General features: G+C 35.2%; 3 protein-coding genes across 3 annotated transcripts; all 3 read right to left on the bottom strand.

Annotated features, from left to right (window-relative positions):
• Positions 1–13,112: 13,112 nt before the first annotated feature.
• On the bottom strand, positions 13,113–15,785 carry LOC132633209 (uncharacterized). The gene is made up of 6 exons (XM_060349477.1): positions 15,623–15,785; positions 14,107–14,155; positions 13,861–13,949; positions 13,700–13,756; positions 13,544–13,606; positions 13,113–13,361 (listed from the first exon to the last, which is right to left on the bottom strand). The coding sequence occupies exons 1-6, from the start codon at positions 15,725–15,727 to the stop codon at positions 13,263–13,265; spliced, it is 462 nt and encodes a 153-aa protein (XP_060205460.1). The 5' UTR covers positions 15,728–15,785; the 3' UTR covers positions 13,113–13,262.
• Positions 15,786–19,445: 3,660 nt separating this feature from the next.
• On the bottom strand, positions 19,446–22,435 carry LOC132633207 (pentatricopeptide repeat-containing protein At3g18020). The gene has a single exon (XM_060349476.1). It carries the CDS (start codon positions 22,054–22,056, stop codon positions 19,963–19,965), a length of 2,094 nt encoding a protein of 697 aa, XP_060205459.1. The 5' UTR covers positions 22,057–22,435; the 3' UTR covers positions 19,446–19,962.
• Positions 22,436–26,854: 4,419 nt separating this feature from the next.
• Positions 26,855–29,635, bottom strand: LOC132633206 (thaumatin-like protein). The gene is made up of 3 exons (XM_060349475.1): positions 29,382–29,635; positions 28,925–29,296; positions 26,855–27,366 (listed from the first exon to the last, which is right to left on the bottom strand). The coding sequence occupies exons 1-3, from the start codon at positions 29,449–29,451 to the stop codon at positions 27,065–27,067; spliced, it is 744 nt and encodes a 247-aa protein (XP_060205458.1). The 5' UTR covers positions 29,452–29,635; the 3' UTR covers positions 26,855–27,064.
• Positions 29,636–54,179: the final 24,544 nt, after the last annotated feature.

The following is a 54,179-nucleotide window of genomic DNA, read 5'->3' as shown; positions in this document are numbered from 1 at the left end:
AATTCAAGCATATTTTATAAATAACCCTTTCAAGTTTCGAATCAATCAGTCATATTTAAACTAGGCATAATTAATAAGAAAATTCACTTCCTTTTTTATAAGTCTAGATCCTTCTACATTGTCACAGTCATATAATATAAGTTATCCCAAAGTTTAAAATCGCTAAACCTTTTCTCAAAAGCTATTATCTATGGGCAAACCATTAAATTTCTTATGAATCTTATCTTCAAATGCATTTGTTATATTTTGGCAACATTTTAAGCTTTCTTTAAAAAAGCGTTTAAAATTCTCTTTCATGCAAATTACCCTTTATAGGCATTTTTCTACATAGTCATATTCATATCACACTATCTTATTCAAAGTTCAAATTTGCGAAGTCTTCTATTAAAAACTATTACTCACATGCAAACTATCTTTTACAAGTTTTATTTTAAAAATAGTATTAGTATTTAAAATCATATCAACATATCTTTAAGTGTTATTTAGCATTTCAAATCTTCTTTTGCCAAACGGCATTTGAAATTTCCTTTCTATGTAAATTATCATATTTTCTATCAGTCTTATTCTAGCTAATATTTCTCATTTAAAGCCTTAGTAATATCTATAAGTATTATTTTAAATAGCATTATTACATTTTTTTTTCTTTTTCTTTTTCTTTTCTCTTTTTTTTTTTTCTTTCTTTTAAAACCTTAGCAATAATTTACAAATTATTTTCTTAACATTATATTTGCGTTTAGTCTATATTAATTAACCTAAGTTTGGTCGGATAACCGTAAGTTAACGGATTCTAAAGGATGCCTAACCCCTTCCCTTTAGGATAATATAGAGCCCTTACCTAGAATCACACTGGTTAAGCAGACTATTAACGGAGGTTTAGTTTTAACTTTACCTTAGTTAACATTTGGGTGTCCTAATTCACCGTTAAATTAATTAGGTGGCGACTCCTTAAAACAAAATAAATAGGAATCACCAATACGTCATACTCCCTAAATCAACCCGGTTAAAATGGGGTGTGACAGTGAGATGGAGTCATATGTGGCGGAGTTTGAGAAAATGACCGATTTTGAAGTACCATGTGACTTAATTCAGCAACTCGTCGCTCCAGACGAGCTATGATCTCCAAATGTGTTTCCGGTTCATTAGAGGATGTGGGATCACTTGTGATCGGTAAACTAAGAGATGGCTCAGATGAAGTGGTTGCATTGATCAAACTTTGCTCCATTTTAGAACGAGTCTTTTTGGTTAACCAGGTGATTAGTGATGAGTCAGAGTCTGATTTCTTGGCTCTAGACCGTGTGAAATATGGATGCTCCGCCAGTTCCCCTTTAGCACAAGTCAACCTTTTTGTTTTAAAAAATAAGTTTGAAAGAAAAAAGATAAAATAAGAAAGAAAAAGAAAAACGAGTCAGTATACGGTAAGGACATGTTATTGCACATAAACACATTATTGCACATAATACATCGCGTTCTATAATGCAAGGGACCTCTTTATGCCAGAGGTAGGCCTAACGAACATTTGAAGGACAAACATGTTTTTTATGTATCATTCCATAACTCTTCCTAAAACTAATTTACAAGAATAATAAAAATTTATTACATGTCAATTAATAATACAATTCAAAGTTAATCTAAGATATCTAATACTTCATCTCCACTGATTTCCTTTAGTTGTTTTCAACACTCCGGCATTAATTGGATGCTCCACGACAACCTGCAACAAAATGTCAGTTTTTCCTGAAATATTTATCTATAGAGTACTAGGTCCACATATTCCACATATTTGTCCTTCAAATAATGCATATAGCTAGTGAATAGTGCCACTTAGATTCATAGACTCATTTGGACATTTGGTAAGGTTGACTAATGAACTTAATACACCAAGGGTATTAAGCCTCCTAGGTTTAAAATGATGCATGTCCTTACAAGGTTTTGGTTTTAGCTCTACCTAGGTAGACTAAGAGTGGTTTTCCTATGACACAAGACTCCCCCAAGCAGACAACTTGGGAGTGGAAAGTCCGTGGCCGTCGACTGCACCGCCGATCGACTAAATCCACAAGATCGATCCAACTAAAGGGGTAATTTAGTAGTGCATGGGCGCAAACTGCGAAGCCGCTTTAAGTGTGTGAATATGTGTGAGTTTTCCAGGAGTGGAAGAAGTATGAACGGAATGTCAATTTAAGGAAAGCAATAACATACATATTACATAGAAAAATTTACATAAGGAATAAAATACGAACACCCAAAAGCATATAAGAGAAAAGCAATAATGAAGGCAAAAGAAAACAAACAAGATATTCAACAAATTAACTATTAACCTAAGTCTGTTATGGTTAGAGCCTAAACTTCGCCAGCAGAGTCGCCAAGCTGTCACACCCCGTTTTAACCGGGGTTAATTTAGGAGTATGACATTTTGGTGATTCCTATTTATTTATTTTAAGGAGTCGCCACCTAATTAATTTAACGGTGAATTAGGACACCTAGATGGTTAACTAAGGTAAAGTTAAAATTAAACCTTAATTAATAGTCTACTTAACCAATGTGATTCTAGGTAAGGGCTCTATATTATCCTAAAGGGAAGGGGTTAGGCATCCTTTAGAATCCGCTAACTACGGTTGTCCGGCCAAACTTAGGTTAATTTATTAATGTTAAATAAGACGCTTTAAATTTCGAAAAAATGGCTAAGAAATATTGCTAAGAGTTTTAAGGAAAATATAAGAATGTTGTTTAAAATATAGAAAATATAATAATTTGCATATAAGAAGATTTTAAATGCTATTTAAAATAACGCTTAAATATTGCTAAGACTTTATATGAAAATATAATAAATGCTATTCAAGATAAGACTTGTATGAAATTATGATATTTTTGCCCATAAATAATAGCTTTTGAGTAAGATTTAGCAATTTTGAACTTTGAACAAATTATGTTATTTGATTATAGCAATGTAGAAAAATCTAAGCTTATAAATAGGATTCAAAAGGAAGTGTGTTTTCTTTATCGTTTCTTATTAACTATGATAACTATGCTTAGGTGAAAACATGCGTGATTGATTCGAACTTGAAGGGTTATTTATAAAATATGCTTGAATTTATATTTGCGTATTAGTGGTATTTTGAAATTAAGATAACAAGAAATAAAATATGATTCCTTTAACTCAAAAAAATATTAATTTATAATATCAATTATTCTAGAAGTAAATATTATAGATTCTATAAATAACTTTAATGTGAAAAGAAGAAAATGAAACTTATGGGATTAATTATTAGTCTTCTTTAAACTAACTACCCATTACTAAACTAAATCTATTAACTCATTAAGGTTCATCTAAGTTAACAAACAAAACAAACAAAGAGTCAGTTGTATAATATGAATTAAATGCAGAAAATAAAATAAAGGAGCAGATAATGTCAAATGGGTCCAGCCCGTTTTGGGACTGCTGGAAACTGTTTACTGTTGGGCTTCGGCCCAGCAGATTTCTTTTATATGTTGCTGCGGATCCGTTGCTGTTGTTGGGCTTAGCCCAGAATATTTTTAATCTGCTGTAGGTGTAGATTGACCCGAGAGGAGGTAATGTTAGGCCTTGACCCAACACCGAATGCGGAAAAGGAGACAAGTCCCTCGGACTCGTATGCGATGGTCATGCATAAAAAATGAAAGGAAAAGGATTAATACATGATCAATAAGTAAGCTTAAACATATGAAATGCAAACTAAAAAACAAATCAGTATTATGTATATATACTATGTATATCTATGATGTGAAAGCATATGAAATTTCGAACAAGTATGGAAAACACAGCGTACTTTAGGATATTAAAAAGCTTGACATAACACTTAAAACAGCCAAAGCATAATTAGAAGTGAAAGTGAAATGCACTCACTGATTTAAAAGCAACAGAAGAGTAATTTTAGACCAACTGTTTGTCACACCCCATTTTAACCGGGTTGGATTTAGGTGTATGACGTATTGGTGATTCCTATTTATTTGTTTTAAGGAGTCGTCACCTAATTAATTTAACGGTGAATTAGGACACCTAAATGTTAACTAAGGCAAAGTTAAAACTAAACCTCAATTAATAGTCTGCTTAACCAGTGTAATTTTAGGTAAGGGCTCTATATTATCCTAAAGGGAAGGGGTTAGGCATCCTTTAGAATCCGTTAACTTACGGTTATCCGACCAACTTAGGTTAATTAATTAAGATTAAATATAAAATTTAGAAAATGGCTTTAAAATATTGCTGAAGTTTTTAAAAGAAAATAATGTTAGTTGGAATAAGATTTACATAAAATATAATAATTTGCACAAAAGAGGACTTTAAATGCTATTTTAAATAAACTCATAAATATTACTACGGCTTTAAATGAAATGCTATTTTGGAAATGAAAACTTATGAAAAGATAGTTTGCATAAAAGAGAATTTTAGATGTTGTTTAGATAAAGCTTAAAATGTTGCTAAGATTTCATATGAAATATAGTAACTATTATTTAAAATAAGACTTGTAGAAAATATAACGTGAATGTAGCAATGTAAAAAAAAAATCTGAACTTATAATAGGATTCAAAAGGAAGTGAATTTTCTTACTAATTATGCCCAGTTAGAAGTATGCATGATTGACTCCAAATTTGAAGAGTTGTTTATAAATATACTTGAATTTATATTTGCATATTGACGACGTTTTGAAATGTTTAGGTAATAAGAATAAAATGATTCTCTTTACTTGATATACATACATACATATATGTATGTATATATATATATATATATAACCATCCTATTTTGTAAATTGATTTTTTAAAACATAATAAATATTAGACATTGTAAGGGATTTTAACATGAAAAGGAAGGAGTGGTACTTATGAAACTAATGTTAATACCTCACGTAAATTAACTACCCGCGACTAAAACTAAACCTACTAATTAATCACGATTTATCCAAACTAATAAAAAAAAGGAGTTAGTTACATGATATAAATTAAGTGCACAAGAAAAATAGAAGAAGAGATAATTTAAATGGGGCTCGGCCCATTTTAAGACAGGCTGTTGTGATCCGTTCACGCTATTGGGCTTTGGCCCAAAATTCATTTATTTCTTTTGAATATATGCTGCTATATATTCTGTCGTTTGGGCCTCGGCCCAATGCATTTTTATTCCTGCAGGCTGCAGGTTTGGGCTGACGCGGAAGGAGAGTTTGTTGGGCCTTGGCCCGACGCTGAATGCGGGAGATGACGAGTCGCTTGGACTCATACGCGATAGTCATGCAAAAATAAAAGGAAAAGGATTAGGATATAATCAAATAAACGAGGTCAAACACATTAGATATACCCAAACAAGTTAGCCATGCAGGTAGATTGTACGTATATTTGGAATATACTTCACATAAACATGGATATACCACCTCACTGCCTTAACAAAATGAATATATAAAAAAAAGGCACTTATAGGTATATTGGGAATATTCCAATCAATCATACAACAGCCAATGACCACTGCAAAACTAACTACAAATGCACGAAGACGAAGAATCTGCATCGCGGTAGCAGTAACGGAGGATTTTCAAATTATGAATGATTTACGAATCATCTAATATCACACATGAACATATCACCACAATGAGCAGGGCAGGATTTTGAATCCCTCTGCCAGATAATGACCCAAAACAAAGGTGAAATAAAAGGTATTCACAAATGGTAGAACCAACAGGTTGTACGTATATCTCGTAGTTTTCGATTAGGACCGACAAACATATCCTTTCGTCTTTCTCAATAAAGAGGACTAAACATTTAGACAGCCTAAGCAAATCAATATCCTAAAAGAACAGATCAGTCAATTCTGGGTATTTTGAGATGAGGGGAGCATATGAGTAATGAACACCCGAAAATATTCATCTTGTAATGTTGCATATTCAGATAGACAAACCCATTTACTCTTTACTCTCATTCATACCAACTGATGACTACCAGAGAAACAAATGATCAGCTTCAACATTCAGCACACACAATATGATGACCAATTAATTACACAACCAGTCGATATATTAAAGTTTAAAACAGACACTGTCCTAAGCAGTGAAGCAGAGATCAATTATAATCTTATTTGACAAATCTGGGCAAAGTGTATGTGTATCAAGATTACCATTCATACCACAGGATTATCTTAAGTAATAGAGACAAACATGTCGATGTCCAATATCACTTGTCTATATTAGATAAGAGTGACACCTATAATTATCAACCAAATAGTGTTTCAACATGGGCTAAAGCCAAATAACACCATATGCAAAATATTAGCACATGAACCATAATGAATATTCAGCCATATTCAAACAAGCTAAATACAAACTTATAAACAAGCAACACAGGCAGTCATGGACAAGTTTTAAATTGAACCAAGCCATGCCAAAAATGGGAAATTATATAGACACAAAACAACAAGTTTGTAGAGCAAGGCTGAAGTGAAATTGGAAAGTAACGCAATACTAATCTGATGATGGAGTCAAACAATGAGCTAAACATGTTGGAAGGCCAAGTAAGAATTTTGATTCAAACTCCTATATGCATATCTAAACCCCAATTCGACTTCATACATACAACCTCATTATACTACTGACACATGATAAGGACCAATATTTGCCACAGGAATGAATTAACAACATACCCAGATCTTGTAGAATATACTTCAGATAATCAAGACACGAAATTTAGTTAAATATATGCTAGCAATAGGGTCTGGAAATTGATGATTCTCAAGTCACATCATCTCGACTGTGTAAAATAAACTAAACCAACATGAACATGTTGGCTGGAACATAATTAATCCAAGCTATCAGATAATCATACTAAGCAGACCCACACCTAAGCATTCCAAACAAAGAAGACTAGGATAACTAATGCATAATCATGCTTAGCGGAGTGGAATGATCATATAGGACCTACTGATCTTAAGCTAATCCAGGAATACCGTACAGGTTTAACTATTGGATAAGGTAGAGAGCATTATTTATCTGATTATGCTCAACAATCAAATAAGCTAACACATATAACTTTATTAAGGCAAATTAAACTACACATGATATGATTCTTATATCTAGGGCAAACTGAATCAGTAAACATACTTAGCAAAATAACTAATCCTCATGCTAAATCGGAAATCAATACGAAACTAAACTAATCAGACTACACAAGTTTACATAGAACAGAAACGAAGCAAAGGGAGAATGAGGATCACTGACCTTTTGGGGGTGCAGCGAAATGAGTACGGGCTTTCGATCTATGCTCGAACACTTTGAAATTCGAACTCGTGTATGTTCGGATTCAGACGAATATCCACAGCAAAAAAAAAAGAATAGGATCTAATATTTATGACGATATCGAGCAAATCGAAAGCCGAGGTTTTAACAGGGGAACTAGAACAATTAAAGACTCGTATCTTTTAGAGAAATTTGGCGATTCAAGCACTTCGATTCTTAGGGGGTTTTTCAGACCCTCCTTGGTTCGAATTTTCCCCTGTTTCTTGAAGGGATTTTGGGGATCCAAGACCGAGTTTTAGTAAGGGGTTTCAGGTATTGAAAGAGTTTATCTTGTAGGGGTTTTTCAAATCCAAAACTCTCTCCTCAACGATCATAGAAATCAATATTTATAGGGGAGATCTAGGGTTTCTTGAAGGAAAGAGAGAGCGGCGTGGGGAACAAAATTGAGTGGGGATGACAGTGGTGTGGGTGTCGTGGTGTAGTGGAGGGTGTCAGAGGAGTGGTGGGAGTGGCGTCAGACGCGTGGTGTAGTGGAGTGATGGGTGTGACAGAGGTGTCGGAGGCGAGTGGGATGTCGGTGGTGAAGTGGGGATCACGTGGTGAAGTGGGGGTATGGGTGTGGACGATGAAGCAGTGGGGTGAGGAAGATGGTGCGACGGAGTGGAAGGCGGAGGTGGTGGTGCGGAGGTTGAGAAGACGGCGGAGAGGAAGAGGAAAGGGGGAAAGAGTGAAGGAGATGCGGCGGTGGAGGAAAAAAATGAGGGGAAACCTAAGGGTTTCCCTTATTTTGTTTGCTACGGGTCGGACCCAGTCCATTTATGGACTGGGTTGATTTTTTAGACCGGGTATTAAAAGAATGGGCTAACGAATTAAAACACGGACTGGTCTAAAAATTAAGGTAAAAAATATAGGCTGGTTAAAAATATTTATGAATTGATTGGACTTTGATTTGGGATCTGATAAGTCAAAAAATACGGATTGAGTGCACGAAATAGTTTGGCTTCTAAATTTAAACGACGGACCTGTTTAAGTAACTTGTATTAAAATATTGCTCAATACGAAATATGCAATCATTAATGCTCAGATAAAAAAAATGGCGTTGTAATAGCCGTGCAATAATATTCCGAAAATCCTCAGTGAAATAAATACTCTTATTCAATTATGCAAAGATAAATGAAATGCGTGTGCGTAAGCTGGTAAAATACTGAAATGATAAAAGTTGTGAACTATAATAATAATAATAATAGTAATAATAATAATAATAATAATAATAATAATAATAATAATAATAATAATAATAATAATAATGATAGTAACTGTAATAGAATAATGAAGTGCCGGTATTGATAAGAGGCTAATAATTTAGTACAAAAATAAATATATGTATTTTTAATTTTCTAAAAAAAATATTAGAAGCGCAAATAGGTATTTCGGAGGAGAAGCGGGACAAAATTGGGTGTCAACACTGTTCATTTAATCACTTAGGAGGCTTAATTTCCATTATTCTCCAACATCTAAAAACTCGTTTTTAACCAGAAACATATACTTATTTACAGAACTGCTAAATTACTATTGAGAGTAAACACAAAGGAAAGGCATGCTTCACTTCTCTTTAATCTATACTTGTGATTACATATAAAACAGAAGCTTAAACTTCCTATAAGAATAGGAGAAAACAGCCCCAAACACACATTAATACAAACTAGAGCATGTACTTTTGCAAGATTCATAATAATTCCCACTGCGACAGCAAAGTGAAAACTCTAGTCACAAACCTACTATGTTCCTTAGTGCAAAAACAAAATGAAGAATAAGTGCTTGCATATTTATTTTTGTTTTACAAACGAGGATGAACATTGGTATTCAGTCAGGTATGCCAGTAATATACATAAATATACACATAATCAAACATGGTGTACTTACAATAAAAAAAGGGTTAACAGATTCACGAAACATGCTATATTTACATAACTGAGATCTGTCTCTGAATCAGTTGGCAACAATCCAGCAAATTAACTAAGGGTCTTTACATCTTATAGCATGCCCGAAATGAGAAGAATTAGACACTGCTTAGTCATGTGAAATGAAAACAGGGAAACACAGTAATCCCATGCATCCACATTAAACGCGTTAAACTTATCCAACAAAGGAAAGGGATCGGATATATTTTTATCAAAGAAAGCTTTCAAGAAAAGGTGTTTGCACTCAAGAAGTGTAAGGAGAACATCAACATTTTTTCTTCTATTTTTTAAAGAAACAAACTTATTTTTAGGGCCAAACACTGGTCCAAGCCAGAAGGGTAAGGATCAGCAAGCAAAAGGGTTAAAACATTTGATTTTCAGACTTAATGAATACTAAATTGATTCAGGATTTCAGCCACAAATACATCAAGGCAGAAACAGATAAGGATTGAGTTGGCCTATCCAAAAAAAACAAGAAGATGCAGAGGTGTTCGTTACAAGTTTTAGACCCATTTTATTAGTAAATGAAAGTATCCATAAGGTTCAGTCTTCAGCAAGGTTTCGACAAGGAAAGACACTTGAAACAAAACATTGTTGGTTTAAGGGAATCAGCATAGACTCTCATATTTAACAACAAACCGCACTTAAACAGATATGTAACACAACAGGCCTTTTCTGGGTTAGGAGCTACCATGGTGATTTATTTAGCAACTTACACGCAAAGGGAAGAAAAGGATGAGGATAGCGTATAGGCAGGTTGAGACATAGCTTATTAAGATCAGATAAATTGCTTTCAGGCATGCAAGTAAACATCACTCCTTCTAGACAATAATGCCATTATTTAAGATTATCAAAGATGATAGTTTGAGGCAGATTTAGGATAATGCAAAACGCCTACTGAGTTCAAGAGGGATATTATGGTATTCACGCCCATTTTTTAGTTCATAATCTACATTATTGACAAGGCAATGCACTAATATTTACAGCAAAATATCATCACTGCCAGTGGCTTACAATATTAGAGTTATAGCAAAATATCATCTTTTAACTGGTGGGGAATTATTCCAAAGGGAACCAACATTAGCTCTCAATTTCTAATCAGGCAACATGTATTGTTAAGACTGCCAAACACTCGAATGCCTTCAGAGAAATCATTTTTTGTATGTCAAACACCTAGGTCACATATGACTCTAACTTTAATTTAAACGAGTACAGACAGGTCTCAGGCAGTCGAAATCATTTCACACACTAGCTTTTTTCTTTTTTAACAAAGAACTGAATACACTAATCATGGTGTCAAACAGGAAAGTTTATGCATTACCTAATATATATTTAACCATACTGATCAAATCCAACAACCCATTAATCCAGATTTGAAATAAGCAACTAATAAGCTGACCAATCGCAACAAATTTTAACCATATTAACATGATTGGTAGACTTCTAGATCACAACAGAACATAAAGCTCATTAGATGTCAACCAACCCAGATTTTAGACAACAAGCAAGGATTAATATCATTCTTCCTAATAGTTCATGGAGTTAACCAACATACATGATTAATAAGCAAATCATCCTAGGCCTGACCACATAGTTAGCCTACTGATTCATATTTTCTTTGATTAAATCATATTCGACCATATCCAAACAAGCTAAACCCAAAACTTGAAAGCAGTCATGGACAAGTTTAAATTGAAACAAACCATGCCAAGAGTGTGAGATTATTTAAACAACAAGATAGCAAATCTTAAAGCAAAGCTGAAATTGCATTGGAAAATGACACAATACTAATCTGATGATTGAGTCAAGCAGTGAGCTAAACATGATGGAAGGCAGGTTGATATCACATTTGTTAACAAACTGGGCATGATACATGTCTAGGTGCAACTAATCTGATTTAAAATATACCAAACCTTATGAGCTAGCATGCCAAAACTGATAATATGATTTAAATAGCTGCACATACTATGCTGGGCTTAGTATTTATTAACAACATGATTTAAATGGCACACCTCTGTCAGGCTGGCAACATGCCCCAGCTAAAACAACAAATAAACCCATAGCATTATATCAAACCAACAAAACCATTAACTACACCAACTAAGGCCTACTAACAGTGTGCAAGGATTAGTTGCTAGATTATACTCAACAAATTTGCACTAAACATATATGTATCACTCGAACATTTTAGAAGGAAAATCTTGATGACTGTCGGTGCTTAAAACAACATCTTAATTATATTGAAACAGATTCGTCAAAGCCAACACATACTCTATCTCAGATTAAGGATCACATGAAGGAGATTATAAAGTCTAAAATTCAGATTACAACTTCCTATACCAACTTAAATCATCCAGATTGAAACTAAACAATGTAAACGACCACAAACAAACCTTATTAGCTTGAACCTGAACTAATCATCATACATGAACATAATTAACGACTCAAACAGATTAACACAAAAACGTGTGAACAGACTTATCTATTAACCAAACTAATTTAACTAAACTAACATATGGTAATCACAGAATGACAAACTAAGACAACATAGAGCAAACAGGGAATGCAAGCAAAATAAAGACTAGAGAATTACCTTCTTCGGGTGCAGCGAAGTGGGTACGAATCTTCGATCTACACTCGAAAAACTTTGAAATTCGAACTTGCGTATGTTCGGATTCGCAGCAACACCAAGGTAAACGAAAACAAAATTGATGTAGTATTTTGACTCGACAATAAAACAAGATTGTAACTGCTAATAAAACTCCTATTTTAAGGAATTATAGGCGACTAAAAAAGACTCATATTTTAGAGATTTTCAAGGTTTCGAAAAAAAACTTGCTTCAGAATTTTAATTTTTAAAGGGGATTTTAGCCACTAGAAAAACCTCTGTTTCTTGGGGAATTTTTTGAATCGAAAAAAACCTCTCTCCAAATGGATCAAAAAGTCCGTACTTATAGGGAAATTTTAGGGTTTTCGTTTGACAAGAAGAGAGAGAGGAGCGGGGGAGACAAGACGAGTGGGGAACAGAGGGAAATGGGAGTGGGGTAGGCGGCGGTGGTGGCGGGGAACAGGGAATAGTGGGTGACAGAGGAGCGTGGAGGGGGAGAGGCGAAGAAGCAGAAGGGGAAGGGGGGTGTGCGGCGGAGAGATGAGAAAAATGACCCTTATTTTTGAATAAAATGAACCGGACCCGGTTCATTTGTGGACTGGGTCGATTTTAGACTGGGTATTAAAAGAATAGGCTAATAAATTTAAATATGGACTGATCTAAAAATTTTGGGTAAAAAATATGGACTGGTAAAAAATATTCATGAGTTGATTGGACTTTGATTTGGGATCCGATAAATAAAAAAAAAACGGACTGAGTGCAAGAAATAGTTTGGCTTCTAAATTTGAATAAAAGACCCATTTTAATTAACGATATATCGAGGGTGATAAAATATTGCTTAATTCAAAAATGTGTGATTATTAGAATTCGGGTAATAAAATTATATGGTGTTATAATAGCCATGCAATAATATTTTTTGAAAAATCCACAGTAAAATAAAATACTATTATCTAATTATGCAAAGATAAATGCGATGCGTTGTGCGTAAGCTGGTAAAATACCGAAATGATAAAATTGTGAATTATAATAATAGTAATAAAATAATAATAATAATAATAATAATAATAATAATAATAATAATAATAATAATAATAATAATAATAACTGATGATATGATGGCTAGTAACTGTAATAGAATAATGAAACGCCGGTATTGATAAGAGGCTAGTAATTATAGTAAAAAATATAATATATATTTTTTTTCAATTTTCCAAAAAATATTAGAAGCGTAAATAGGTATTTCGGAGGAGAGGCGGGACAAAATTGGGTGTCAACAGTATGGATACAATACTCACTAGCAGATTGTTAGGATTTGAAAACATAATCTGAAGCAGGGATACAAAATAGGCGAGAATTAATCAATACAGATTGAGCTCTTCTTTTTTCTTTACTACGTAGGAAGTCCAGACATGCATCTTTAAAAGCAGCAAAATGAAGAATCATGAATCATATGAAAGTAGAAGAGAAATGACTTAAAACCTTAGGATTTGAGACAACAACTCCAAAAGCACTAAAAGTGTAGTATAGAAGCTTCTCATCTACATCCTGCATAGAAAACAAAAATGGTTTTATAAGTCAACAAAAGTGCTAGCATGAGCGAGGTGATAATATGCAGATAATGTTATACACCTAAATAAAAGTTGTTATCCACTATCTACATCCAGACGCATTTGAATGAGAATAGCACAAGAGTTTGTAAAATACTGTCAAAGATATCTACTGCTTACAGGATCAAGGTTCCCAACAAACAAGTTGGCACCAACATCAACACTCTTTTTATCTTGAGATGCCTGTACCAGGATAAAGTATTAGACTAAAGAGAATGTAAAATATGTGGAAAAATTCATTATAGCAAGGGGAGATGCATCAATGCACATCATTACCTTATTCACTCGTATTGGTTTCCCATAAAGTTTAATCATATTCAGTACCTTAATTTCCTGCAATAATAGTGTTTTAGAGAGAGTAAGCAATGAATACCAAAATTCAAATCCATGCTGAAGCAAGTAAAAATAGTGTAACAAGAAAAATAACCAACACTTACATAGTCAGCATCTTCTTCACTTCGGAATTCCACAAAACCGTATCCTTGATGAGCATTAGTAACTCTGTCCTTGGGGACATAAACATTGACTGCAACACATATTGATTTATATAGAGAATAAATGAGATTTAAAAGAATCTAAGTTTCTCAAAAAATCTAATAAGTCCTCAGAGGATGCTGATGAAAAATTTAAAAACAAAGAGGATGTTAAAGGGGCCAGCTGTTCAGTTAAATATTTAGACATACCTACTGGACCTGCTTGAACAAACAACTCCCATAACAACTCTTCAGTAATCTACAAATCAACCAAAAAAAGAAACTTCAGTAATCTGAATCCAGAAAAAAAATCTCAATTTTGTGAGTTACTTCAACCTTGAAAACAACAAAAGATATAGAAAAAGAAAAGGAGAAAATGAGGGAGAAGCTACTGGAAGGGGACACCAACATCAAATATGGAGTGTTAACTGCCCCCAAAAAAAAAAAATTGCAAACTGCAGAGATGTAATGATAGATGATGAGACAAAATTTCTAAAGCCGCTAATATCCAAAAATCTTCAAAAATGCGCTGAGACACATGCACATAGACACTCAAGAGTCAAGACATTAACCCTCACCAAACAGCAGAGCAGACACGTAGTTGCATATATAGTAGCGGACATATTAGGAATAACATACATGTGAAACCAATACTTGAACAAGGAATTCCCAAACACTCAGCAGAACAGGCCACATAAAGTCATACTAAGATTAAGGGGACACATTTCAATGTTATAGGGACATAGTGTTAGGTATAGACTTCACCAAGAAACATAGTTTTTATATACAGTCATCTGGAGAGTAAGCATTTATAGTGCATAGAGATAGGTAAGGATGTATCAGGCCATTCTAGCTTGAGAATAAAAGCATTGTGGTTCCATGAAAATTCAGAGCAACTTCGAAAAGACTTCAATAGGAATGTTAAAATAGTTGAAATTGCAACTTTAGAAAGGCTTAATAAAAAAAATGGCAAAGGCGGTTGCACGTTGTCTATGAGGAGCTAGTCAATAGACTTACTAACCAACTTTTATCCAATTACCCTCACTCTTTTCGGTACATTGACAACATTAATTTGGCAGTAAGTATTACACAAATGTTTGATTTATAGAAGGAAGCTAGTCACAAGTCACAACCAGACTGATTATATTGGAAGAGGAAATTACCTAATCTATCAGCATAAAAGGAAAGAGAAGCAGGCAACTAACCACAAAAGATGTTTAGCAGTAGTGGTAGCAAATGGACATGTTGGGTCAAAACCCAAGCAGCTGATATTTCATGTAATCAAATTTGGAAAGTTGAAAACAAAATGACCATACTGAGGAACATTCTATTTAACTCTGCTCTCTCGTCTAAAGGTCATACCTTGCGAGCAATTAAGAAGCTTTTGTCAATTTAGGGAAGGTTGAGAACAGGTTTGAAACGGAACAAAATCCAAGCTCATAATTCATGTGGGTGAGTTGAAAATGAATTGACCCATTTTACGGAGAGATTCTAATTTAATTTGAGTCTTCTCTCTCGTAGGTTCACTGGGCCATAACCTACAAACTTGCGAGCAAGACTTTTGAGAAGCTTTTGTCAACGAAAGGGTGCAGAGTCTTTGCGTTGTGTTGGAATTAGCTGCTTTATTGTGTTAGTATGATTTCAGAACTATAGATATTGGAAAGTGGAGAGAAGCGTCGACAAATTTATAAAAAAGGAAAATGGAACCCTAAGGATTTGGAGATACCTGAGGGTCGAGGTTGCCGACATAAGCGGTGGCGTCTTGGTTGCGCTCCGCTGAGTGTTGCCCCAGAAGATTTGCTCCCACACCCGGAGCTATACAGGTCGTCATTCTCGCTTCTTCCACTGATTCCCTCCTTGCTTCTATGTAGAGCAGGACCCAAAGGAAACAATACTGCTGGATGTAACGAATAACTAAATAACAGGCCCAAAAATATGTAAGTCTCATAAGCAAGATATACTTAGAAGTAGGGGTGTACAAAGAAAACCGACAAACCACACCAAACCGATAATCCGAACCAAACCGAGAAAACAAACCCGACTAGTGGTTTGGTTTTACTTGGTTTGGTTTTAAAAAGAAAAACCCGAATACTATTGATTTGGTTTGGTTTTAACTAAAAAAAATCAAACCGAATCAAACCAACCCGACATTACATTTATAAAAATTTAAACATATTTTATACATAAAAATATCTATTTATAATGCAATCTATAAATGTTTCTTTAACTTTTTCATAGTTTTTTATCTTTTAACATACTATTTCAAGCTTGGAATTAGAATTTCGAATGGTCCAATAAATTTTATAGCCCAATGATATTAGTAAATCAAATAAAACTCAACAAAAATCAAATCAATACTAATGCTAAAAAAAGTAATTCATATCTAACACTTGAATGACAATAATGTTGATATTTATTCTTTAATTTTATATTAGTTTAGAAAGTGAAAATAGATAACTTAATTTCATTTTTTTCTTTAATATCTAGTCATGTAATTAATATTTATTAGTCGTACTTATTTTAGTATGACTTAGTACTTTTAGATTATGATCATTTCTACATGCCTTATAAATTAACCGTATTTATTGTAGCATGACTTAGTACTTTTAAATTATGATCATTTTATTTTATGCAATTTCATTAATTTTTTTCGTTGAATATTTTAGTACAATTTCATTTCTCATCTCACGTTTTGTGTTATTTTCTTAATAAATATCTTAATTAGATAGTCGTATCTTACTACGACTAAAGAAATATTTGAAGTACAAGTTATATGTTTTGTATGAAGACTTAACCGGGAAAAATCCGAAAAAACCGAGCAACCCGAAAAAACCGAGAAAATCCGAGCTTGAAAAACCCGAATTTTGTTGGTTTGGTTTGGTTTATAGATTTAAAAACCCGATGCAATTGGTTTGGTTTGGTCTTTAAAAAACCTGAACCAGCCCGGTCCATGTACACCCCTACTTAGAAGTAGGGGTGTACAAAGTAAACCGACAAACCGCACCAAACCGATAAACCGAGTCAAACCGAGAAAAAAACCCGACTAGTGGTTTGGTTTGACTTGGTTTGGTGTTGGGAAAAAAAACCCGACCATAATTGGTTTGGTTTGGTTTTAACTAAAAAAAGTCAAACCGAACCAAACCAACCCGACATTACATGTATTCAATTTTTAAAATATTTTATACATAAAAATATTTATTTGTAAAGTAATTTATAAATATTTCTTAAATTTTTTCGTAATTTTTTATCTATTATCATATTATTCAAGCTTGAACTTAGAATTTTGAATGTCAATAAGTTTTATATCGTATGGATGTTAGTAACTCAAATAAAGTCCAAACCAAAACCAACTCAACACTAATCCTAACAAAAGAAATTCAATTTACCACTAGAAATGACAATAATGTTGGATATCTATCCTTTAGTTTTGCATAATTGATTTAGAGAGTAAAAATACATAACTTAAGTTTTTTTTCTTTGTCATATAATTAATACTTATTTTAGCATGACTTAGTATTTTTAGATTATGGTCATTTTCTTTTATGGCTTGTTAATTAGCAATATTTATTTTAACCGATTATATTAGCTTTTGTTGAATATTTTAATACAATGTCATCACTCTTCTCACATTTTGTGTTATTTTTTTAAGAAACACTTTAATTATATAATTGTATCTTACTAGGACTAAAGAAATATTTAAAGTAAAAGTTATATGTTTTGTATCAAGACTATTCCGAAAAAAAACCCGAAAAATCCGAGAAAACCCGAGGTTGAAAAACCCGAATTTTATTGGTTTGGTTTGGTGTATAAATTTTAAAACCCGACGCAATTGGTTTGGTTTGGTGTTTAAAAAATCCGAACCAACCCGGTCCATGTATACCCCTACTTAGAAGAAAGAAAAAAGAGAAAACTATTTGAAATAAGGTTAAATTTACCCTCTATTATATTTTTGGCCTAACAATATTCTCGTCTTGATGGTTTTTGTTCGAAAATACCCTCTAACTATTAATTATCCTTCCTACTAACCGTGCTTTAAAATAAGGGAAAATTGGCTAATTCTCCATTCAGATTTCGAAATGCTATTACTTGAACAAAAACTTATATTTTAGAGATTATGAGATTACTTTGACTATTTAATTAATTTTTCAAGGACTAGATAACCTTTGATTTTCGGCTAACCCAGCACCAACTCTTCAATAGATTTCTAAAATTACAATTTTATGTTTTATATAAAATACAATTACCAACATTAATTATTCAAATTAAATATTTACTCTGTTGATTTTTTTCAAAACTATTATATCGGCCCTCGAGTGACACTTCAGATGACTTAAAGTTACAATAAGTAATATAGCATTCCAACGTATAATTGGATTTGATTCCTTTTATCATATCAGTCTTAGAGTTAGTAACATAAATCCATTAGTATTAATGTAGAAAATGAAATTTTAACTAGAACTATGGTATATTCGCTCTACTATGGAAAAAGATTTAATATTACCCTCCCTTATCCCCGTAACATTATACTATCATACCCATAATGTTATAAAAGCGACTCAAATTTGTCCTTCATCCGTTGATCCAATCCCCATTTTAGCTGCATGACGTGCCAACTCACGACACAAACCCTTCTTCCTCAGCAGTCAGCATCACCCCCCAAATTTGACACAATTTCTTCTTTGTCATCTTCCACTGTTCTCTTTAATTGATAAAACTTTGGCCATTTACTGTATACTGGCGGAAAGAATATGAAAACTTGTATAACCGTGTTGAGCCTCCTATGACCTGCCACGACACAAAATTAGAGCTGTAAAAGCAAAATCCCATAGAATCAATTACGTTCTGCTAATGCAAGTTATTCCACATCTCTTGAGTGTGATCATCTGAATGTCCTATTTATGTAACAAAGTAAATTGCTGTGTGTTCCTGAGTTATCATGTTAGACGGTTATCTCAACCATGCAAATTGACTGAGACACAGAAACAGGCGACTGCCATGGTGAATCAGTGAGAATTAATGGTATGTATAGCACCTCTAGGTAAGTTCCATTCAGAAAGTAGAACTCTTGAAGATGGCTCAATGAACCATAGAACTGTTGAAGATGGCTCAATGAACCACCTGTATGCAACTATACATGAAATTTTTCCAAGGAACATAACATCTAGATTTTATATAGTGGAATAGAAGTTGTATCAGTAAACAAATAACTTAACCATTTGTCAGAATAAAAATGAGAAACGAAACCTGAAAATAAGCCAGATAACAAAGTCTCAGGTGCAAATTAAGAATGAAGACTACAGATACTTTCAAGATTTCTTTAGAGAAGCTTAAAGGTACAGGAATCTGGGTGCTTAGATCTACCTGGAGGATAAGTTCTTCAATGCATAAAGTTGAAAGCATTGTCATGAAAAATTGCAGATTCGATATGGGAAGAATCATAGCTCTCTATTCAATTGAAATATCCATATATATATAAGATATTGATGGGTGATGGGTGATGCATTCAGCAAGGCAGTAACAAACTAAAAACTAAAAGAAGGAAACTCTCAGATAATGAATCATCAAATATTGCTTGACATTATAGAAATAGTACATTCAGATGGAAGGGAATACATCTCGTTATTGAGTTAATTTGAGATGAATGTGTAAATTAAAAACTTAGAAAAAAAAATCATAATGGCTATGAGTAATATATTGAAGAGATATTAAACAAGAAGTACATTCATCTAATACGATGAACCACCTTCCCACTACTTCTCTGAGTAGTTCATAGATATGTTGCAGTTTTCTTTTCTTCTTTTACCTCGCTCCTTGTAAATGATCAATCTCCTGCTAAACAGTTTGGATTCTGTTTAACTGGTCGGTCTCAGACATCCAATGCTCTCTCCATCGGTATTCCAGGATCAGATATGTAGCAGAAGCAATATCTCATTTCATCATGAGTAATACCGCTTTTACTATAAAAGACATCCTATTATCATGAAAACATAAATACTCCAGAGACAACAATTTAACAGGGTTCATGTCTAAGACCACTTAGACAACTCATGTAACGACCGAATTATCTTACGCCCCCACTTGATTACATGTCAAATCCTCGCAGAACTCATTTTCAAAATTGCCATGCAATTTATCCAGAATTCTCCATGTTACAGAATCAGGTTCTAGTCCATTCTTTCTCATTTCACCAAGAATCTGATAAGCTTCTCTCTTCAAACCCAATGTGCAAGCACCATTAATAACAATGTTGTAATTAACGACACAAAGAGTAACCCCACAATCTACTAATTCATATAAGAAATCACAAGCATCATTCAATTTGCCAGAGCGACAAAGCCCCTTGAGAATGGCAGCATATAAGTAACTGTCATGAACTCCTGAGGGCCAAACTACATCATTCCAGAATCTTTTGGCTTCATCAACTTTGTTGGATTCAAACAATCCATCAATAATAATAGTATACGTCGTGCAATCAGCAGCGATGCCACCACTTACCATGCTACGGAAAATCTCCATAGCTTCATCGATCCTATGTAACTTGAATAACCCCTGGATAACTGCATTATATGTTACAACGTTGGGCTTAAAACCTTTTTCAGGCATAACTACATCCAATAATGCAAGAGCTTCCTCAACCTTCCCGAGTTTTAAAAAACCGCTAATAACAGTTGTGAACGTGACACCATTCGGGGCACAAAACTTCCCCATCATCATATCTTTGAAAACCTTTTGCGCCTCTTCGATTCTTCCCATTTTGCAGAAGCCATTAATAACAGTATTCAGGGTGATCACATCTGGTTGACATTGAGTTTGAAGCATGGTGACAAGGACATTTAAAAGCTCAGTTGGATTGTCAACAACACAAAGACCTCTGAGATATATATTATAAATCCTTGTTCTGTCGAGGTATTTCTTATTTAACATCACATTGAGGACTTCCTTGGCCTTAACAAGATCATTTTCATGACACAGACCTTGTACCAATAACTTATAAGTGAATTCTGACGGCAAGTAGCCAAATTGAATCCCTTCCTCCAACAACTGATATGCCCTGAAACAATCGCCTTCTTTAACAAGACCATGTACAATTGTATTATACGACACTAAGCTTGGATTAAACCCTCGTTTTCTCATCAAATAAACTATCCTAGCAGCTCCATTACACCTCCCAAATCTACAAAGTGAATCTATCATTTGGGCATATACAAAACTCCGAGCCACATTTTCACCCTGAGGCATATCTTCAGCGATATTAAACACTTCATGGAAGAACCCTTCCCTACACAAGCAATTGATCACGTTACAGAATGCTGCATTGTTTGCATGCATATCCTCTTCATCGAGCATCACATCCCAAAGCTTCGTAATCAGTTGTTTTCCATAATCAATATCCCGTTTTCGAAGAATCCCCCGAATCAAAGCGCTATAAGTAAGAGCATTAGGTATCAGTCCACATTCAGACATTTCATCGAACAGCTTCTCTGCATCCCTTACCTCGCCAACCCCACAATACCCATCAATCAAAGTAGTATACGAAACAGCATTAGGAGAATGCCCTCTCTTTCTCATATCAACAAACAGCTTATGTGCATCTACAATTCTTCCAAAACCACAAAGCTGATGGATTAAACGGTTATAATTCATCAACGATGGTACAAACTGAGGCTTCTGGAAGAACAAAGCGGAAATAACACGCACAGTTGCATACGGAGTAATTGCTTTAAGCAAACGAGCAATAAGTACGTTACAAGTGCGCTCATCAGGGATAGTAAAATGGGAAGAAACAGCGAGAAGGAAACGCTGGTGGGCTTCGGAAAAGCGATGGGAATCACAGAGCGCGTGGATGATACTGCTGAGATTAAGAGAGTCGGGGTGATAGCCTTGAAGTTGAAGATCGTCGAGGAGTTTAAGAGCTTCGTCGACATTGCCGTCAATAGAACAAAGCTTGTGAATTCGTCTTGTCCAGTAAGCTCTGTCGATTAAGGTTCGATCAATGTCAAATTCTTGTACTTGGGGGGTTTGTTTTTGTTGTTGTTGATGAGTTAAATGGAGCTGAATTACGGAAGGTGAAAGAAAGGTGGAGAAGTGGGAAAGAGATGAAGTGCAGGTTTTACAAGAGTTGAGCAGAGGTATCGGAAATGGAAATTTGCACAAACGCATTTTACAGTCGTGCTAATGAATTGATAATCAACATCTCCCTTTAGTTAACGCTTAAAGAGAGAATGTTGGCTCATGATCATGTTTAGACAATGTTGAAATTAGTGAATACATCTGTTAATGGTGGGAAGAAAGGAAGAAAAAAGTGGGAGAAGTGCACAGATAGCCAATTTCAGGGACACTTATTTAAATCATAGCCGAGTTCCAAAACTTTTGCAAGTTAAGCCAATGAGAACGTGTAAAGTTTTAAAACTTCACAGATATACGCATCTGAAATTTGGTTTGTCAAAGCTTAACTTCAAATAATTTGAAAGCAAACATATTGACAGGATAAGAATGCAAAGCATTTTAAAAAATGGCAACGTCTTGAGTGGTGTTGTGCTGGATAGATTATCCCGTCAACTTACTTTAAAAAGATTGGATTCGAGTAGTTGTTCCAAGATATAGATGAACCTTGTTAGACATAGTAGTATTGGGCCCAAGGTCCATTAAGTGTATTATTCATTTTAGGCAAACGTACAGATATAACTACCTTCTACGAAGATTTTACCATTGGTAGCTACCATTTTCCAAATTATAATTTATACCTTACTTTTAAGCAAAAGTTGTTTATTTTACGTGTATTTTGTGGATTCGCGTGTATTTGGGGGAGACTCTCCCCTTGCCCGCTCAGGTTCGAACCCAACCAACAACATTACTTTTCTTAAATATTTTTCCTAGCTTCTTCTCCTTGTATTTTGAGTGTATTTGAGTCATGTATTTGGTTCATATTGTATCTCATATGTATTTGATGTCACATGTATCTGATGTCACGTGTATTTGAATGTATGTCATATGTATTTGGATCATATGTCTTGTATCTCATATGTATTTGAGCTTCTTGTCTTGTATCCGAATGTATCTGAAGACAAGTACATTCAAATACAAGACAGTTAGGCCAAATACATATGACGAAATACACTCATACCAAATAAATATAGATACAAATTTGAGTCAAATACATATAGCGAAATACACTCAAATACAAGAAGAAGAAGCTAGGGAAAATATGTAAGAAAAAAATGTTGTTGGCAAGTTCGAACCTAGGCGAGCAGGGTGTGTGTCTCGCCTAATAACCACTTCAATCACTCCAACTTTATGTATTTTGGTGTAACTACGAATGCTAATTTACAAAATCACTGTAGCTACTAAATATAAATAAATTAAAAGATAGTTATTATCAATAATTACCTCTGAGAAGAAGCTACACCAAGTAAAAATTCCTTCATTTTACTTGTTGTAATTTGCATATTCAGATTAGGCCCAATTGGCATTGTAAATGACCCGGTCCATTAGTTATGTAAGGACAGGGGTTGAATGAGAATGAATTGATTTACTCATTTTTCCAACTCAGAAATAAAACAAATTCTTTCTCTCTCTTATTTTTTGCCTTCCGCACTAGGGTTTATTTACCCTTCTCTTTGTGCGATCTCTTTGTATGGTAATCTAACAACTATCGAAGGAAACAAGCTTTAAAACTGACGAATCACACCTAAAGGCACAAGGATCACCTTTAATTCGAAACTGCGGATTCATCACCTTTAAATGGCACAATACTAGCCTAAAAATTAGCTATGCAGTTCACAAGGACATCACCATTTATCTTCTTGAAAATATGAGCAGACATCATATCCTTAAACAAAGTAACAACCTAATAATGCAATTGATCAGTTCATGTGACCGGGAAAACAAAGTAATAATCCTTAGTCTTATATATTTATGTTTCTTTTGCGCAGCGAAAGATCCTGAATTTGAGATCTTTTACATCCAAAAATTTCTCTTAAACGAGACTATTCGCATTTGGGTGGCGGCTCAAGATTAGCCTCACGAAAATCTTATATTTTTCGAGGAGGTCCACCATGTGAAAACGCTCTTAATGGAACTTTAGCCTTAGCTAATCGTGACCAATTAGCAAATCGATGTAATTAGGATGATTTTTTAAGATCAAAATTGACTCAAATCGAATCCTACGGGTGGGGTCGTGTATAACGGGAGTCCAGTGAAATTCAATTTCGGAGAAGAAATAGATAGAATAGCTTTTGACTAATAAAGCTAGAGAAAAGGAAAAGATGTTTGCATGAGAAGAAATAAACAGCGAAAGGCAGAGATATGAAGGTTTGTGGATGAATAAACGGCGACCCCATTAACTTTCCTACAACAATTTGTCTGTTTTTATAGCTTTACCCTCCTTTGCCCAACATGACACGTTACAAGATTCTTTGGTTAAATACAGCTTACTTTTTTCATTAGACTCAATAGGAGTAAGCATTTAAGTGTAAATTATTTTTATACCGTTCAAGATGCAATTAAATGAAACTAACATGATAGATATAAATTTATGTTGGTAAAAATACAATCGAAATTACAATTACAATTGAAAAATAAAATGAAGAAATAAAGGTATTTTCAAGCTGAGACGCGGATATCTCGCTCTCTTTAAGGAGATTCAAGCCCACTGCAGCAAATCTACCTGTCCAACAGTAATCTTTCTGATTTGTCCCCTTCAGAATACAACAGCCCGATCATGTCGTATAACTCAACAAATTCTGGACAAGATGTTGAGTCCAAAGCTCCATAAAGAAAACACCGTCCTTCAACTAAATAAACTCTCTTTTATTTTCCTCAATCTTTCAAGAACCCTCCAATATAAATTTCTACTCACCACAAGCTAAGGATGAATAACTATTTATAAGAGAAGAAAGTGATCCTCGTAATAATTGGATGAAAAGTATGATTTAGTGGGGATATTAAATTGATATAATATGGAGAATATGAGTGAGTAATGAGTAGGAGTTACAAGGAATAATGGTCACATTATGCCACCAAAAACGTAGAAACTTAAGAGACCAATTATGCCTCTTTCTGGCTGCCAACGGAAAAAGAGTCACAAGGCATTATTGCCATTAACTGATGTGATTTAAAGGGAAACTTAAGGCCACAAGCTGCCTTTTGAACGTGGGAGAAGAATTGGATAATCTGACACTTTAAAGATTGCACTTTAACATATTGACTGTTATATTAAAATGCTCAAAATATTTATAATTTATATAACTGACTCTAACTCGCTTGTATTTAAAGCTAAATTGCTGCCGTAAATAATTTTTCTACTAAAAATGCACTATAATCGGTTATAACAAGTTGATTCTTTTTTTCAAATAACTAGTCATTTTGTTAATTACCAAGAAGTCATTACAATTCCATAGCTTAGCTTACTCAGCTAGCTGTCTAAAAACTACTAGAAATAACTACAAGCTGATATTACAAGTGGAGTATTTGATATATTTTCTAAATTGACAAATCGAAACTACTATGAATAGTTCTCATTTAATTAATCTTTGATGAGAAGAGTTACCTTATTTTTATGTTTAATGCATATGCAGCCTCCTAAATTTATCATTTTTTTTCATTTTGACACCTCAACTAAGTATTATTTCTATTGAATCCTGAACTCGTCCTCAAGTGTGTCTATCAAACCCTCTAAATCTAATTTTTATTAAAAGCAAAAATTAAATTGTGGTAATGAAGGTGAAGTAATATTTAAGATATAGGGTGAGCTATTCTTTAGGTCATAGATGTGTCGGTTTCTGCTGGTTCTGCTCTTCCACTGCCAGCTTAATTATGAGCTTACTCTTTTTTCCCTCTCAGTTGTTGTTAATCTTAGCTAAAAGATGACATAATTAAAATAGAATATATATTAGCATGTTGCTATATTAAAGATAGCATACTATGTAAGTCAGATTGTGTCTACTAGACACATTTGAGGATGAGTTCAGGGGTTTAATAGGAACAACACTTAGTTAAGATGTCAAAATAAAAAAAATGGACAAGTTCGGGGGGCTGTGTATGCATCAAGCCTTATTTTTATACTCCTTCTGTTTCAATTTATATGAACTTATTTCCTTTTTAGTCCGTGCCAAAATGAAAGGCCTCTTTCCTAATTGAAAAAAAAATACACTTTATGAAATGATTTACAGCCACACAAATATTCAAGACTTATTTTGAACCACAAGTTTCAAAAATCTTCAGTCTTTTTTAAATGTCGTAACCAATCAAATAGATTCACATAAATTGAAACGGTTTTTTAAATGTCGTACTCAATCAAATAGATTCACATAAATTGAAACGAAGAGAGTATATCCCCATAAAAAAGTCATCTCGTGTTTGTGTTAATATAGATGGTAACTACTCCGTAAAATAGTCAGAAAAGACACGTAATTGATGTAGACACCACAATCACAAAAAGAAATATTTTGAACAATTAATTTTATTCTATAACTACCTATAGCTGTATATTAAGTTAATTTGATATTTTTAGTAATGTTCACAAAAGCTTAACTCTATAAGGTGAGATGTTGTCACATTCTTAGAACCAAAACTAAAGCGTCGAAGAATAATTGCACCGATCACAACGAACTTTGATATAACGTGAAACAATTAACCAAAGAGTTCACCACCAGTGATACCAGAGGCGGAGCCAGCCCTTCGGGTATGGATTCGGCCGAACCCAGTACCTTTTGTTCGAACCATATATTTGTATTAAATTTTTGTCAAATATATACAAATTATTAATTAAGAATCCACTAACTTTAAAGAAGTAAAACCCCGAACCCACAAGTGATGATTCTGGCTCCGTCTCTGAGTGATACTAATGATACTAGTGATGATTATGTAATGCTCACAAAAGTTTTAACTCTATAAGGTGAGATGTCAAATTCTTAGAACCGAAACTAAAGCATCAAAGAATAATTGCACCGATCACAACTTTGACATAACTTGAAATAATTATTGCTACCAATTAACCAAAGAGTTCACCACCAGTGATGCTAATAATACTAATGATGATGATAATACAATATACTAGTAGTAAGATAGACGTAGCAAGAAATCTAAACCTAGAGAGAAAAGGTGAAGACTAAAATGACGATCATATATGTGATACTGATATAATAATAAGACCGGAAAAAACAGGAGACTAGTGGTGAGGACAGAAAGTGAGCAAGTAGCTGCTACCAGTGCAAGTTGCAATACTAGTGGGATCATCGTAAGCATATGAGTAAGCTTTGGGGCAAGCAGTCTTGAATATCCTTGAGTATGCAGTTGGCTTGCAAGATTGTGGATTTCCAAAAGTTCCAGTGCAACAATATCTTGGAGAATTGAAAGCTGAGCAGGCACTTTTACAAGCCACCACTTGCTTCTTATCATGAGACCTCACTTGTAGACCCGATGGACACATTGTGTTCAAGTCACTCACACATCCAGCATAGCTGCATTTCCCTGCAAAAAAATAAAATAAAATTAACCCATTCGATCATAATAAGTGAGGTTGTTTTCGTGTTCAACTAGTCTACTACAACTAGTGGTCGTTAAGGTGGCAAAGGCGGAGCAGGTCGATAACAGATAATAATCAATAAATAGATATATTTATAATCCTCACAAACTTTGCTTTAACTCTGAATTGATGGGATAAAAATAAGTCGAATAACTAGTCATAATCCAACATATCCAATATTACTCGACTTTCCTTCCTTTTTAACTTTTCTTTTTGGAAAGAATATTAAAATGTAACATTTTTCTTATTATTAGTAGCTTTTAAAGTTCTTTCTCTCAATGTCTAAATCTGATTTTGTATATTTAAATTTGGGTTATATTCTGACCCTTTTAAACGAAATACTACTTTCATACTAATAGCATATTTCGGGTTCAATTTGTTGGGTCAAAGTTAAACCCGTATATTTTGCTACCTCGAATCTACTACTCCCTCCGTCCCCAAAACAAGTATATTATCCTAGCAAAAATCAAGTCCATTAAAAAATTAATAAATACAATAAGGAGTTTACTAAAATAAATGATTTATTAGATGTTTTTTTAGCATATTAAAGAGGATTAATTCTTTAATGTTAAGTGTATAATTTTTTTAATTTTTTGTTTTGAATTTCTAAAATGATACTTTTTTTTTGGACAATTTTTTTTTCGAAATTGAAACTTATCTGGGACAGAGGGAGTACTAAAGTGACTTGTAAAGACGAAATCAAAGGTGACAGTGGAAACTCCTCAAAAAGATTCAGTAATAGATTCGTAGGTCCCGTTCGGACATGGTTTGAAACTATGATTTCAAACCTGGTTTTAAATCATGGTTTCAAATATAATTTGAATATTTTAAGTTATTTTCTCAACATAAGTGAAAACTATCAAAACATTTTCAATTCTTGTACAATCTTACCAAATGAGCAAATAATAGTGTATAACAAAATTAGTACACTACTAGAAGACTTTTCTAAAAAATGCAACATCAATTAATCAAACTTTACTTCAATAAAATAAAAAATTTAACATGAATAATAATATAACTACTATTTAATATAATCTTCCCACATAAATTAAAAGTTGGTAGACATAAATAAAAGTTGGTGAAAGTTAATGAGATTGGTAAATAATTGATGGGGGTAATTATTAAAAATATTTATCAACTTATGATTTTTTTTTTTACAAAATATTAACTTATGGGTTAAATTTTGTATTTAAAAAAGTTGAAACCATGGTTTCAAACCCGTGTCAAACTTTTTTAGATGATTTGGGTTCAAACCACGATTTCAAACCACGATTGAAAATTGATGGTCAAACGCTGATTTGAAACCATTGTTTCAAAATTGGTGGCCAAACGCCTACGTAGATCTAAAACTACTAGCCTAAATCCTCAAGAAAAAGGGTAATGATATATGTAAGGACGAAAGTACCCCTGCTACAAAACCAACACAACTCGAAGAAGAGGAAGCATAGAAGCAGTAATCCAAGGACAAATAAGTCATCAAACACTTTTAGACAGAATTCTCACCTTTGCCTCGGAATGGAGTTATGGAAATGGCTAGATTATATCCATCTACAAGACTAACATCATAGAAATCCTGTTCATTACCCAAAGTAATCTCAGCAAGTGTAGCTGGTGGGGTTCCACCAATACCATTACAAAATAGCGCACCACCACAGTCCCCTGTAGCACAACGACCACGTCCAGATGCATCAAAAGCACACCCATGACGACCCCAAACTCGACCGGACCACCCAGCCGGTAGGTTAATTCTGTAAGCCTTCTTTGGCATAAGTTTGAACCCTCCACGACCTAGAACTGGCTTGCCTGCACTTGGCTGAATCCCTGGCCACACTGCGTGGCTACATTTGTTGTACAATGTCATTGTTGTAGCTGAGACTGAAAAAAAAAACAAGTACATTAGTAAACAGTAGGAAAAGTTAAAGCATACAACTAGTTATAAGTACGTGAAATTGTTGTGTACCTGAAATGTGGGAGGCAAGGATGGTGAGGAAGGCGAAAATGAGGAAGGGTTTGAGAAACTGATCTGCCATGGCTAAAGTTTTGGTGGAAGAAAAATGTGAGTTAGTGGAAAGAGCTACTACTAAGAGGAGTGTACCAGTGTTCCCCTTAGGTACTGGCAAATAGAAATGGGCTTTTTATAGAAAATCAATAAGAAATACAGGGAAACCGGGAGATACTAATTGTAGGGTTACTTACTTACTTTGATCTGATTGACTAAAATTGGTACAGAGTAACCAAAGCTGGTGGAACGGTAATAAGTGGGCCTTTTGTCAATGAATAAGGTGAATGTGCTAGCTGTAAAATTTGAAAACGGAAAAAGAACAAAGTGCACCTCAGTCCTCAGGAATTGAACTGAGTCTTAAGGGAAAAGGGCCAAAAATGCCCGTACCTCGGAAAAAGTACTAAAAATATCCTATATTATAAATTTGAATCAAAAATATCCTTTTCATTATTAAAGATTTTAAATATACTCTTATCTTAACGAAAATTTTCAATATAATCCGATTTCAATTTTAAATTCGTCCCATTTGAACTCGACTCAATTACATAAAAAATTCATATGCGACCAACTTGTTCCCGAGTATTACATCTGGAACCACTAGGCACATAAGCGAGCAACCCATATGGGTTTTTTATTTAGTTGGGTCGGATTTAAATGAAGCGGGTGTAAAAATGAAATCAGGTTATATTTTGAGATTTCCGTTAAGATATGGGTATATTTGAAAACATTAATCATAGGAGGGATATTTTCGACCCATATTTGTAATTGAGGATATTTCTAACCCTTTTTTCAAAATAGAGAAGTATTTTTTTATCCTTTTCCCTTTAAAAAATGCATAGGTTGGAGTTATTCATTTTTTCCCCCCACCCGATATCCGCTATCCGCATTGGTGCCCAATTTCATTAGAATTTAGGAGTGTAACGCACATCGAGGGAAACACTCCATACCCAGGACACCGAGAAGTATTCACCTTTTTCAATCACGAATGGAGATCACAACGAACTACAAATTTGACTGCATTGTTATTCAAAATAGAAGATGAATATAAAGCTAAGTACGGAAGCTAGTTCTACTATATAACAATTTGTTTGGATGGTTGTTATATATTGTTTTATAATGTATCGTATAGTGTTGTATTGTATTGTATTATATTATTTTGAGAAATATAATATTTGGATAGATTGTTCGTGCACGGTGTAGAGCTATTATAAAAATGTATGATAAAGGATAAAATATTATTATTAGAAAATAAGTAAAGACAAAATGCGAAAAAATAAATAAGGTAACGATGCAATAACACCAAATCGGTCGTTATATAAAATGAGACTTTTCGTCATTACATAACGATGGATTTAACGATACGATACAATAAAATTAAAGTAACAATCAAAACAAACATTATATTTAAACTAACAACACAATACAATGGGTAACAACCATCCAAACAAGTTAAACTAACCCTAGTTTTCTTTCCTGTCTTCACCAACAAATAATGTTTTTTTTTTGGTATAAGGTACAGTATGTAGTAGAGCCCAAGACTTTTGTAACCCCAAAATAAATTTTTGGAACCAACACAACCCATTAAAAAAAAACCTAAATAGGCTTCACGCACAGATTATATGCGTAAAAGGACCAAAGTGTAGTTTTACACTAAAGTTCTTTTACGCACATAATCTGTGTGTAAAAGAGGCAAATATATCGGGCCAGTCGTCCTCCCCACTGGTCCCCCCGAATTCGAAAAAAAAATGAAAATAAGCCATTAAAGGTCCTTTTTCGAGGTCCCACGCGATCAAAAACATCGTTTTCTTGTTGATTTCCAACCCAAAAGTGGTATATTGAAGTCTAGGAATAAGTTTCTTCGCAATAAAGCGGCGTATAATTCAATTCAAAAACTCAAAATCAAAGCTTCAATCTGGGTATTTCACTACAATTTTTCGATTACATTATTAACTTAAGCATTATTATGTGGACACAAAAAAACTTAACGCATTTTTTTTGTGCGTAAAAGGGTTGTTTTCAGCCCGTTTTTCATTTTTTTTTCTTCATTTGTTGTTAATTGTTAATTTATTAACCTAAGCATTACTATTGTGTGTATATGGACAAAAAAATAAATTTTACACACTTTTTTTGTGCGCAAATGGGCTGTTTTCAGCCCGTTTTTTAATTTTTTTTATTTGTTTAGTTGTTGTTAATTGTTTATTAGTTTCTTATTTAGTATTTGGTAATTGTTAGATTAGTTATTTCAATTGTTAGACTAGCTAATTATTTATTTAGTTTTTGTTAAGCCAATTGTTTATTTGTTAATAATTTGATTAGTTAGTTTCTCGCTTTATTTAATAATTATATGCTAATTAATTTTTTATTATTTGATTAGTTAGTTAATTGTTTATTTATTTATTTGCTAATTAGAAATTGAAAATCATTAGTTTAGGATTCAATCCTTTGTATAATTTCTCAGTAAAAGATTACATAACTAATACTACGTATTAGAGATTAATTAAAAAAATAATGATTAATTTAAAATGCGTAAAAAATATACCACTTTAATCCTTACTTCATTTATTAATGATTAATGAGCCGGGACCCTTCGACAACAGAGAGGTACTTTATCTACAACATGAGCATAGGTCCCAGTATGTATGCGATGCACCGGCATCCTCTAGTAGAGTGGTCCGTTCCCGTTTGGGGGAGTCAGCATGGGATATTCTAGAGGTTGTTCCCCCACATCCCCGTGTCATAGATATACTACGTTGGGGCGGTATCTACCAGTGCATCGAGGTTGGCCGACTAGTGCACGATAGGGCTCTAGTGACAGCTATGATTGAGCGCTGGCGACCGGAGACCCATACATTTCATCTCCGCATTGGCGAGGCTACCATCACCCTGCAGGATGTCGAGGTGATTTATGGTCTACAGATTGATGGACAGGCATTGTATAGAGTGGAGCCTCCGAAGATGTTGCCGTATCGCCAGGAGATGGCTAGGCTTACTGTTTTCGAGCCTCTGCAGGGGGATATGCGTGGACGGAGTCGGTTGTTGCGGTCCTCTCTCCATGCTCACTTGCGCCTCGTAGATCTGCAGCATCCGATTGGCGAGGCGACGGCACTGGCTGATATTGACCGACGTGCTCGTTTATATCTTCTCATCATATTCGAGGGCATCATGTTCCCGAACACGTCGGGTACGGATATGAGCATTAGGTATCTAATCTTTATTGAGGACCTAGGGATGTTATAATTGGGGCGTCGCTGTCATGGCTTACATGTACAGAGGATTTGATCGAGCTTCTATGGGCGAGAGGGTTGAGATCGCTGCATTTAGCCCTCTTCTTCAAGTAATATATTTAAGTGTGTGTAGATAAAACACTAAATATATTTTTTCGAAACTACGACTGATAAATAATTTTTTTGATGACTATGACAGATATGGGTGTGGACTAGGTTGAGACCTTTTCAGCCCATAACTGCTCATCTTCCCGACGACTATGTCGCTGAGGATATGCCATAAGCGCGGAGATGTTCGCAAGGCCGTACCAGAGGTGTGGAGACGCACCATGTCATTCTCCCATTTAGTGATCAGTTAGACCGCATGACGGCCCCCGAGGTAAGTTTTTTTTATTTAACATTAGTTTGTCATTTTTGTTAGTCTTTTATTGTTAACTAGTTGAATTCTTCTTATAGGCTTTCATATGGACGCCGTATGATCAAATTTTGGGTCAGCTGCCGGCGTTTTGTAGGGTTGGTGAGCACATGTGGATTGCACGGTGTCCATTAATCCATATGGACATCATTGAGCATCACACACCCGACCGTGTATTACGGCAATTTGGGCATGTGCAGAACATACCCGCGGCTACACATTGGGAGCACTACCACTACACCAGGGACGAGCGTTCGATCGACAGTGTGGCATGGCGGCCGCGTATGCACCAGGAAGTAAATGCATGGAACTAGAGGATGACGACTCTAGCGGCGGTCGGACATAACACTCCGGTCCATGAGTACATGACTTGGTACATGTATATCACTCGCTCTTTGGTTGCCAACCCCTCGACGTCGCGTCCTGATGGCCGAGGATATGCATCACTCTCGGGAGCATACGAGGCGCTGGTAAGTTTATTCAATTGTCGTCTTATTATGTATTACTTTATGAATTTATTCAATTCTTAAAATTTGCAAATATATGCAGCTACAGATGACTCTGATGATACGGCATGAGAGCATTCCCCTTACGGAGTCCACCGACCCCGAGATAGCGGCATATGCGGCACGGATAGTTCATCTTACCGACACTGGTATGATACAGGCACAGGAGTGGCATCGTGTCGATGAGGATGTACCAGAGGGTGTTCCTGCGGGTGGTAGGGCTGATAGAGGTGGGCGGGCTGATAGAGGTGGTTGGGCTGGCCGAGGTGATCTGGCTGGCGGAGGTGGGCGGGCTGGCAGAGGTGGTCGGGCTGGCAGAGTTCTAGTAGATGAGCCTGACGATATGTCCCATCAGGCTCCGTTGGCTACAAATACCTTTTCTTCTTCCAGGCCATCGACTTCACAGAGACCTGGATATACGCTAGAGATGTTCCCACATTATGATCCTTGGTCATCATTTCCGTAGGTGCCAGTTGGTGATCTACATATGGGAGGCGGAGATGAAGACTTAGATATTATTTTCGATGACTACTTTTTCCGTTCTACAGCCGGGCCTTCGGCACCATCTGCATCTCCGGCTCCGCGGGCCGCTCAGGAGCCCTCTCACATGCCATCTCAGGAGCCCATCGGCACACAAGTTTATTTTTTTTACAATAAAATAATGTATTAATTAATTATTTTATTAATCTAAACTAAATTATTTACATGTATTATAGGTTCATTCTTCTGCGCCTGTGGACCCGTTTCCGCCTGTCCAGATTGACCCGTCTACACCTCCAGCTACAGCTCTGGTAGCGCTCAGGAGACAGTTGAGGAGCCAGCTAAGGAGCCCTCTAACCAGCCATCTCAGGAGGCTGTCGGCACACAGGTTTATTTTTTTACAAAGAAATAATTTATTAAATAATTGTTTATATGTTATTTCATGTTTAGTTTATGAAAAATTAAATTGTTTATATGTTATTTCAGGTTCATTCTTTTGCTCCTGTGGTCCAGTCTCCTCCGATTGAGTCATCTCCTGAGGCATCTACAGAGGCTACTCAGGTGGAGACCGCCGCCGTCTCCCACAGGAAGCATATTTTCACCCACGGCCTGATGAAGGGAAGAAAGGGTGATCATGGCATAGATCATCCTGTCATGAAGAGGAGAGAGGGTCCTGATGATAGTGAGGGTGGTGGGGTTGGCCTTAGGCGTTAGGAGACTGTGTATTTGTAAATAAAATGTACATTTTATGTTAATATTATATATATTTTTGGGTATTATTTTTTTTAATGATAATTAGTTTTTTTAGTATTTATTGTCGATTATTAATAACTGATGCGACGCCCTAGATTAATTAAAACCCTATAAAATATGACAATTAAACTTAAAGATAACAAGTTTCCAAACTTACTTCGGAGCACTTTACAACCCCTAAAACGACGATCCAAACATATATGTATACTTGATGTAATGAGACGACATTGTTGTACGCTAAAAAAAATATTAAGTTTTATATAAAATATTTATATTCCGGTGTTTTGAAACGTGACTAATTTTCAGTCAAAGTATGGAAAAAAACTTACTTTTCGGTTTGATTTCCAAAGAATAAAAGCTGGGGTGGGGGACCCGACCTCTTTTACGCACAGATTATGTGCGTAAAAGAACTTTAGTGTAAAACTACACTTTGGTTCTTTTACGCACATAATCTGTGCGTGAAGCCTATTTAAGTTTTTTTTTTTTTAATGGGTGATTTTGGTTCCAAAAATTTATTTTTGAGTTATAAAAGTCTTGGGCTCGTATTTAGTACCATGAACTGCACACTAGCTTGACTAATCTTAGATTTATTTTCCATAATTTTCAAATCTTGATAGAGAGGAGAGGGATGTACGAGAAACTTGCTATTATTGTAAAGATACACGTTCCAAGAATAATTTGTTTATTAGAGGAGTGATAACAAATTTCAACAAAAATATTTTTCTGATAAATGTCATAAAATTAAAGATACAAGAACTCGTTACTTATAATTTTAATTTATTTTTAAGAATTAAATCAAGTATACTTGATACCAAATGTACCTTTTCTTTAAATTATTAAACACTTAACAACATAATAACATGCTAATTTTCTTTGACCTCATTTGTCCTTGTACCGTTAAGAGGTGATATTGCTGTTCTTCCTTAGGCCCTGTTTGGACATGATTTAAAATCATGATTTAAAATTATGTTTGGACATACAATTTGAATATTTTAAGTTGTATTTTTTCTTATAGGCATAAAAACTTTCACAAATTGTGAAAATTATAAAAACATTCTCAATTCTTATATAATCTTACCAAATGAGCAAATCATAGTTTATAACAAAATTAGTACACTATTAGAAGACCTTTCTAAAAAATACAACATCAATTAATCAAACTTCAGTTCAATAAAAATGAAAATTTAACATGAATAGTAATGTAACTACTCTTTAATATAATCTTATCACATAAATTAAAGGTTGGTAGACATAAATAAAGGTTGATGAAAATTAATGAGATTGGTAAATGATTGATGGAGGCAATTGTTAAAAACATCTATCAATTTATGGACCTTTTTTTATAAAATATAAACTTATAAGTTAAATTTTACATTTTAAAAAGTTAAAATCGTGATTTTAAATCTCAAATCATGTGTTTTAAAATAAATCGATTAGGGAAAATCATTGCCGTAAGCAGTGCAGCAGTGAGTAGAGAATAGTGACGAGTGAGTTAGTGGGAGCTGACAAAAAGTGCACGGGCACCGAGGGATGTCAGAGTTACGTTGTCCGCGCCGTAAGAAAAAGTTAGCAAACATCACATGCCTCGAGGAATCATTCATACTCTCTCCGTTCCCATCTTCTTCTGCTTCTTTCTTGACTTATTATTTCTACTTCACTGTTTTTCCTAGACATGCAATTGCACACCCACGACCACAACCACAACCACAGCCATCCATTAATGTGGCAAATCAAATCAAAGAGCTACTATTACTGGATATAAAACCTACTGATGAAATCTTAATGAATGTGGTCATTACTGCACTCTATTTTAGTGTCAGATTCAAAATTTTAAGGTCGTAGGTGCTGATCTCCCTTTAGAGTAAAGTTGTTATCAATCATAAAGTATAGCGTAGAATTAACAAGATTTAGAGTAAATTTGTTGCCGGTCATAAAATATGAGCGTAGAATTAATGAGTAACAGTAAAGAAAAGACATTAAAAAAAAATTAAAAACTGAACAAAGAAAGTTTAAAAAAAAAAGGGGGAAGAAGAAAAAAAAACTATATTGGAGAAAAAGAGGTCTTAAATTTTGTGTCTTGAGTAATGAGAAACGGTAAAAAAAAAACATTAAAAAAAAATTAAAAACTAAACAAAGAAAGTTCAAAAAAAAAAAAAACGTAAGAAGAAAAAGAATCTATATTGGAGAAAAATAGCTCTTAAAGTTTTGTGTCTCCTGGGAATCGATCCAGGACCATCAAAACCCTTCCAATTGGGACTGTCAACCAAAGCACCGACCACAACTTTTGGTTGATGGGTGCCACTCAACTAATATTTTCATTTTTTAAGAAATTTCTACATAAATATATATAGTTCGCGTCCTCGTTAATGGGTGCTTGAGCGCCGGAAAACAGTATGTGGGTCCGCCCCTGTGAGTCTATTTTACCACATTCAGTACTATCGCAGGATTAACTCGTCACTAGAGCGTGCATCATACTCTCCTGATTATTTTGATTTTTTTATTTAACCCTCGAGCTCCCCTCTCTTTTGTTTCCTTATGACTGGAATTCAAATTTTTTGAATAATTAAATTGAAGGTGGAGGATGCTTACTATCTGAACAACCCTTGTGGACGCTAGCTCCTGATTATTTGTTTTTTCTGTTTTACCATGTAAATTCTACCACATAGTTGGGAGTTGGGACAAATACACTGAACTAATATTACATAAATAGAATTCATGTTCTGTCTCCATTAACGGTGAGTCTGTATCAGTTAGAAGTTTAATTTGTCTTGTTCACCAAACTCAAATGTACAAGCTGTTCAAAATGTAGTATTCTTTCCGTTCCAATTTATGAGATGGTATTGAACTGACGGAATTTAAGAAATAAATTAAAAATTTAAAATTTATAGTCTAAAATAAGTTATAAATATTGTGTGATTATAAATTATTTCACTAACGGTAAAATGGATACTTTTTAAAGTTAGATTGTTACCAAATATATAAATGTTTCACTCTTTTTTAGATTGACTAAAAAGAAAAAAATGTCATAGGGACGGGTAGTATAATTTTGCGAAAATAATAGTTTAATAAATAAACACATTCTAACCAGGGGCGAATCTATGTATAAAAAATAGGTGACGTGAACCCATGATTATCCGACTAAACTCGTTATATTATGTATATAATCCTTAAAATATATTTAATATTAACTGAAGGAACACATATTCAAACTAGATCAAGTGGAGCATTGATTAAGTCTTGAGTTTAATTCATTAAGGTGTGGAATCAAACTCTACTAAATGTACTTTTGCGTCTTTTTTTTTTATGAAATTTTTTAAGGTCTAGAAATTCTTGATTCTAATGATTTGACTTTTAAATAAGATGAAACAAAAAATCCAAGTATCAGAGTAAGTATCTAACGAGTAAAAAATTCCCAATTTTAAGTCTCACAATGGAAATTCAGAGAGATAAAAATAGCAAAAGAAAGAAACATGAAGGCATAGATCATAGATGTCCGAACCTTTCTAATTACGATGCACGGTGTGGATGGACCATTTGACATGTCGAGCACTGCACTATAAAGTATTGCATGTATTCGGTCCTAAGGCCTTATTTTCTAATATCTCTGCTCTGAACTTCACAGAGATTCTTATAGGAATTGTTGTCCTTATTGTATCAAGATCTAATGACCTCTTTAAATATTCTATTAATTATTTCTTATGTCTGGAACAAATATTTTCATAAGACTAGTCTTAATTAAAATATGATTGACATAGATCTCTGTCCTTGGACCCCGTTATACCTTATAGGGGAAAGCAAAAGCTGCACCGCCCAACACTAGTCCATTGCTGATTTAGCTGGTTTATGGTAAAAAATTAAAATCTCACGTTAATTAGATGAGGTAATGGTATTTATAAACACACTCTGTAAATTCACAGCGTACTCTAATCTTTGGACAACATTTTGAATATATTTCTTGAAACTTAATAAAAGCATTTAATGAAAGTTGACAAATAGTAGGTGTATGCATAGCGTTAAATTCTTTTGTTAAAAAGCGTTTGCCGAAGTAGAATGGTGTAAAAAAGCGTTTGCCGAAGTAGAATGGTGTAATTCTTTTAAGAAAAATTGTTTGGAGTACCCCCTTAACACAATATCAAATCTTATGTCGCAATACTTCTTCAGGACATTTAGACAAACACAAACCGGACGAATTCTTTTCCAACATATTAAAAAAATCATGGGAATAATATTTTCTGGTATTTCAGATATTATGTCTGAGTCTCTACCATCGGTTGGTTTTAAGAAAAAGTCTCTTTATATAGTCTAGGATTAAGATAATACTCATTTTTTGAGTTAGTTTTCAGTTGTAGGACAAAGGTTCATTTCTTATTATGCTATGAAGGTTTGAATGGAGCTAGCCTTATGTTCATTTCTTATCGGAGTATAAATTTGTGGTTTTAGATTTTTGATGTGTAAACTCATTAGCTCATTTTACTAGGCACACGGTTACCAACTTTTTAGGGTCAGATATGGAATATTGTTGGCTTTTCACCATTGACTAAATTGACAAAGTGGTCTACGCTGGGGAATCTTTATTCTAGCTAGTCAAAGATCGTTGATCAAAATATAGTAGTGAAAGTGATCCAGGAGTTACAAAACAAAATAGTTTCTCACCTAAAGCGGAATTCTCTCTCCTATCCAGCTATTTATTAGAAATTTTCGACATCATTCGTTTCGCCCCAAATTTTGGGCTGAAAGATGTGGCCCATGATCGTATTGAGAGCTCATTTTGCATAACCCGGCTATATACTCCCTTCAAATGGATTGGTCTTTAATTTTTACCTTTCAAACAGGCTGGCTTTTTATTTTTGTCCTTCAAAATTGAAGCCTAAGTTCTTTAAGGAGAGAGCATAACTTGATAGATATTATGATGCAAAAATATTAACTTATGTCCTGCAAAAAAAAATTATTTATCTTGAGGGATAAAAATTAAAGACCAGCACAAAATAGGGGGAAAGTGCAAATGACCCGCTCAGATTGCCTATATGCAACGGTGGCCCAAGAACTACTTTTGCCGACATTGAAATCCTTTTGGGCCTATAAACCAAAAGAAGATATTTGCACAAATAGGATATTTGACTTTGTCAAACTTATGCAAAAGTAATCCCGACTCTACATACCTAGAAGATTGGAAACAATCACTTTCACAAAGTAACTCGGAGGTACACGATTTTAGTACCATCTCCATTCTACTTATTTTTAAAATTGTTCACAATATCTATCGATTTGGCAAGACATGAATTGTTCACAAGTCAAGCTGGCGGCAGTAGCGGAGCCAGAATATATACTACCCAGGTTCGAACACGCAACGTTAGGGAAGTTTTGCAACCCCTTAATCGCTGAGCTAAACCATCAACTTGTGTTAAGGGGTGTCAACACTCGTATACGTACCTATAAAATCATAATTTCACCTATCTATATAATGTAATTTTCCGGCAAAGGGGCATCGCTTGACACCCCTTGGGCATGGGTGGCTCCGCCCCTGGCTGGCGGGGCATAACTTTAATACGATTGTCTTTCTCCCGATTTTATATTATTCACGGGTCGTGTTGTATTAGCAAAATTTATTTATATTGTTCAATTATTCACTAATCATATCAACGAGGCATGACTTTAGTATAATCTTAATAATCTTGTACTGATCATGATTCATGAAAATGAAAATCCACTCGTGTTTATGCTTCGTTCACAGCAACAACCAACTTCTCTAATGGCAAAAGAAATTGAAGTGGAGAAGCTTGCAGGTAGTAGAGAAATTGTGATGTCGACGAAAGGTTTATTTGTCCATATTTTCTTATTAAACAAAAAACGATCATTACAGCAAAACTTCCAAAAGAGTGGTCAAACCTTAAAGACCATCGTGAAAGTGTCATACTTGTGCAAGTCAACCGTGCAATCCGCAACAAGCTTTAAGTGAGGAAACCCCTGTGAAGAAATTGCACGGCTTGGCCCTTCAAATTGGCTGGTCTTTAATATTGTCCATTCAAGATAGCGGGACATAAATTCTTTAAGGGTGCGGAGCATAATTTGTGAAATATTATGATGCAAAAAATTATCTTATGCCGCATGAAAAGTTATTTATTACGAGGGACAAAAATCTAATTTTTTGCGCATATTGTCCTTCATACGAACTGGTCTTTAAGTTTTGCCCCTCAAATCGTCGATCTTTAATTTTTGCCTCTACTTTTCATTTAATGAAAATTTCTGGGTCAAAGTTCTCGTATCTGCTGGTCTATGAAACTAGAGATTCTGGGTTCGATCTCCAGCAGAATCGGAAAAAAAAATACACTATAAACTTACACTTTGTCCGGCATAAGTTCTGTGCAAATAAAGTTATCCGTCATAAATTTTGTAGTAACTAATTTGCTCAGCATAAGTTTATAGAAATTTCGCCTTGTCCGACATAAGTTCTGTAGAAATGAAATTATGCCGGATAACTTAATTCCTATAGAACTTATGTCGGACAAAGCAAAGTTTCTATAAACTTATGCCTTGTGGAATTAGGTAATAGATAACGGTAGACCGAATTCTTTTTTTGTTTTTTCGATATCCGAGGTATGTGCGGCCAGTTTTTGTTACTTAAAGTGCTGAAGGGAAAATATTAAAGACCATCGATTTGAGGGGCAAAAATTAAAGGCCCCCCAAAGATAGGCGCATTCGAGCGAATGACCCGCAAAAATTAAAGGGGAAAGTTACGGGTATATACAACTCAAATAAATAGTTTTCGGTCCACTTAGCCCATAAAATATTTACATTTCACATAGCCGAAATCTGCAGCACACATTGACCGACTATCTTAGAACCCAGCGATTTGCACAGTTTAGAAAAATTCTTGAAGGATCTCTTCCAGATTCGTGGGCAACAAAAATGGATCCTTCCCAAACAAATACGTCAGCATGATTGAGCCAAACCTCTTCGCAATTTCCTTGCAAAAACAAAAGAGAAAAAGAAAAAAAATCACACTAAAGAAAAAGCTAGGATTCTTCATCTAAAAAAAGAATTAGAAAATAGCAAAATTAATTTTACAATAGAAGGACTCAACTTTCGATTTCATTGATTTAATAGTTGATCTGGCAGTTGAAAACAAGAAGAAATTCAAAAGTTCACAGAGATTGATAGCTTATACACGCCATATACATTCTTATACATAGTGATACACATAATAACAATGTATATACATGAGACAACTCAATCCAGTCCAACACTAGTTTACTATTGATGAGTATTGATAAGCAAGGAAAGAGGAATTACAAACACTGGAACAAAGGTGAAAATGACCACTGATAAACAACTGCAAAAGAAAGGATAGAACTAGAAGGGGGATGAGAGAAATCAGAAGAATTGGGATGAGAAGACAGACTGTGTGTCCACTAACACTGCCTTTACCACTATTTAACTAACTAAGATTCCATTTTCTTACTTTTGCTATTCACTCTCACGTGCCATTTCATATTCAGATCACCCAATAGCTTTCCACACAAAATCATCTAATTGATTATTGGGCTGTTTGATTCTTCTAAGCTCCTTTCCTGGCCCATTCTTTGCATAACCAGTTTGGGCCTCTTCAGATTGGGCCGGATTCGTAACAATACATCTCATTCATAGTACTTTTATACGCACATTATGCAACATACATTATATAAGTTGTTACGCGATGTATAACCATGTATATACGTTGTATCATAGTGTATATAAATGTAAAAGTTTATATAACAGTGTCTATACACTTGTCATACATTTCATGACCCATATATACAAATGTTATACATTGTATATACGTTAGTTATACACAACCGTTCAACCACCATAAACACACTAACCTACCACATTGATACCCAATTCAAAAGCTCTTGGTATTGGCAACACCGCTAGAACCGGAAGAAAAGAAGAAGAAGAAAAAGAAAGTTTAATTTTTATTTTGAAACTTAGTCTTGTTGTTTCAGAATATCAATGATCAGGTTAGTTTGATTTTTGTGTCTGTAGTTGAGCCCTGTTGTTTTAGAAAATAGAAGAATGGTGCTCCAATATGCTCCGCAAAATTATTCTACACCTCATTTAAGCTTATAAACCACCCTTCTTCCCTTTCATATCTTCATTAGATTAGTTGAAGAGGTTGAAAGAGAGAGTGAAAAAACACTCTTCACGTTACAGAGATTAAATAATTAGTGGTTGGAAATAATAAAGAATATGCTAGAATTCTAAAAAGAAAGAAGAAAGTCTCGGTACAAACAATGCTCATAAAGTCATAATTGATATATGCAAATCCTTGAAAAAGGTAATGACTTAGAGCCCGTTTGGATTGGCTTACAGCTTAAAGCTGTTTGCAGCTTATAAACTGAAAAAAATAAGTTGGGGTAGTCCAACTTATTTTTTTTGGCTTATAAGCTATTTTCAGCTTATAAGTTGCTTTAGATAAACTAAGTCAAATGGGTCCAATTATTTTTTTAAGCTTATTTTAAGCATAAAATAACTTTATGCTGGCCAGCCAAACACTCAAAAAAGCTGAAAACAGCTTATAAGCCAACTTATAAGCCAATCCAAACGGGCTCTTAGCATTTTCAAGTTTAGTACACGTGAATGGGGTGATCTGTCAAGCTCTCTACCGCACACTTGCTGACACACTTAGACTAATGGGTAAAAGAAAATTTATCCCTTATGTACGATTTTCGGCTATTACGGGTAAGCTTTGATAAGTTGGGTCAAAATAGGTAGACTAGATTGCCGGATGGTTCAGAGTTCAGACCCGTAATTATCTCAAATTAAAGACCAACCCAAAATAGGGACTGGGCCGAGCAGGTTCATATGGGTGAATTGGCGGGTTCTGCAGTTAGACTGGGCCGTACTTGTAATTCCAAAAAATTGGGAGAGTCCATTATGCAATGTGGTGGCCCAATTATCTCCGCTCTTAGAGATTATGTTCAGTCTCGTAACATTGTAAGTTTGTAACGATTCAAAGTTGCGTTTGAAATATTTGCCATTGGTATCACATACCCAGAAGAAAAAAGGACCCGGAACCAAAATGTCCCAAAAAAAATCATTTTGAACCAAAATATCCCAACAAACAAAAATACCTTTAGCGCAGTAAAATACTGCGCTATAGCACTTCACGCAGACGGAGCGTTTGAAATATTTGCCATTGGTATCACATACCCAAAAGAAAAAAGGACCCGGAACCAAAATGTCCCCAAAAAAACCATTTTGAACCAAAATATCCCAACAAAAAAAAATGTTACAAAAGTACCTTTAGCGCAGTATTTACTGCGCTATAGCACTTCACGCAGACGGAGCCGTTAAGTGCTATAGCGCAGTATTTTACTGACCTATACAACTCCGCCATTTTCCAAAACATTACATTTTCACTCCTTTTTACGTAGTTTAGCCGTATATTAATCATGCTTTGAGATTCCGGAACTTCAATATTTTATATAGAACTCTAGTTATATTTGTACAATTAAAAAAATAGGCTCAACACATCAAGAATACGCAATACTTTGGATTGTCGTTTTAGTGGTTGAAAAGTGCTCGAAGTCCTTTTTTATTTGAAGACTTGTAGTCATTAACTTTAAGTTATTTATCTTTTAGGGTTTCATCTTATTTATAAATTAATGCTTAACTTTATTTCGAATGTGTCACATTTTTTTTTATTATCAATTTAGGATGTAAAACTATAACCAATAATAAAGACTAAGATAATATTTATAAATATGCAAAAAATAGATAATATTTACGATAAATTGTATAACACTAATGTATATACATTATCGAGGATGGGTCCCACATGTAGTATGCCGGAGACTATCCCTAAGCCTAAGGCTCATACCATCCCCACCGCCCTCGCCATCGTCTCCATCGCCCTTTTTTCTTTTAATAACCGGGTGCTCCAAGTCATGATCATCTCCTCTTCCCCTAGCCCTTGCGCCTTTAACTAGAACGTGCTTCTTCTTGGGATCTAGTCCCGCTGGTACGCTCAAAACCTCAGGCTGAGCTGGGTCTGGAAACTCGACCTCTTCCTCGTCGGGAGTCGCCACCGCAGGCGCCGAAAGATGAACCTGAAAAGTATATAAATATTAGTACCATTTCTTATTTATATTGAATACATTAACGTTATTTATTTAATCAAATCTGTGTGTCAATGGGCACCAGAGTAGGCACCTGATGTTATATCCCGTATTTTTTTTCGTACGTCGGATTATTCGTAAGCTAATCGACATTAGTTTAAGGACAAGGTTATTTTGACATATTACAAGTTATATGGATTATATATGTGAAGTTAAACACAACTCAAGAAGGACCCTTGAGCCAAATCAAAGTAGAAGCCCTCCAAAAAAATGTTTTTAAGTTACGTTTTTTGGTGATCTGACTTCGGGAGGCCATAACCCCATCAGTATTTGGGAAAACCCTCTAAAATTAAAGTTGTAGATAATTGAAATACCTTTCCAACCATAGGTCGTGGGTCTGCATGTGACATCGGGATAAGGAGATATGGACGTTTTAAGGCAGAAAGGTCGAGCTGGGCAGTGGGTTCGGCCCAACCCGATTCCAAGTCGGGTCAGGCCCATTACCCATGCCATTTAAGGGATATTTTCAGCCTTTCTCCTTCATTTTCAGACCAAAACATCCAGAATATTTCAGAGAGAGAGAGAGAGAGGAGAGTTAGAGAGAGAAACCAAGTTTTGATCAAAATCTGAGCCCCGAATCCCGAAGCTCATGAAGAGAAAAGTGTTGTACGTCGCGTTGCCTTCAATTTGAGCTAAAAATCAGCCAAGAAGAAGAGTGTTTGTCACGACCCGTCTAGGGGCCGTGACGAGTACCCGATACTTGTACCGAGCACCCCTTGTCTATCGTTTTACCTTTACCTCTTAGCAAGCCATGTAAACAGAGCCATTTTTTTTTTGAACATTAACATTAGCGGCGTCGTTCTGAACATAGACTAATAAACTTCGTTATCACTTATACATCAACATTAGCATGCCAAAACACCATATACCTAACTGTACTTAACTGACTGTACATATCTGTCTAAGAGCCTCTAGACACAGTACACTTATACATAGAAAGGGTCGAGTATTGTCGTGCCCGAAAATACATACACAAAATAGTACCACGAAAGTGGGGCTCCGGAACAACTGGAGCGCTATCAACACTGCTGGTAAGGCTTCTAAGGATCAAGTCCACCTGTCTGCTGACCTGCGCGGCATGAAACGCAGCGTCCACAAGAAGGGACGTCAGTACGAATAGTGTACCGAGTATGTAAGGCATGAATAGTAATATACGAAAAATATGAATCATGTATAATGACATAAGAGAGTTACAACACATGTCCTGGGATAGAAACATAACCTGTACATATAAGTGCCCTTGGGCAGATGTCGTGCTTCCTTAGCTTTCCTTACTCATATATATGTATATATACATAAAATAGAATATATCATATTGCCGAGGCGTCGGCAGCCGATCCATTTAACCATAAATATGCACATCCCGCGTCCGGGACGATATCATATCATGTAATGCCAACTGATCAGGTGGATATGCGTTCATAACGCTCTGCCCTTACCTCCATTTTCCCCGTATACACATGCATATATCATGTACATATATCAGCGTCTATAGCGCTCTAGCTCTTTTATCATATACATATACGTGTGTCGTGTAGGTACATCAGCGTCTATAGCGCTCTGGTGCTTTTATCATATACATATACGTGTATCATGTGCATGTATCAGCGTCTATAGCGCTCTAGCTCTTTCGTCATGTGCATGTTTTAAAAATATATACACATATCTTACATACATTTACCTGTCTTATATGCATTTACGTATCCTATATACATATGTCTCATAGGCACGCAGGAAAGCCCAAAGAAGAATCATGTAGTCATCGGAGTGACGTAATGGTCGGTGACCTCCGATTATATTATAGAATACTCGTGATCGCTTTGTCTCACCTTGAAGGAACGAGTATTTTAAGGTGAGACTACCAACGGCGAATAATATTAAAGTAAACGTAGAATGAAATCAGGGCATCATAGATGACAGTTCATAGACTTTGAAATCTTTTAGAAAATAAAGTCATAGCTAGGAAATATAAATAAGATTCAAAAATTAGTTTATCATTTTCATGTTTACATAAGATACTTAGCTTAGTCATCTTAGTCATAGAGTCGTTCCGGTAGTACGTATCATAGGCATATTCTCTTATCTAACATCATTGTTATCATTATCGTCATGGAAGTGCCCTTGTTAGAGGAGTCATAGTATTTATCATTTGGTAACGAAATCGAGATCAAAGGTTCCCTTTGGATTCACTTCAAGTAAGTCAAGCAAGACTGTAAGGAAAAAATCCGAGAGTAGCGGGCCCACCTCGGGCCGGATGGGGTGACGTATATGATTTACATATATTACGTGTCATGTCATTACTTGTGAGGGTCCTAGGGTAATCGGGTCCCACTTATGCAAGTTCTAGGGGTTTAAGAGGTCTTTCCATCATTTGCACACTTTCTAATTCAATTCTATTGAACAAAAAATGGAAAACTTTGGATGCGGATTCCGGGGAAGAGAGTTGTCCCCGAGGCGCGTACCCAACTTATTACGTCTAAGACATGCCATAGAAAGAAGGGTGAAACCTCACATACCTCTTTCCGCTTCTTTTGCTATTCCGAATTCACGTTGCAATCTCGTCAAAATCTGCAAATTGGTCATGTTTACCAAAACTCTTATTAGGATACTTAGAGTTGAATTCTTAAGGAAACATTTGGCTACCGAAATTTCGGCAGCACTTCCCCCATAAATACTCCATCCCACCAAGTTCAACTTGGCTAATTTCAATCAACAACAATCCCGGGAATTCAAACCCGGCCAAAATATCAACCACAATTTCAACAACAACAATACTAACAACTTCCATATTCAATCAACTTACTACTTCTTCCAAAAACTTTCTAACTTTAATGAAAACAATAACAACCTCATGATCTATATTCCAACAACATCATACTAACCACATTACCTTCCATGCATGCAAGAACATTACATTCAATTCACATAACTTCTAAAACAAACCTCCACCTACTTCAACTTCACAAGATTATTATGCATTCATTAGCAATCTAGCATCCACAATTCAACTACAACCAAAGCATTAAATAGAATTGACTCCTTTTCTTCCATATTACTCTACAACTACACGGCCAACATCAAGCATACACACTACAACCTCTCCAAATTTATTCAACTTCCATTTTCCACATATCATTCACAACAATAACAACCAAACACTAGATAAATTAATTAAAACACAATTTCTACACACATATACATGTTCCATACCTCACGGCCACACCCCTATTTTTATCTCTTTCATGAATTTCATCCATTTTAACATACTACAACACATATAATCCATTCATAACACATAAAGAAAGATCAAAACTCACATTTCTTCTTCAACTTCTCACTTGACTACAACTTGACAAATTGTATGATTTTGAATCTTTCTTGCTCCAACAACAACTCCACCTTGTTAAGCACCCTTTACTTGGTAGGGATTGATTTTTGAAGAATTTTTATCAATTTTTCTCATAGACTTCCTCTATGGCCGAAATGGCCTTAAGCTTTTCTCTCTTCTTTCTCTTGTTCTTCTTTTCTTGAAACCTCTAGAACTTATTGTGATAAGGATGACTTAGTCATCCTTTTATTGACCAAATTTTATTTAATATTGGCTTGGGACATAACCATGGCCGGTTGGGCCTCACAAATTTGGGCCTTATTATTTTTTTTGATTTTTTTTTGGGCCAACTCGGTTTGGTCCCGAGTTGGGCCTAGCCCACTGACCTTTCGACCTTAAAACGTTCATATCTCCTTGTACCGACGTCACCTGGGGACCCACGACCTATGGTTGGAAAGCTAATTCAATTATCTACAACTTCTATTGCTTGGTACTATTCCAAATTCCAAACTTATAATACCGTTTTTGCCCCTTGAAGTCAGATCACCCGAAAACGTTTTCTTAAAAATATTCGTTTGGAGGACTTCCACTTTGATTTGGCCCAAGGGTCCTTCTTGAGTCGTGTTTAACTTCTCATATGTGATTCATATGATTTTTCAGATGTCCCAAAAAAAATCTCGATGTGTGGGTCCCACCTCAGCAAATAATCTGACGTTCAAAAATACGGGATATAACAGTGTTGACGTGGTTGCTGCATACTTAAGGTAAGATTAAGGTCACTTTTTCATTGTTAACAAGTTTATTTAGAGTTTTAACGGATTAGAACGGAGAAAATAGCGTTATAAACTCGTTTGTTGTTTTGTTGAGATTTATGGATTAAGGGGGCTGTTTTAGGTGAATTAAATGGATGGAATTAGCTGAGTTATGATGTATAATAATTGTTGATATTGTTGTTGATGTTGTTGATAAGTTGTTGTTCTTGAATTTGGGAGAATAAAGTGTATGAAGATATTGTATACAAAGCGTATACCGGGCTGTTTTGTGACAATATTTGGGGCTGTTTTATATGGTTTTCGTGGCTGTTTTGTGACAATATTTTGGGGCTGTTTTATATGATTTTCGTGGCTGTTTTGTGACGATATTTTGGGGCTGTTTGGTATGATATTTGTGGCTGTTTTGCGATGATATTTTGGGACTGTTTGGTGGTTGTTATGAACTGCTTTGTGGGCTGGAATATCGTGGGATTGGCTGTAGTTGTTGTTGTTGTTGTTGTTGTTGTTGTTGTTGTTGTTGTTGTTGTTGTTGTTGTTGTTGTGTTTGTTGTTATACTATGGATATACGAAAATAAAGAAGTGGATACAAGCATTGGTATACGAATGTATATTAGGCTGTTTTGGAAGTGATTTAAGAATGGATTTAATTCTAGTTCAATATGAAATTGTTGGTGTTGTTGTTGTTGGTATTTTGATTAATGTTTGGCTAAATTGGAATTTCGAGGATTATTGAGTTTGCAGGGGAAATGTTGCCCGAATTTTGTTAAATTTCATTCGTACTTGGATTGGTTAGTAAGTGATGTGGATAATCTAACTGTGGCCTATGTTATCTTAATTTTAGACCTACGAGCTCGAGAAGTAGACGTTGGACATTTAGATAGAGTTCAAGGTATGTGAAGCTATCCCTTCCTTCTTTTTGGCATGATCTTTATGAAACAAACAGACGACGAGCATATAACTCCAAAGAAGCTCCTATTCTTAGAGACACTAGGATGGCTAATGTTCTTGATTCCCAGAACTTATTTTATTATGTCTTGATACGTGTCTATGATTCTAGACGTCCTATTTTGATATAATCCGTAGTGACATTCGAAGAGTACTTGACATGACTATTGTCTTGATTTTCAAATGATAGTTCATTTTGATTAATCTATTGAGTCTCAGATATGACTTAGTTTGCATATGATTGCTCACTACTCTTCTCGTGCATGCCGTTAATATATCTTTCACCGAGTCCCGGGCCGGGTATGTTATCGTGCACAGTTTCACTGCATTGTTCACCGAGTCCCTCACTAGAGGGCTAGGTACGGTATATATATGATGATATGATGACATGATGATACGATGATATGATGATGTGATTATGGCGCCAAGAATAACATATGATGAATTTATTCACCGAGTCCCGTAATGGGCCGAGTATGATATATGATATTGACATGCATGATTTATGTTCATAAGGCAAGTGGTTTGGTATTCTGGATATTATACTTGTCTCTTGTAATCCCCATTTCAGTTATGATCCTCTTTATTGTATTTCATGCTTTACATACTCAGTACATATCTCGTACTGACCCCCTTTCTTCGGGGGGCTGCGTTTTATGCCCGCAGGTACAGACACTCGATTCGGTGATCCCCCAGCTTAGGATTTCCAGTCAGCTGTCTTGGAGAGCTCCATTGTTCCGGAGCCTAGACTTTTGGTACAGATCTTTTGATGTATATATATGTTTGTCCAGGGGTACGGCGGGGCCCTGTCCTGTCATATTTCACCGTTGATACTCTTAGAGGTCTGTAGACATGTGTGTGGGTTGTATATAGATTGTGATCAGTTGTGTCTATATGGTTTGTTGTGGATATTTCTGTTTGTTGTGGCAGCCTTGCCGGCTTGCATATGATATCGATATATAGTGGCAGCCTTGTCGGCTTGCGTAGTATATTGACATATAGTGGCAGCCTTGTCGGCTTGCGTATTATAATGATATATAGTGGCAGCCTTGTCGGCTTTCGTATTTTATTACGGTGTGATTGATTATGACTCCTCAAGAGACAGATTATCATGATATGTGACGTTGTGAACCTTTGGGTCTTTGTCAATTCCCATATTGTCTATAGCGTCAGTCTGACTATGTCTAACAGGTACGTACACGAGTGTCCAGCTCGGGCACTAGTCATGGCCCACGGGACTGGGTCGTGACACCTGAGATGGGTTTGTAGGCTCCTGAGATGGGTGTGGTGGTGAATATGAGGTAGTCTCCTGGACGAGATGCTGTTCGAAGTCCAAGTAAAAGTTATAAAAATTAAATAAATATTTACCTTATATTGAATAAAATTAGTTTTAAGTAAAAAACTTACATGCGCCTCGGTAGTCTCATGAGAAGACACCTCTGCCTCGGCAGGCTGATGAGAATGCTCCTGAATGGGTAGCTCCTGTGGACCCACTGGCGCCGAATCCTAAAATATGAAAAAAATGAAATAATAAGTAACATACATATTTAAATAAGTACTTTAAATAATCAAATATGTATATTAAATATTGACCTTATATTGAATAAAACTAATTTTAATAAAAAGCTTACATGTGGCTCGACAGTCACATGGGAAGACATCGCTGGCTCGGCAGGCCCATGAGAAAATGCCTGAGTGGGTGGCTCTGGTGGACCCGCTAGCGCCGAATCCTAAAATATAAAATATTACTAAATAATGAGTAACACATATATATATATATATATATATATATATATATATATATATATATATATATATATATATATTTAAAATAAATAATTTTAAAGGAACAAATAAGTATTTTAAATACTAACTGGGATCAAAAACTCATCGAAGTCAAGAATCCTGGCTCCCTCTAAATTCCTCACAGGCCGCTCATAAGCTAATGAAGCGCGTAACGCCGCCCAATCAACGTTATCACGCTCCTCCATGTATGCATTCTGGATCGGCTGTGATGAAGACCCGGGTATCTCAGCAAGTAAGAGCGCCGGTGTTGCCTGATACTCAGCCTCCGGAACAGGCTCCGCCATGCGCCTATTCTCGCCTGCCTGCCGGATACCATCCTCTGATATCCGTACCATCTCCGCGGCAAGCCTCGCAAGGCCAGGGTAAGGCATATGCTCTAACCCCACGATGCGTAAACGCTGTACGACCACCAGCTGCATTTGTGTTTAACAGAAAAAAAAAGTTTATTTTTAAAACGTAACAATGCAATTAAAGGAACGCACACTTAAAATATTACCTGGAGAAGAGCAAAAAATCCACACACATCTCTGACAGCACCAATAGACGCTCGGCACAGACATCTGTAAAGATATGCCAAAACAACACCGCCCCAGCTGTAGTCTCCCAAGCGGTCCAGATGCTCCAAGAAAACCAAATAACGTAAACTGACAAAGGCACCTGATGAGTTCGGGAACAAGATGCCGCCGAATATAATAAGCAGGTACAAACGGGCATGACGATCAACATCGTCCTGCGGGGTGCCGTCCACAACCGGATCCAGACCCTCCAAATAAGTGTAGAGTGCACTAAGCTGAACCCGACTCTGTCCCGATATCTGGGCCGCGACATTAGGCACGAAGTGGGTGAGCCTAGTCAACTCTGTCACCCACGTCTGACCAGGAGGAGGCTCGTACCGAGTGTATAGTGGCTCTCCATCTACCCGCAATCCAAAGAGGACCTCCACATCCTGAAGTGTAATCGTGGCCTCGCCAGTGCGAAGATGGAAGGTATGTGTCTCTGGCCTCCACCGCTCAACCATGGCCGTGATGAGCGCCCAATCATGCTGTACCCGACCAACGGACACGCAACGGTAGATGCCGCCCCGAAATAATATCTCCAACACGCGAGGGTGTGGAGGGTGCTCGCGTAAAAGAGCCCACGCTCTCTGCAGCCTACGGGGACGGAGCCTAGTAGATATCCCTATAGTACCGGCCCATAATAACTCTGACCTATGATTGTCTTGCAAAAACAATACTGATCTATCAGCGGGCCCCGGGTGAACAGCGGGCCCCGGGTGATCATCGGGCCCCGGGTGATCATCGGGCCCCGGGTGAGCATCGGGCGCAGGGGGAACATCGGGCCCAGGGGGAACATTCGGATCCATGAAAGAGTCCGGTCTGTACAAACTAAATTAGTCATTATTCTTGAAATGAAAGATAAATTATATTAACTAATTAATAATTTGTAGGGAATATGTGAATTATGTAGTATTATATCTTGTGAATAATTAACATAGGATATGCAGTAAATTTAATAGGTGATAGTAAGGACACATATGTGATGACAAAGATTTTTAAGTTAATTACTTTTGATTTATGTGATGGCAAAGACTTGTTAAGTTAATTAGTTTGGGAATCGAAATTCGACAGTAATATTTGTTTGGAACTCTATTTTGGATATGTGATATATTTTTAGTTGACCAAATAGCCAACACAACTACGATAAAATTAAACTAAAAGAGTATATTCGTCGACCACATATTTTCCTACAAACTTTACATTTTTTTCGTTAGCTTATGTATTTATAAAAAGAAGAACTTTAACTATTCTTTTTAAGATAATCTTTTTTTATTTAACATATATATTAACGCTTTTAAAATTATATAGATTAACATTTCATAATCATTTACAACTTGTTTGGATGGTTGTTACCTATTGTATTATATTATGTTGTTAGTTTAAATAAAATGTTTGCTTTGATTGTTACTTTAATTTTGATTGTTATGTAACGACAAAAGGTCCTATTTTATGTAACCAATGATTTGGTCCTATACAATACAACACAATACGATAAATGTCAAAACAATACATAACAATCATCCAAACAAAGTGTTAACAACATAATAATTCATTACCAATCAACTTCTTTCAATTCATAAACAATATTTAACAACTAATAAATTCATAATCAATATTTAACAAATAATTAATTAACAAAATAATAATTCATTAACAATTCATAAACATTTAACAAATTAACAATTCATAAACATTTAACAAATAATGAATTAAACAAAAAAAAAAAATTCGGAACAGTGGCAAAAGCCTCTACACAGTCCGAACAAGAGCAAAAAAAAAATGTTTTTTTTTTATTTTGGAAAATAGCAAGGA

This window comes from Lycium barbarum, chromosome 3, assembly GCF_019175385.1.
Source record: "Lycium barbarum isolate Lr01 chromosome 3, ASM1917538v2, whole genome shotgun sequence".
In the NCBI taxonomy this organism is placed as follows: Eukaryota; Viridiplantae; Streptophyta; class Magnoliopsida; order Solanales; family Solanaceae; genus Lycium; species Lycium barbarum.
Note: the sequence above shows the minus strand (reverse complement) of the source record. Positions and strands in the feature narration are given on the sequence as shown.

Bases quoted from the DNA above. Each gene is read 5' to 3' on its own strand.
- LOC132633209 (XM_060349477.1), bottom strand. From the start codon at position 15,727: ATGACGACCTGTATAGCTCCGGGTGTGGGAGCAAATCTTCTGGGGCAA. The intron at 14,156-15,622 runs GTATCTCCAAAT...GTTGATTTGTAG, and splicing joins TCGGCAACCTCGACCCTCAG to ATTACTGAAGAGTTGTTATG. The intron at 13,362-13,543 runs GTAAGCAGTAGA...TTTTCTATGCAG, and splicing joins TTGTTGGGAACCTTGATCCT to GATGTAGATGAGAAGCTTCT.
- LOC132633206 (XM_060349475.1), bottom strand. From the start codon at position 29,451: ATGGCAGATCAGTTTCTCAAACCCTTCCTCATTTTCGCCTTCCTCACC. The intron at 29,297-29,381 runs GTACACAACAAT...TTTTTTTTTCAG, and splicing joins CCTTGCCTCCCACATTTCAG to TCTCAGCTACAACAATGACA. The intron at 27,367-28,924 runs GTGAGAATTCTG...ATTTTTTTGCAG, and splicing joins AACTCCATTCCGAGGCAAAG to GGAAATGCAGCTATGCTGGA.
- LOC132633207 (XM_060349476.1), bottom strand. From the start codon at position 22,056: ATGCGTTTGTGCAAATTTCCATTTCCGATACCTCTGCTCAACTCTTGT.